The 72,089-nt window shown below is 39.2% G+C and overlaps 2 protein-coding genes across 2 annotated transcripts; one reads left to right on the forward strand and one right to left on the reverse strand.

Moving 5' to 3' along the window:
- Window positions 1-20,223: 20,223 nt before the first annotated feature.
- On the reverse strand, window positions 20,224-42,116 carry LOC141623759 (uncharacterized). The gene is made up of 16 exons (XM_074439915.1): window positions 41,592-42,116; window positions 39,729-39,904; window positions 36,586-36,751; window positions 36,401-36,453; window positions 35,198-35,341; window positions 34,651-34,755; window positions 34,448-34,573; window positions 31,792-31,983; window positions 31,495-31,601; window positions 31,217-31,379; window positions 29,407-29,472; window positions 27,973-28,066; window positions 24,661-24,773; window positions 22,915-22,985; window positions 21,456-21,612; window positions 20,224-20,837 (listed from the first exon to the last, which is right to left on the reverse strand). The coding sequence occupies exons 1-16, from the start codon at window positions 41,923-41,925 to the stop codon at window positions 20,454-20,456; spliced, it is 2,451 nt and encodes an 816-aa protein (XP_074296016.1). The 5' UTR covers window positions 41,926-42,116; the 3' UTR covers window positions 20,224-20,453.
- Window positions 42,117-56,248: 14,132 nt separating this feature from the next.
- Window positions 56,249-56,974, forward strand: LOC141618949 (protein FAR1-RELATED SEQUENCE 3-like). The gene has a single exon (XM_074436001.1). It carries the CDS (start codon window positions 56,249-56,251, stop codon window positions 56,972-56,974), a length of 726 nt encoding a protein of 241 aa, XP_074292102.1.
- The last annotated feature ends 15,115 nt before the right edge of the window (window positions 56,975-72,089 follow it).

Genomic DNA, 72,089 nt, shown 5'->3' on the forward strand with positions numbered 1-72,089 from the left:
TACACCGCCTCCCTGTGGAGATCGACCCTACTTACCGCTGACTTCTGTTAGTAGTACTTAGGTATTTTATTTTTGGTACGAAACGACAGTATCAAAATTTTGGCGCCGTTGCCGGGGAGGCAATCTATTTATTTATTTGTTAAATCTTATCTGTTTTTAGCCTCAGGGGATTTTTCCCTTGAGGCCGTTCCGATCTTTTTCCTTGAGTCTTTGTTTTGATAGGCCTTACTGGGTACTACCTAGACAGTTCTAGGTGAAAGACAGTCAAAGGGAAGGCTTGAGTACCTTTGACCCATCACCGATGTCCCATTATATGGAACAGCCGGTGATCTGCTACGGGAGATGTGGTTCTGCTGAGCACAATGCAGCTGTAGTTGTGCCGCCACATCTACTGTAACACCCCCATACTCCAAGTGCCTTACCAGGACCACTCAGGTATGAGGATGTCACCATCTCGGTTACCCGAGGCATGATAATCATAAGACAATGAAGAAACATACTTTATTAAATAAGTTTAAGTGATTACATTACAAAACCAACTGTAAGCAAAATACATCTGTCCTCAAACTATAAACCAACCGAAAGGAAATTTCTAATAAACACGGCGGAAGACTAAAGACTCGATATGTGATGACTCCATCCCCAGACTAGATCCCACGCGTATCCAAGATATACCGCAAGCAATCGCTCACCACCCCGAATGGATCACCACGATTTTAAAACATTTAAACGGGTCAAGACTAATCACACAACTTATATATATATATCAATAATAAGACAAACAGACGGTGAACTGAATCACACACACACACACACCACCAACCAATCCCCATCATCTCAATACCGATCGTCCCTTTGGACCGGACTACCGCGAGTGGGGGACCGCAGCCGTTCCCACCTAAGCCCCGCTCATCATACCGAGCGATAACCCTGTCCCATTAATGTGCACATCCCCTTCCGCGGCGGGTTCCACGAAGGGCGAAACTAGGGCGTGAAGTCACTCCCGCAAGTGACCCCACTCAGCCGAGAACGCATCTCGAGAACCATCAATGCAATCACAACCACAAACACAAGACAATCATTATATCAAACAACCAAATACAAAGACATCACCAATATCCCATTATGGGACTAATACGAGTAGGAAATCCTACCGGAAAGCACAACAAGCGAGGACGGTATCTACAAATTTGTATCAAAAAGCCTCTTCTACGAACCCTCCTCCTATCATATAACACATAGAGACTACACATCACATACTACACACAAAACCCCCAATCTCTAAATTAGGGTTTAACCAAACTTAACAAAACACTATAAAAAATATATTAAAAGCTTACCCTCGACGCAAGGAACTCAACGATACGAATAACGACAAGAACCGACCGTCTGAACTCCGGGAATTGCTAAGAATGCGATTAGGAAGATGAACTGGTTGCTTTCTCTCTTAAACAGAGTTTTAGGTTTTGCAAAAGTGATTTAAAACAATTGATAGAGTACCCCCTTACTCTATCGAGTACCTAAGGCTACTTGATAGAGTACCCCCTTACTCTATCGAGTACCTAAGGCTACTTGATAGAGTACCCTCTTACTCTATCGAGTACCTAAGGCTACTTGATAGAGTACCCTACAGGTCAGAAACTTTTCTAAAACGCAACTTACCCTTACTCGACAGAGTAAGGCCTACTCGATAGAGTACCCCAAGACTTATAAATACGGAGTATTACAGTCTTCCCTCCTTAAAAAGAACTTCGTCCCCGAAGTTCAACCCATACTCTAAAAACAACCATACTAACTCGACCCAGACACAACAACATAACTAAGAACTCAACAACTCGACCAAACATAAAACATGAATTCTTAACACCCACTCCACCAACTATGTTTACTTCCTTAACATGACTCACGATATCGTATCCACCACATATATATCTCTCACGACACCAACTTCATACATAACCAACCACCATCCACTAACACTGCTAGCTCCATAATATCATCCACTATCAAATCCAAAATCAAGACACTCCTAGACATCAAACGGAATGTTACATTCTACCACCCTTAAAAGGAACTTCGTCCTCGAAGTTTACTCAGACTCATAACATCATCCTTCAACTGTCAACACTATATAAAATATTCCCACACTCTGAAGCATCACACTACTACAAGCACGGCCATGGCCTTTTATAAGTATTGTCCACAAAACAAATCCCTCCTTTACGCTACGCTAACACTCTACTTCCAATTATATTACCGCATGCACCACCACGAAACTCTCTTTTATTGCATCCTACTCCTCTTAAGACAAATGTTACGTCCTCGTAACTCACTAATACTAAACCCTTAGCTATATTATCTCATTATCCTCATCACCACCATATGTCAAAGATAATCGCCTATAACCTTATTTCCATAATCACTCCTATTTCTCAAGGCTCTCTTACTTCAACAGTTCTCATACTTCAAATCAATCTGCACACCCCTAACCTATACCATAAGGCTCGTAGCAAAATCACCATACTAACTCTCCATTATCACCGCAAACCAGCATACCTCGCTATGTAAAGCACTTATCTTCCAGAAGCATAACTCCCGATCCACACTCGTTACTTATACTCACACTAGATCCTCAAGTTCTTTCCTTCATTACCGCAAAACTCATACATAACTTAATATGACACTAATTCCCCCAACACCCTACACTCATTGTCCCAACAAAAGATTATGAACTACCCGCCGCTTTGAGATCATTACAACACATGTTCCACGAATCATTTTCCATTACCATGTCTACTAAAGCCTTATCTAGAACAAGATCAAAATTATCAGAACAACCTCTCACAACCGTGTCCCATCAATAGAACATCACTATACCATGACAACAACGAAAACATATTCAACTCTATTTCATATCATACTCTACCTCATTCTTAACTTAACCTGGTAAAGAAAACATCAATAAGCAAGACAACTGTCTACATGTTCACCCAAAACTCACAAAGAACAACAGCAAACAAAACAACAATCTATGTATAACTGGTATGCACTTTCGAAAACTCGTATCATAATCATCTCGCCTACTCCACCACAACCGGTGACGGCATCACAACACCGCCACCAACAGCCACACTACAATGCGAAAATACCCGCATCACAATACTAAATACCGTGCCCGGATCACCACCGGAGGCACCACAACCACATCGATAGACATCACAGCTACATACAATTCCATAAATACTGACTCGGAAATAACCTTTCGGACAAGAAAACTTACTCAAATCCACTTTACTCAATCACAAAGCAACATATTATATGAATTAAACAGATAAGCATCTCATGAACATCATCTCTACCATTTCACGGAATACACATGTGTTATTAATACACATAAAATTATAACTAGCCATGTCAAATTAATCAAATTATTACATTTTTGGATATCATTCAATTAAACTACCGTGTCCAACATATATATTACAGAACATTCATAAAACAGCTTTATAATTATCACACCATACCACTTCTTGTGAGGTTAGAACCTCACACAAACATTTACACATATCATAGACCCGTAATCACAACCAACTAGTCAATCCTGACCACGTAAGTTACCACTCAACAAAGGTTACCTGTTGTCCGAGCTTAACTCGCATGCCCCTCATCACATTCTTCCATTCGCATCACCAAGACCTTTCGCCATACATAACCATACAGCTAACACTCATTATGAGAAACCACCTCCTAAGACTATGTCTTATACTTCCTGACAACCATACTTTTATCAATTCAGTCTTTACAAAATCAGCCTCTTTAGAATTGCCACTTTTCTAATATACCCTTAACCTTAACCACTAGTCAAAGACCATAACACTACCACTATCCGGACATCAAACCTCTTCACTCATCTCTAAACATCATGATTTCTTTTCTATCTTTGGTTAACATCCCAAACAACGAACATCGAATCCATGAACAAAATTACCTCAACATTCTTCCCAATATTTTCCTTAATTGAATCATCATCCATTTTTCCACCAAAATCTCATATCATGCAGATATTCTACTAACTTCTTACTTTCCTTAATTTCTCGAAACTCATTATTAAACATGTTGTCCTGAAGCTCCCATATAACCATTAACTAACATCCTCATGATAATATCACACATTTCGATGATTCCTTACCTTTATATCACATAACTCCAGGTGAATATTTTCCTCGACTTACTTTTATCCTTCTTTTCTCTTTACACTCAATAATACCAATTAATAGTTCAACTCCTTATTCCTTCTAGCTAACTCTTTAGAAATCCGTTACCCTTTCGTTGCTCCAAAACTCAAATTCCATTATTTTCTACCGACATCATCCCACTCTTTCTTACCATGGATCTTCTCTTATTATGCTATCACTTACACTTGCCACTAATCTATCCATAGAATCAACGTTTAATGTTCAAACAATTGCATCTCCCTTTTTACATCTCTAGAAATCATAATTCATTTAATACCGTTAATTACCCAAGGAAATCACACAGTAGTTTCGTCTCTCGATAACACAAATTTCCAAACTCGGTCACTACACCGCAAATCCACGTCGCGACATGTCCCATTAAGTTCGCTATATACCACTATTTCCAAACGACCTTTCATTACATATGTTCTTACTCAACACTATTTCTAGCCATCTCCCTCCATAATTTATTATACATCTCGGGTTGCTACTATCCACATCCTTTCTTTCAATCTTTTCATTCTCACGTTCCTTAAACTTACATCATGCCTTGCCCACATTCACTTACATTTTCATTACTCAACATACAATCATGTCACTCATCTCGTCTCACACAACATGCTCTATGCCTCAATTAAGTCTTACTAATCCCAACACATATAAATCATGTCCTCCCCACCGAACTCATACTCATCATAGGTGCCACTCTTTACACCACAAAATTGGGTAACTTACGCGTCAAGGCCAACATACATGTAAAACAATGCATAAAGAAGCAAAATAACGCCTTTGAATTAAACATAATATGCAACGAAGTCAAAAGATAAACATATGACCCAAAATAGGGGTCACTAGATCGAAATCTAGCCACTCGATCGATCGAGTAAGGGACTTACTCGATCGAGTAGGTGAAGATCAGAAGTACGTAAAACAAATTACCAGGGCTACTTGATCGAGTAGCTAAGGTACTCGATCGAGTGCCCCCTTACTCGATCGAGTACCAAGAATACTCGATCGAGTACCCCAATTCTCAGCACTGTCCAGTTTTCGTAAAACAGTCATAACTCACTCATTTCTTGGTCGTTTTGGACGTGTGACCTATCGTTAGAATCGTAAAAGAACAAGCTATCACCTCCAATTGGAATCACATTAAAATCATTTACGCATCTCAAGTTATAACAGTTTAAAGACAACTTTGCTGTAATCAGACGACATAATTATTTGATTTTTACTTCCAAACAACTTAAACAACAACCAAGTTAAACGAAAACAACCCAAAACTCATAAAACCAGTATTCATAATCATATGTTACTATTTTCAAAAGCCAAACAACAACATTCATCATGCACTTAGCTTATCTAACTTGCCAATTATGACTTACCCACATGTTTTTATTCTATCACTTTTGGTAAACAAAATCACAAATACATGACATCAAGTCCCCTATTCAAATGTTACTACCACGATGATTCATCTTTTCCACTAATTCATCCATCATACCACATATTTATCCACCATATACGTTCAACATATTCACCCAGCACATGTTCAATTCATACTCCTAACCTTCTGTACTTTTACTCAACACGACAACAACAACATGTATACTTACACATCGCTTTTTATATATATATAGACAAAACACTTTTCCTTGCGTAATTATAACATGTCAAATTACATGTATCAATAATTATACTTTCATGCTTTACAATCAACCAACATACAATTCACGTCATTATCATCTTTCATCCATCAATTCATACAACATACTACTACATAAATACACACAGCACACAATAAGCACATAACGATCCCGACACATATCCCATGGTGACCGGTTCAAAATTGTAGGGCGAGTTCGCGACTTTAGGACGTCTCCCAAGTCTTTGCATTAGCTCCTACAACCTTTACCCCGGGTTCATTTTAATTGACTCCCTAGATTCATTAGATTCATTGGTTACAGGTTTCAGGATCGTCGCTCTGATACCATTTGTAACACCCCCATACTCCAAGTGCCTTACCAGGACCACTCAGGTATGAGGATGTCACCATCTCGGTTACCCGAGGCATGATAATCATAAGACAATGAAGAAACATACTTTATTAAATAAGTTTAAGTGATTACATTACAAAACCAACTGTAAGCAAAATACAACTGTCCTCAAACTATAAACCAACTGAAAGGAACTGTTCTAATAAACACAGCGGAAGACTAAAGACTCTGATATGTGATGACTCCATCCCCAGCTAGATCCCACGCGTATCCAAGATATACCGCAAGCAACCGCTCACCACCACCCCGAATGGATCACCACGAGTTTTTAAAACATTTAAACGGGTCGATTACTAATCACACAACTTATATATATATATCAATAATAAGACAAACAGACAATTGAATCACACACACACACACACACCACCAACCAATCCCCATCATCTCAATATCGATCGTCCACCGGACTAGCCCGCCGCGATGCTGGGGGACCGCAGCCGTTCCCACCTAAGCCCCGCTCATCATACCGAGCGATAACCCTGTCCCATTAATGTGCACATCCCCTTCCGTGGCGGGTTCCACGAAGGGCGAAACTAGGCGTGAAGTCACTCCCGCAAGTGACCCCACTCAGCCGAGGAACGCATCTCGAGAACCATCAACAAAGAATCACAACCACAAACACAAGACAATCATTATATCAAACAACCAAATACAAAGACATCACCAATATCCCATTATGGGACTAATACCGAGTAGGAAATCCTACCTGGAAAGCACAACAAGCAGACGGTATCTACAGCTGTATCAAAAAGCCTCTTCTACGAACCCTCCTCCTATCATATAACACATAGAGACTACACATCACATACTACACACAAAACCCCCAATCTCTAAATTAGGGTTTAACCAAACTTAACAAAACACTATAAAAATATATTAAAAGCTTACCCTCGACGCAAGGAACTCAACGATACGAATAACGACAAGAACCGACCGTCGAACTCCGGAATTGCTAAGAATGCGATTAGGAAGATGAATGGTTGCTTTCTCTCTTAAACAGAGTTTTAGGTTTTGCAAAAGTGATTTAAAACAATGACGATTATGTTTAAATACCTTAATCGCATAATTAACAAAACCCGAGAAAACTCCCCGTAAAACCGGACACTCGATCGAGTACCCAAGGTACTCGATCGAGTACCCCCTTACTCGATCGAGTGCCTAAGGCTACTTGATAGAGTACCCCCTTACTCTATCGAGTACCTAAGGCTACTTGATAGAGTACCCCCTTACTCTATCGAGTACCTAAGGCTACTTGATAGAGTACCCTCTTACTCTATCGAGTACCTAAGGCTACTTGATAGAGTACCCTACAGGTCAGAAACTTTTCTAAAACGCAACTTACCCTTACTCGACAGAGTAAGGCCTACTCGATAGAGTACCCCAAGACTTATAAATACGGAGTATTACATCTACCCTATCAATGGCCGCCGCAATAAGATCCCCCTGATATACAAGAAGAAGACATTGCGGAGCTGAAATCCTTGATGGAGACACTTGCATTCCAAGCGCAAGAATACTTCTCGCGAATTGATAAGCTCGAGTCCAGCAGTTGCTCGCTTAGGGTACCGAGATGGAGATAGAAGAGATCGCGGAGCTGACATATTTAATGGGAACGCTTGTATCCAAAATGCAAGAGAGTGATAAACATATGGACGCTCGAATCCTTGAGCTTGAGTCACAAATTGCTCAGTTAGCAGCTGAGATGCAAGAAGAAGAGGTATACCTTGCTGAGAGCGGTTTCTCCCTTGAGAAAACCGTGTTACCCAATGCTGAGGATGATCTCTATGACTCGGATGACGAGTTTCTATCATATTTCACTGCCCCACACGAGGATTTCAGCGCTGTACAGGAGGAATCACTCGATCGAGTGACAATTATTGGTCGATCGAGTGATTTTCCAGAAGAAAGTGCTCGATCGAGTGAAAATTCCACTCGATCGAGTGAAAATCAGGAGGAAACTGCTCGATCGAATGACAATTCTTCTCGATCGAGTAGTCTGGCCATTGGGAGCTTTGGTTCGTCATTTGGGCTTGATTTTGATGACGATTTCGACGATGACAATGGATACGGTGAGTCTCCCCTATTCAAAGCCGAGTTAGATGCGCTTGAGGCTGAGATTTACGGGATGGATTCCACTGAGGGCGACAAAAGGACAGCTGAGTCGGTAATTACTCCTAGCACGGAAGAGGTAATGAATTCTCTTATCTATTATTCCGTCATTAAGAGTGATCAACCTGAGGTAGTAAACGGTAATTTCATAATTGTTGTTAAATTGCCTCGTCTTATTCATGCTTCCTTTTTCAAGGCTATACCCCCTCATATGTGGACGCATAAATTAGCAATTTCTCACCATCCTTGTCATTTTAAAATTGTTAATCTGAATTGGAGTCCTAAATTATCGTCAATTGCTCCGTCGCTCCTTTATTTTGTGGATAAATTTAGGAGCGCTCATAGGAAATTTGTTAGACTTAAACGGCTGCACATTTTTATTTCCTACTTTGCTATTCCACTTTGGTGCTACTTACTTTTTTGTGTAGCACATGCGCAGCTATTTGACAGGTTGCTGCGCACTTTGAGCTGTTTTGATTGTGATTAACCAGAGGGGCTCGAAGAAAAGAAGGTCGAGCTGGGACTGATGAAGCTAGCGCTACCGGGAGGCAACCCGGCGGTTTTATTTTGCTTTCTATTTAATTTCAGTTGTAATAAATGGTTTTTATACCATAGACTATCTCAATATGCTTGTTTTTGTCGATTATGGTGTTTTTCATTGCATTCTGCAGGAACGCGTTGAGGATCATTCGATCAAGTGGTTTTTCCACTCGATCGAGTACTTTTTCTGAGAAATCCTCTCGATCGAGCTACTATTCCTTTCGATCGAGTGCCTGCAGGAGGAAATCCACTCGATCGACCACTATTCCAGTCGATCGAGCAGTTTTTGAGCGCCCATGTTACTCGATCAGCTACTATTCCTCTTGATCGAGTGTTATTGACTTGGATTAGCTTCCTGAGACGGTTCTCCGGGCCCTTAGCAACCTCCCATTTCATGGTCGGTTTGGGGAGGTCCCCTTATTCGCGCAATCTTGTGAGTTTTTTTGAAATTTACTCTCTTTCTCCTTTCAGTTTGCATTTCCATTCCATGTTTTGGTACAATGGGGGCATTGTACAGTTTGGTTTGGGGAGGTTATGCATCCATATCTGTGTCTGCATATTGTTTTTATTTGCATTTCTGTTATCACGTTTAATTTTCTGTTTGCATTGTTATCTATTTCATAAAAATTTAAAATTCAATAAAAATTTGAAAAATTGTTGAAAATTTCAAAAAATTCACGTTTATTTTAGCATATAGGTTGAGTCGGAACGGTAGACTTCCATGATGATATTGCACTGCGTTTGTCTTTTTGCTTAAGCCTTGCATTGAACTGTTATCTTTTAGCATTGTCTTATTGCATAATCTACGAGTTTATGTTTAAATTTAGCTGAACGAATAGACTTGACCTGAAATTTTGGCAACCTACTTATAATTTCTAAGAATTAGAGCCTTATAAACTGGTGTCATTTATGACCAGGTTCATGTAGGATTGTGAGTAGTTACTCCTTGCATATCATGTAACATTAATTTGCACGTATATGACATTCAATTGCTTTTTGCCGTCATACATTCGGGTTAGTGGTTGGTGTCACATGCAGGGAGGTGCTTACAAATTTCCCTTTCTTTCATCTTTACCCATTTAACTCCACATTAGCCAAATTTTTGATTGACCCTTAGCTACATCCAAATTTAGCCTGCCTTGTCAAGCTAGTTTAGTTTATGTTTTGCGGTATATATTTCATTGTATCAAATTTTGGCGCATGTTCTGTTGATTCGGAGTTGGTAATTTATGAAGAAAGGGAGGATGAAAAAAAAAAATGAAAAAGAAAAATAAGACGTGAAATTGAAAAAAGTTGAAAAAAAAGTATCGAAAAAAAAAATGAAAAACGTGAAGTTGTAGAAAAAGAAAAAGAAAAAGATGTTTAATTACGAGTCGGTTTCTGCTCCTATGTTCTATCTTATATCATTTGAGGAGTATGTTTGGTTCGGTTTGGTGAGTTTTATGCCAAATGAAGGGCATGTGCTTTATTCTATAATTGAGTTGGAAATGGATGTTTTCATATGGTTTTGTTTAGGTACTAGCTTGATCACCTATACCTCCACATTCCCATAAATGTTTTGCCTTTTCTTACCCATTGCCTCACTTTACCATATTTTTGTAAGCCCTCAGCTGTGACAGGACTTTGTTTGGTTGGAATGTGTGTACGGTAGCTAGAATTGTCTATCATATTAGTTGCATGCATGCTATGTAGGTCGTAGTTTAGGTGAGCGACTATTCTTCTTTCTCTCTTTTACATATATATGTTCACCCTTTGCTTCATGAGAGAAGAGTGACCCGTGAGAGTCCATTATTAAAGGTCTTGCAAGGTCGACGGTTCAGCTTATTTATAAACATCCTATAACTCGTTTGCACTTGACTGTTTGCTATAAGTGTTAGTTTGCGTGCATTAAATTGGCTTAAGTGGGCATTTGTAGCTAGCTCTGAGTTATCTTTTTCCGTTCCTTTAGTTGCATTTTAGTTTACTCGGGGACGAGTAAAGGTTTGGTTTGGGGAGATTTGATACGTGCATTTTATATAGTCTTTTTAGCCTATTTTATGCACGTATTTCTATGTTTTTATCGTGGTTTTATGCTACGAAATGCCCCGAATATGCTACTTTGGTGTATTTTGTCTTAATTGCAGGAATGGACCATAAAGTAGTAGATTCAAGCCTAAAACATGTCCCTACGCATGCATTTAGGAGATGAGTTGAGTCGGAGCTTGGAAAGTACTATTTTGAGATGCGCATTGGAGTAAGGAAGTTAGGCGAGCCAAGAGAGTGCTTCAATTTGCTAGTTCCTGCTTGTAAGAGCCATACCTCGAGTTCTACAACAGTTATTAAGGTTATTCCAGTTGGAGGTGAAAGCTTATCCTCTTAGCTTTCCAACGCCACCAACCACGCCCTATTTGTCCAAGTAACGAAGGAATGGCAGCCGTTTGAAGTTCAGTGCGCGAAGCAGGAATTACGCGCTGAGAAGTGCTCGATCGAGAACTATTTCTATTCGATCGAGAGCCCATTTGCTCGATCGAGAGCCACTTCTTCTCGATCGAGTGGTTTTAGGATGAATAAGTACTCGATCGACTATTTTTCCTTTCGATCGACCAGTTCCTTTTATGCCTTTGCTCGATCGAGTGATTTAGTTACTCGATCGAGTGGACTTTGCTACGGGCTGGGCTTTTTAGTCTAATTCCGTCATTAGGTTTAATTATACTCCTATTTTCTTATAAATAGGAGTTAGGATGTCATTAGTTATCATCCAGGGATCAATATACGTTACTTTCTTCTATCACTTTCCCTGTTACTTTTGTTCTTTCATTTCCGGATCATTTATATCAGTAATTTCTTCCCTCTTTTCTCTCTTTTTATTTGATGTTTATTATTCCCTCTCCCTCTTTATTTATTGTTCTTATTAATTTCATGTCTAGCTAAATCCCCTTAGTATGTTAGGATTAGGGAAGCCGTGGTAGCAATGTTTTAATTGACTTATATAGATTAGCCTTGCGATAGGAATTGTATTGGGCAATTTAATTGTTATCCGGTCGAATGAATGCATGCAGGAGACCATAAATTTAGTTAACCCCGACCTAGATCGAAAGATTGGAAGGGAAGGCTTGCTTAATTACAATAGGGTATTGCAGTGAGGGCGAAAGTTAAGCTGTTTACGCTCTAGGGCGGTTTAAGGACCGAAAGGTGACGGCCATAGCTCTTCTTATCAATAGTCTAATCGCCTTAGTATTCATGATAGTATAAGATCCGATAGCTGCCACGGTGGACCGACTTCTAGCATACTTCCTTCCTCTTACTGTTAATTCTCTTATTCATTTCTCTTCTTTAGCCTTTTTAGTTTAGTCAACACAATCAATTCAACCCCATCAGTGACATTAGACAGATAAATCGACAAATAGATAGTACACCGCCTCCCTGTGGAGATCGACCCTACTTACCGCTGACTTTTCTGTTAGTAGTACTTAGGTATTTTATTTTTGGTACGAAACGACAGTATCAATTTCTAATTCAACTGGTTGCACAGCTTCCATGCCGTAAGTTAAAAAGAAAGGAGTAGCCCAGGGGGCGTCCTAACTGATGTGCGATATTCCCATAGCGCGAAAGGTATTTTGCTAGGCCAATCGCAATAATTGTCGATCATTTTCTTGAGGATCATGACGACAATCTTGTTAGCTGCCTCTACCGCGCCGTTAGTTTGGGGTCTATATGGCGAGGAATGGTGATGTTTGATTTTGTATTTGGCTAGCAATTGTGCAGCTTCGGCCTGGAAATGTGACCCGTTGTCACTAATGATTTCATGCGGGCAACCATATCAACATATGATATTGGTTTGTATGAACTTTGCCACATGTTTGTAAGACCAGTGTAGGATGCTGCTTCGACCCATTTAGTAAAATAGTCGATAGCTACCAAAATGAAACAGTGACCCCCTGTTCCAGCTGGAGTGATTTTCCCAATGATGTCAGTTCCCCAAGCGGAAAATGGCTAAGGAGATGTCATAGTGTAAAGCATTGAGGGAGGGACATGTTGCACATTTCTGAAGATCTGGCAATTGTGGCAATGTCTGACATATTTAATACAATCTGACTCCATTGCCGTCCAGTAATATCCTAGACGTGTGATTTTCTTTGCCATCATGAGTCCACTCATGTGAGGACCGCATTCGCCATCGTGAACTTCTTCCATTATTTTCTGTGCCTGTGAATGATCAAGGCAACGCAAGATGACACCGAGTGGTGTTCTTTTGTATAATTATCCTTGCATAAGGAGGTACTGAGAAGCAAGTAGACGTATGGCGCGTTGTCCCCTCTTGCCCATATCTGGTGGCTATGTACCATTAAGTTTAAAGTTTAGAATGGCTTGGAACCAAGGTTCTGAAAGGATACTATACCCTCTAATTAAACTCATTTAATTAATAATCTAATTTACTCTTTAAAACTAGATGTTGATCTTATGCATGTATAACAAAATATTAAACAAAGATAAGAAGAATGCTTCTTACAATATGGAAATCGGATTTTAAGGGCACAAGTAAGAACTCCTTTCCTACTTGTTCTTGAGCTTAAAATAAATGGATGATCCTCCTTGTCTCAATAATGTGAGAACTTCCTTTCAATTGCACCTAGATATTGTTTATCAACCTTAACCTCTGCTCCCTTGTTTAACCATCTGAGCTTGTAAGGGTTTGGGTGATCCTGAGTCACCAAACCATGGTGATGGAAGCCACATTGGTGCAGCTCCCTCCATCTATGATCAAGCTACAAACCTTTCCATGAACTGTGCACCTACTCCTGAAGATCATGGATCTCTGGTCAGCTTCTAAGGGTGCCTGTTGTGAATGCATAACTCTCCATAAGACCAAGTTGTGCCCTGTGTCAGGGTGAGCTACAACCTGATCTTGGCCTGACTCCTCCTTAGCTTCCATTTCCTCCAGCACTAGGCTCTCCTCTTCATCATACTCAACCAATCCTTCTCTTTCCCACTCTTCTATTTCCATTGTTGCCAGTGCCCTCTTAGAAGGACAATCCTTCCTAAAGTGGCCATATCCCTGACACTGAAAGCATTTGATCTTTCCTTAAGTCACAGGTGGGTTGGTTTTCTGGTTCATGGGGGCTTTTCCTTTATCTAGTGTAGGTGGTGCGGCTGGTTTAGGTGTACTCCCAATCCTGACACCAGTAAATGGTCTGCATACAGGTCTAGTGGTAGTTTTGTACACTGCAGACTTAGCATTTCCCATTTTCTCAAATCTCAAGGATAGTTTAACCACATCATCATAAGACCACGGGGGCTGCATCCTAACCTTTGTAACAATATTCTTATCAAGACCCTCCAGAAACCTAGCAATCCTTTGCTCAGGTTTTTTATTAATCTCACATTGCAAGGTTAACTGCTCAAACTCTCTCAAGTAGGTCTCAATGGGTATCTCATATTGCCTAAGTTTGGATAGCTTAATAAAGAGATCCTGAGTGTAATCTTTGGTGACAAATTTACCCAACATTTTTTTCTTAAGCTTAGCCCAAGACCGAAGTGGTTCTTTCCCTTCTCTAATCCTTTGGTGTTTCAGGTTGTCATACCAAAGAGAAGCATAACCCTTTAGTTTCATGACAACAACTTTAAAGGCCTTAACATCAGTGTAACCTTTATACTCAAAGATTTTCTCAATATCCCTAATCCATTCTAATAAATCATCAGGATTTAAGCTACCAGAAAATTCAGGGATTTCTACCTTTAAGTGCTTGTCTGTGTGCTCAGGAACCTCCTCCTGAGTCCTGTTGCTTTCTTTAGATTCTGATTCATATCCATGTGGTGGTTGTCCTCTCCCTGCTCCCATAAAGAAGCCTCTGCCTCTACCTCTTCCTCTGGCAGGTGGCTGTCTTCTTGAATCATGGTTTGGAAACCTCTATATCACTACATGGACAGCATTGAGTAGTGTGTCTACATTTTCTGCAAGAGTTTCTATTCTGGTTTCAATATCAGCAAGTCTCTCTTCACTCATAGTTTTTTTTGTGTTTTTGTTGTAGGTAGGGATAATGAACTCTAGTTTCTCTCAACCGAAGACTAACACAAAGGTGAAATTGTGTTAAACCTGAGCTCTGATTACCAAATTGCAGTGTCAAACCCCAGGCCTGACACGAAGACTCAATCTTTAGTTGGATAAGTTTTCCTGAAATTTCTCAGGAATGCAATAGACTTCAGAATTGGATTAAAAAATACCAGATGAGCTGCTAAACTCATGAAATTTGGTGATAAGCTAATCAAATGATTAAACTAACTCTGAGTACATTTCCTAGATTTTTGAGATACTCTTGACACAGGAATGTGTTTGAGAGTGAAAAAGGACCAAATGATATAATTATCAACTCAAATCCCACAGAATACTCACGGGGAAGTAAGCTAACAATTTGGACAACTTAAACTGGAATTTATCGCACCCATGCACAGATAAATACCAACTCAAGCCAACAGCAAAGCCAAACAACCCACAGTCGGCGCACAGGATTGAATGAACCTCACTAACAGACTTTGTTCAACACCTACAGACTAAGCACAAGATGTTAACAGGCCTGCCTCTTAACTACAGACTAAGCATAAGTTATAGAGATTTGAAATTGAGAGAGAACTCAGGTTTAATATTCATCAAAAGCTGCCTCAATGCAGTTGGAGTAGAGGTCCTTCTATAGGCCTCTCTCTTGGAAATCTGTTACAATTTTAACCTAGAAATCTCATCCAAGGGCCAGGATTAGTTTTTAGGACATAAACAAGGTGCTGGAAATATTTTACAATGATGACAAAATGATTTAAAGAAAACTACAATAAAACAACAGAAAATCTGCACTGATAGTGACATGCTGCTTCCTAGGCTGTTGTGTTGCTTTGGCTGGGAGTATAAGGACGAATGGTTGCAGTAGGTGCCTTGACTTTGGTTCTTAGGTGATATCTGAAATATGGAGAGACAATCAAAAGCACCTCAGCATCAGCTCCCTCTTTGTTTAGCCAGAAATGGCAATCTGCTTTATATTTTATGTCCCTTTCAGCAACTTGACTTTCAGTTTGATTTTCTCTTGGATGCAGTGTGAATTAAGCCTGACTCCTTAGGACTTTTCTGAGCTTAGTTTATCAAGGTTTCAGCTGGCCAAGGTGGCAGCTGGTGGTCGAGCTTGTACTAGTACTTATGACCTCCCAAAGCAGGCCTTGCAGTGGCTGTTATCAGGGTAGTGTGACTGAGACTGTTGCCTGCTCCCTGATCAGTGTTGGCCTGGTTCCTGGCTCCTGCTGCAGCGTCTGAACCATCACTTGCTTCAGTTTCATCATTCTCCAACACCGGCTCTGCAAATCTCACTTTACCTTTAGCCTTCTGCAACGGTTGTTTTTCTTTCCTCTTGTTCACATCTATTTATCAATGAATAGTGTCAATAATCAATTTTATCAACCACAAACATGATAAATTCAACACAAAAAACCGCTTTCTAGTAATGACACCATTGAAGACCATAAAATACCGCTTTCTAGTATTAATTACTAAACATAAACCATTTATTGAATCATGCATCTTCTACTACATTAACCAACTCAACTAATGACACCATTAAAGACCATAAAATACCGCTTTTACATGAACTAACTTAACTAATGACACCATTTTCTAGTATTAATTTACTAAACTTGAACAAAACCACAATACCTTCCATTGTCTTCTTCGGGGGTGTCCTTTTAGTCATTTGTTTTCTTCCCATCCTCTTCACGAATCTTGAAAATGGTCACACTTTTTTTTCTTGGGCGATTTGGAGAATGAAAATGGTGATGAAGATTAATCGGAGTAGGTGATGAAGATCAGTCCGACATTTTTTGGTTGAGAGAAATGAGGTTAAAAAAGAAGAGAGAGGTTAAGAGGGTAATGCGTGAGTGAAGAGAGAGGTAAGGAAAAGTCTTATTTTCCCTGAAAGTAGCCGTCTACATTGAGAGCTGCCTTTTTTTTTCAATTGTCAAATTAACAATAACATATAATAATACCGACCACAAGGGAGACTAATGGTAATAAAAGAGAGGGTGAAGGAAAAAATAAGAAGATCACGATCTACTCTCTATTGTAACATGCTCTTATACTATTTAGTACTCCCTCTATTTAACTCCAAACACAACATTTTCCTTTTACACATTTGTCAATGCGTGATTTATAACGTAAATATCTTTAGTTTTACATTATGAAAAAATATAAAAGTTTCGTGTTATTATTGTACTCTTAAACGTGAATCAAACAAGATCTCACATGAGCATATCGATCGCCACGAATCGTAAAGATTCTCTTCATTTATGAATAGTATCAATAAAAGAAATGTTGTATTTGGAGTCAAATGGAGGGAGTATATTCTAAATTTTTATACATCTAATATTATACTGTATAATGAACGAAAAGGCTACGGCTACATTCAGTGTATAGAATCTTCTATACACTGCGAGTAAGGTAATGACACGTGGTAACATGTGATAAAATCTTTTAAGTTTAATTTTGTTATATTGGAAGGAAGACAAAATTCTAAAAATCAAATATAAAATTGGATTAATTGATGAAAACACTCTTTAATGTTGCACCTTTTAAAACTTAACACCTTATGAAAGGTTTTTTAAAACTTAATACCTTAATGTGCACATCATTCAAATTTTGGTACCTTAAGTGGATTTGGGCAAAAACAAATGTGAAATACTGCCGAGATTGAATCAACCGTGACTTGTAGTTATAAGAGGGAAGGGAAGAGGCTGAAAATGTGAACGGAGTACATCATAAATACGTCATCATATCTTTAAAAAATGGCCAGAATATTCCATTTTTTTGGCCTAAATCCAATTAAGGTACCAAAATGTGAATGATGTGCACATTAAGGTATTAAGTTTTAAAAAAAAAAAAAATTATTAGATGTTAAGTTTTAAAAAGTGCAACATTAAAGGGTTTTTTCATCAATTGATCCTATAAAATTTGAAACTTTTCCCAAAATTATTATTAATTTCCTTATACCAAAATCTTTTCAAATTTGATAAAATTATTATTTTTAATTCTTTCCTGTTTTACATTTTTTTCCCAAACAAAGTGGTACACCACCCCAACACCAATCCCTTCACCACCACCGCCTCCTCCCGCTAGTAAATCACTTATCGGCGTTGACGAACGCATATGGCCACTAGCCCACTAACGTGAATCCCCCACCCCCATCGCCGCACCAACCGCCTCCAACAAATAGCAGAACCGATTGAATCTATCGCCTGTACACAACCAATTCACGCCGCCTACCACATGTTTCCATAAGCCACCATTGTCGTGACAACCACCACAAAGGCGTCATCCTGCCAACAATCTTATCGAATCATTGACGTTATTAAAACAAAACAAATCGAACCATTTACGGTATTAATATCTTCGATGTTATTAGTTCGGGATGAAAGAAGGCGTGTAGGTCGTCGATGATGGGAGACGGCGTGTGTCGCCGGTGATTGGTGTGTTGGTGGCTGTTGTAGGGTTGGATGGGTGGCTGAAGGAGGTTAGTGATAGGGAGATGTTGAAGATTGGTGGTAAGGGAGGGGACTCAGGGGAGGTTGGAGTGTGCACTGAGGTATCTCAGTTAACAAAGATGGTCACTTTTTTTTACTATTAACAGACATGTCACCATTTCAGAAGCATAGATGTCACCATATTAAACTAAACTTATAGCACTACTATAATGTTCATCTCAATTAAACAAATGTAAATATTACAGCTTAGATGGTCACATTTAGAACTATAAAGTACGTCATCATTTTGCCTAATTATTGTTACCATTTTTTTATGCTTTCACATTCAATCAACCACATCTTAAAATAGGTACATCAGCTAACAAAGATGATCACTTTTTTTACTATTAACAGACATGTCACCATTTCAGAGCATAGATGTCACCATATTAAACTAAACTTATAACACTACTATAATGTTCATCTCAATTAAACAAATGTACATATTACAGCTTAGATGGTCACATTTAGAACTATAAAGTATGTCATCATTCTGCCTACTTATTGTTACCATTTTTTTATGTTGTCACATTCAATCAACCACGTCCTAAAATAGGTACCCTAGCTAACAAAAATAGTCACTTTTTTTACTATTTACATACATGTCAACCACATCCTAAAATAGGTACTTCAGCTAACAAAGATGATCCCTTTTTTTTACTATTAACATACATGTCACCATTTCAAAAGCATAGATGTCACCATATTAAACTAAACTTATAACACTACTCTAATGTTCATACCATTTAACAAATGTACATATTACAGCTTAGACGGCACTTTTAGAACCATAAAGTATGTCATCATTCTGCATACTTATTGTTACCATTTTTTTTATACTTTCACATTTCAATCAACCACATTCTAAAATAGGTACCCCAGCTAACAAAGATAGTCACGTTTTTTTACTATTAACAGATATGTCACCATTACAGAAGCATAGATGTCACCATATTAAACTAATCTCATCACACTAAATTAATGTTCAACTCACATAAACATACCTACATATAACAACTAAAATGGTCACATAATAACACTCAAACATGTCATCATACTTCCTAATTATGGTTGATGGTGTATAGAAGATACTATACACTGAGTGTAACCGCATTGAGGATCATCTGTCCTATTTGGTGTCCCATTGTATGTGCCACACCACTTACCTTCTAACACATCAACAGGTTTATATATTTGTTGCAATATTTTATTTTACCATTACTGATGTGTCAAAAGGTAAGTGGAGTGGCACACACAATGGGACACAAAAGTGGGACAGATGATCCTTACTGGTGTAACCGTAGCATTTTCCTATAATGAATAATGAATTTACATGTATTTATGTCATCATTAAAGTTTCTGGTTTCCGATATCATGGCTCATAATCTATCTTAACCTCCCGGGAAAGCTAAAAGTTTGTACTTGTACTAACTTTTTCTTTCCAATTGTCCAAAAAAGAAAAATTGTGGTCATTTTATGGCACATTCCACTTCTACGGCACTTCCTCACCTTCACCCATTTCCAACTAAAATCCTAATTGAAAATTTTTAACCCTAATTGAAGACAACAAAATTTACATAAAGTTTATCTACCAAAAATTATGTAATCCATTGATAATACTCTATACTTGTTAGATACGAGATTTAAGATCTATAATTGAAGAATGTGGGAGAAATTTAATGAATTTATGTTTTAGGGGAAAGAGATTTTTTTTGAAGGCAGCTAGCGTTTGTAAACTTGATGAAAATTATGTATATGACAAAGCAACCACATTAATAATTTGGCTAACTCAACTACCTTCAGATTATGTTTGTAACAATTCGGCCTAGAACTACAAATCTTCTCAAACTGACCAACTGTGTCAACATATGCAGTACGAAGTACAGGTCAACTATGAACAATTGAACAGCAACATTTAATTCCCCTTCCCTTTTTCTGAGATGACAATTCACTTTCACGTCGAAATAAACTTCCAATACGCGTATTAGCTTCTAGCCATTACTCGCACAGGAGATATTGATATCCGACTGAAATAAGCTTCAGAAGCAGATACCATAGAGCGATGAAAAGCCATAGCAAAAGCAGTGATCAACATTACAACAGACGCCCAATAGAATCGAACAGTCAACCAATCTCGCCTTGCGTCATTGAGTATCTTTCCCAACACCACTCTGAGCCGCCGGTCTCTTAGGAGTAACTGATAGTTGCGGGTGCTGGCAAATGACTGGGAAGATGACGTGACAGAAATACCCTTCAAATAAACACTAAGCATCCACTGGTTTAAGACATCTGCAATAGCTCTGCAAAGCTGTTGCCGAACTGGTGCAGCCTCATCTGATAAAAAGGCTCTCACCAACGAAGAACCGTCCTGTTTGTAAGAACAGACGATATTGACAAGAGATGTTTATTGATGTAATAGTATCTTAGAACTATCTTAGGACATACTATAACCATTACATTTATTTTCAGAAATAATAAAGCTTTCGGGTACACTAAGAACACTCCTCAAAATCAGAATAAATGGAGCCAAATAGAATATTTGTATGGAGCGCTTTTATCACCAAAAAAAATTTAGTTTTTATAGATTTCCGATTGTCTAGGCAAGGGCGGCTGAGGGCCAATCATATTTTAGGTGTCAAAAAGTTGATAAGTTTGAATATATCCCAAAATTACTTTTCCCGTTGCATTTTTCATATTAAAAACTACAAATTCACCAAAGTTCTTATTTTGCTTCTGCAAACATATCAAGACCACTTCACCCTGGGCCCCTGGCATACAAAGAAGTCTTTGAGTCACCTACATAGTTTCTAGAATATCATGAAATTATTAAGATGATGTATTTTCTCATCTTATAAGCAAATGGCCCTACACTCTTTGAGTGGTAATATTAAAGTTGGTGGTGGTGGTGGTGGTGATAGTGTTTTTTAAATCATACAGCATATGTAACTGCAATACAAGGAAAGGTAACTTCTGGCAAGTCACTTACAGCTGCAACCAATAGTCTTCTAAGAACTACACCATCCTTGGAAGGTAAAAGGCGCAAGACAAAAGCAGCGACATCAAAATTTTCAGCAGTGGCACTCGAAGATCTCAATGCCGCATCAGCAGCAGCATCAGATGCCACAACCCCACGTAGGCTTTTCCTGGTGGAAAATATTGGCCAAACAAATTTCAATAACCTCACAAACCCTTTCAAATTATAAACTCAATCACATAGTGATACGGAACAGATGAATACTTCAGTTGAGGAACAAAATGTAGCGGGAACAGTTTCATTAAGTCTGGGCTTTTAGCTCAGACACATATAACAGGGATACACAATATAAGGCAGCAAAAATTGGCGTGTGGCAAAATTACCAAAATCAGGCCGCGACTGATTCCCAGATTAAGTCTCAAACTGAAATTTAATACCATGGCAGAAATTACGACATCATTAGCCATGGATATACATCCTACTAAAAGTCTAAGAGTAGATTACAAGTTGATGCAGAGGAGGTTATATGTATTCACCCTTTACCTCTAGAGGGTTAAAGTCTAGGGTGCTTCACCAGCTGGATTCTACGTTTAGCAATAGAGTCATACTATCTAGCGTACATAGTAATTGATCTATAACAGTGTCTATCATTGACTCATTTCATACAACACGTCTCCGTGAGCACATTGAAGCGACGATGGCTTAAGGCAACAAAAGGTACGACGCAAAGGCGTGCATGTCTCATGCAAAATATGAAACTGCTTTTTGCAAACTAATTTTAATTTTCAAAATAGGATTTCATGCAACAGCATTCCGGATTTTAGAAAGCTCTAACACATTGTAAGTGAATAATGTGAGGAAGATAATGGCGTAAAAGAGCTGAAGACACTTTGATGAAATGCACAAGGAAGAGTTAGGTGCCCCTTACCCAAAAGCATATGTTTCATAAAATGCGCCAAAACCAAAACAAACCACACGGGAAAGAAATAATTAATTCAGAAAATCTTCAGCAAAAACAAAAAAAAAATCCCACAAAAATAACCACGCAAGGAAAACCATTTTCCACAGTAGCCAAATCGAAAACTTGTTTACCAGGAATGACAGAGCCTGAAATGTTATGGCCTTTTTTAAAAACTCGACAGAGTGTTTTCCCAAAATACTGAATCACCTCAAGAAAAGTTACTTGTCATCACTCCTACATCTCTCTTCTCGTTTGCCATATGAATTTTCAGGAAAATGTACTCAACTGTCGAAAGTGTGATGTCAAAATTTTATAACAAAAACTAGTTCTAGCTTAGGTTCCGTCGAAGCGTATAAGTCAATGATCATTATTAATACTTCAAATGTGACTCATGCTCTGCATTTTCCGCTGATTACTGGAGCTAGTGTACTCAAATTTGTAGCAAAATAATATTTTTTTGATTAAAAATACCTATTTAAATAACAGTCTCTGTAAGAAACCAAATCGTACCTTGCAGCACCTACTCTTAAGAACAAAGCAAGCCTTTTCCATTGAAACTCCCGTTTTCTATCTAAAAGAACCTGCAGAAAACATCAGTTGTTCAAGAAACTCTTATAAATGGCCTTCATAGTGTAGACAAAAGAAAGGGAGGCACAAAACAACGGACCACAATAAATTCACTTGAAAAAGCAACAGCAGCAGTCCTCTTCTTGTTTCATAAAATAGAAGGATATCCACTAGATAAATATTGCACAACATGTTTCGATTCTCACACCATGCATAAAACTCCCTCCATCGCATTTAGACAGTGGTGAACCCATGTATGTGGATCTGGGACACCGGAAAACGAAAAACTTTTGTGTGTATCTTGTCCAATTATTAGGCCAAAATAAATAAAATTAGCCTCTACATTTTCATGGGGTGCCCCTAATCCCTTATCCTCATTTGACTACGATAATAAACAATGTCAAATTTAGCCAAAATTTAAACAAACATACAATAGTTACAACTTTTCGTAAATGTATATAAAAATATTTCAAATAAAATGTGACCATACTATATCTGCGCATATTTTTGGAGAAATTAAAGTTGACGGGTTGTCATGTCTCAAGGAACACAGTTCCAGATTTTCTGTCGTCAACAAGTGTCAAATGTCAATGTCTAATGGATGCTAGTATGATACCGTTCAAATCCTGTATCATGGTCCGTAATCAAGGTATGATTAAAAAAGGGTTTTTCTACATAGGTTTCGGCGGTATCCATCACCTTATGGCATCTTTATGAGGACTTGATGTTGCTAGGTTGCACCGTTTGTCCAACTAGTCATTTGTTTGGTTAAAGAATGGAACAGCATTTTGATGTTTGTAACTCATTGTTGCATGTTTAATGGTGAGATACAATTTGGTAGAGGTGGTTGCTTCAGTATACCTACTTATTTCTTGGTAATATGGAATCGTTGCACGCTTCATCATAAATGGTCATGTTAGCCAGCCCCAATTCATTTTTCAGACAAAATTTTTGTTGGGACTAAACGGGCTATATCCTATTTCATGTTGTATCCAAGAAGCTACTTGTGGCTTAGAAAATGAACCCCAGGCAATGGATTTTAAATAAGTTAGGAAAAACATAATCATTACTCAATTATTCACAAATCGGTCATCTTGCAAGAGTCTCACAGAACTTTTTACGTCTAGATGGAGATTGACATCTACCCACTTTATTAGCTTAACGGCTTGCTTGGATTTAAAGTTTTTTATTGACGAGTAATGGGTACAACGGAAAATTGGGGTGGTGGTAGTGGGTAGAGAAAGAGGATGAAGATAGGCAAATAATTATCCGATAAAGCGGGTGGTATAAATTACCCCGAGTTATGTATTATTCTCATATGTATGGGAGTTATAACACCAAAAAAACCCCTGATCCTCCCTTCATCCCTCCTTATCTTCTGTTCACAGCCATCATTTTATTCTTTTTGTTCTCTGTTTCCAATTCCATTAACCCTAGAACAGTTATCCCAACATAAGCATACAAGAGAAGATAGAATGCGCATATAATCACAAAAGCAATAAGTTTTTCTCCTACCAATATAGTAAATACGCTGGAAATCCATTAGTAAATAAGAAAGAAAACGCAGACTTGAAATTCAAATCCAATTATCCTCCACCATGAACGAAGAAATTACTGACACCCCCACTTACCCCGGCATCAAAATTTTATCCATGTGAGCAAACTCTAACTTTAACTAATTGCACTTACCGAATGCAGAATTTTCTGTGATGCGTCAGAATTATCTGTAAGCAATTTACGCACAACATATGGGTAAGCAGCTTCAAAAGTCCTAAAATTTTCATCTGCAGCAACTGCTAAACCTGAGACAACCATAAAGACTACATACGTTAGCAAGTTACCACCATTAAATGCATCCTTTAACGCAATAAGGAATAACACTAGAAAAGAAGAGAGCAAGAAATTGAAAGCATATCCCCTGGACAGGACATTCTCCAATTCAAGCACTAGCACAAAAACACAACTTCAATGCACAAACACATCACTTCAATACCAATACCAATTCCCATACCCCATACCATACCCCTACCCTCTAGCACCACTATCACCACCACCACAACCACAACAACAACCACCACCATAAATTAATACTCCCTCCCATCCACTCTTTTCTTCCCTATTTCCTAAAATGGATTATTCAGGTTTTCTTCCCTTTTCCTTTTTGAGAAAGTTTTTATTAATATTATACTCTTACCTCTCTCCACTCATCAAACCCCACTATATACTTTATTAATATTTAATTCTAATTATTCCTACCTCTCTCCAATAACCAAACCCCACCCATCTCTTTTATTAATATTTAATCCTAATTATTCATACCTCTCTCCAATTACCAAACTCCACTCATATCTTTATCAATATTATACTCCCACCCTTAATCTCCATGCCCACTTCAAATGGGAAGAAAAGAGTGGGTGGGAGGGAGTACTTAACATTAGGGAAATACTCAGGATACTCGAGGACTCGAGGACTCGAGGTATGACATTTTGCTAATGGTGCCTTATGTAACTTTCCATATAGTACCCTTGAGCTTTGGACTTGGTGCCTATTTGAAGAAACTTCCATCTATAAATTTTCAAAACTATAGAACTTGACACTTCAAATAATTCTTTTTATCAATTTTATAAACACTTTAACTAGTTTATACTGAATAGTATATACATTTTTTTTACAATTTATAAAAGCTAAAGGAAATACTTTACAACTTTTTTGGCACTCTTATATTATTCATAATTTTTCATTTTATCAAATAGGATAAGGTATACATTTTGATGATTTCGTTACTTTTTTTGTAAATCTTATTTATATTTTAAAAGCCTTTTATAATTTTATTTAATTTTGGAACGTGCTAAATTTAAGTCATCAATCTTCTTCCGAAATATTGCCAAAAAAATAAAAAAAATAAAAATTGACTTAGTTCGGATTCAAACTTAGTTGTCAAATTGGTGTCCACGTAGGATTGGGTACACCTTATCTAAGACACGTGACACCGTCTAAATCCAATCGCAAGAATTGAAAAGGGAAAAAAATAGCGTGCCTAGGCACGCTATTAGGAGTAAAGAAGAACAACCATTCCCAATGTTGTGTCTATATTTGAATGGTTTTTTTCTTGTGGTATTACACTAGATACAACGTTACCGATTGTGTGTTCGTCCCGTGTCTTAAGTTTAGTATTTTTCAATCCTAAGTGGACACAATTTTGAGAAATTAGTTTTGGAATAATTAGATTGATTCCAAAAACAATATTTTTTTTAAGTATTACGGAGTATTTCACAAAAACAAAAAAGAATTGCAGTGTTTAATAAGTATCTTAATTTTACAATAAGATTCAAATAGTATGACATTACGACAAGTAAAGAGTCGTCAACGACGACATGTTGGGCACTTAACCAAAGCTCAAGAGTACCATGGATGGGAAGTTTAAAATTAGGTACTATTGGCAATATATCAAAACTCAGTGGTAGCACTTGAGACTATGACGATCACAGTTTTATTTAATTTACAGTAGGTCTCCTGAAAGACCGTCTCCCACTAAATCAGTGGGAGACATAACATGAAAAATAAAAATTAAAAAACTCTTTCCCCTCATCATGTGAGAGGTCTCTCAATAACGCTATTGAGAGACCGTCTCTCTAAAGTTTTTGTGTTTAATTTATATGCTCAAAATATATGCAAACCTTATAAAATTATAACCGGTGCAGTTATAAAGAGGCGCGAAAAGAACACAACACACGTAACGAGACTAGGCTTAGATTTAACTATTAATAAAGCATCTTATAGAGTTTCACCCAAACTATAACCTAATTACATAGTACTACGTCCATTTCTTCATCTTCTTCCCATTTTTAAAATCCTCTTCACATATTTTGAATAGTGGGAAGAACACAATGAAATGATAGGCACTGCTATTTTGGTTTGATACATTAATGAAGGAAAGTGAGCATCCATTCTAGGCTTGACCTGTGAAGCATCCTTCAGGGACTTAGATGATTTCCATTGGCTCCATATTATACAAACCATCTTCGAGTGAATAATGTGTAAATTCCCCAAATCAACAATACATTAGCTCCTCTATTATGAAAACATTTCTAGAACTAGAGATATCTTGCCTTTTGTGAATACCAAAATAAGCAAAAATTTGTTCCTTGCATCCAATCCCAAAACTTTATCAAAAGAAACAGGTTGAGTAATTCAAAGTTAGTCCCTAAAATAGTTTAAAAACAATTTGGGCTCATATTGAATTGAAAGATGTCAAATTTTTCGTTGGCCCTTTAACTACTTGGGCTTTCTTGAAGTGGCAATTCTATAGCTCTTACATTCTAGGGCCATTGCCACTCTATTAACTTGTATTTTTTTGTTAGCTTCCTCATTTGGGGTCCTTTTCCTTGGTATTGGATTGAACAAGCCAATATGGTTGGACTCCTGGGTTCGGAATCGACCTACTCCCCCATCTCCAAAGACTTTCACAAGATTCCTAGTGCCTTTAATGGTTCTGTATAAAAAATTTCAGCAACTACTAATAAGGTCTGTGTTTCAATAACACTACTAAATATGCACAAGTCATTTTCAAAGAATAATCTACTAAAAACATAATTATTTTTGGGTCCTAGATCATCTTGATTAACATGATAAGATACTTTAAAAACCAATATACTAGTAAGCTATAACTCACCCATTATAGGTCCCTAACCGACCTCGGAAAGATAATTGCACCACTTCGAATATTGTACACCTTTTCAGATTCAAGAATTATGTGCTTAACCTTAAAGAGAGAAAAATTACGGTAACCCCATGAAACCACCCTGACACTGGAGTTCAGAACAGCAATGCAGATTATAATAAAGCACAAAGAGCATATGAGCCATTAGTAAGCTTGTTTAAAAGTACAAAGGCGATAACTATAGCAAAATTATAGCACAACCGAACAAAAAGACAGCGTTGTGGAACTAGGTAAATCAAAATCTACCACATGACGTTGGACGATAATTGGTTATATTATACCTTCCAGAGAAGCCAGAGAACGCAGCAGGAGTGTGTAGTATGGGGGCATGCGAAAATGATACTTCAGGGCCACAGACAAGATTTTTCCAAGGACCTTCATCCAAACATAGAAAACCGGAGTGAGAAACAACAAATGAAAATAATGAGGCCACAATTTAGAAACTTGCTACTTTTAATATTTTTGAAGTTCAGTAGCAAGAAATACTTAACATAAAAAACATATGGAAGCAACCACATTTATGAGTTATGAAGCCTCATTGAAAAAGGTCCTAACAAGTTGGTGGTAACTAGTTGTCCTGATCAGACGTCCTCACTCCTCAGAAGGGAAAATAATTTCAAGCGGTAAGAGAATAGCGGCAGCCGGGAGGAGCAAAATGTCCTTGAAAGAATTATTAATCCACAAGGATAGATCAATGTTATACTCCAAAAATAGGTGAAAGGTACATTGAGCCAAAACCTACTGCGTGTATTAGGAACGGTGCCCACACTCTAGTGCCACCTATATCGTGTGTGAACCTTCCAGAATATTATCCTTACACTGTCTCCTATCTTATACTCCCTCCATTCCAATCAATTCTATACATTTGATTAAAAAAATATAATTCGCATGCATTCAACAAATGTATAGAAATGATTGGAATGGAGGAAGTATCTAACAAGAGAGAGGAAAGCAATGAAATTTAAGCCACAAACTTCTGAGGGTATCTAAAACTTATGCCCCAAGACTGTCCCAACCATTAAAGTGGAATTTATACCTGCTCCTATGATATAATGCCATAAAACATCAGACTTTAATGGAAAACGGCACAATCATTTCTCCACTTCGCTCTTATGTACCCTTCCAAAATCCCCTTTTATTTCAGATCTACAAACTCGACGCAACTAACCATGTGATCCTTTTTCTCAGTTCCATGGGAGACATGGAAAATGCTTAAATAACTCGTCATGAAGCTTCGACAAGTCTGAAGCAGACAGTCAAACTTCTAAGAGGATTTGGCAGAATTCGTTACTCGCACGTTCGAAATCAGAAGAGGAACTAATAATATCATAAAGTGCATACAAATGCAGGAATCCTCGTTAGATGATGTTCTTTTTTAATCTTTTAGCAGAGAATTTTGGGATATACAGATATAATGCCCTCCATATAAGAGAAATAGAAAGTCGAGGAGGCAGATCTTGTTTCCAATCACTGAGACACCAGGACTAAAGAAATGGATCATCTCATGACATGGAATAGCGAGACATGCAAGTATGACATTAATTACACCCTATATTCTTAAAATAACCGTCTTGGTGAACAAATTTTCCGCTCGACGGCGAGATGTCATCATTTAGTCTTCAACATGTCAACATATTTATTAACCTATCTCAACTCTTGCAATAAAATTTATGGTAAATAAATGATCAAGGTGACGACAAGTGATCATAAAAGACCTTACTGAACTTGACATCTGGAATTCCATCATTAAATTCTACCTCTCCCAAAGAATTTTCCAGTTCCTGTCAAATAAGCACAACATTAAACGTATATGACGGTAAAACTGCGTAGTAGATGAAAAAATATTATCAGCATTAAGAGATGCCTATGAGGAAAACAGGAATGGTCAGCTATGTTACTTCGACTTTTCACTTTTAGGACCATACCTGTGTCGACGACACGACATGGATATCGGTATGGACTCTCTATGCGATACTTATTAGTCTACACTTCTCTAAGGAGAGCTACACCAGTGAGTCTCGCACCACCAAAAGTGGAGGAAGAGAGTTCATAAAGCATTTAATATTATATCTATTGATTTAAAGTTGTATATGTCAAACTTCTTTCCATTATACTTTTAGTTTTTTGAAATATTTCAAGTTTAGAAGTGTATTTTTGCTTTAAAGATGTGTCCCTGCACCCGTATCCTCATCTTAGAGCAAAGTTCCGGTGTGTAAAAAGAATAGTTAGACCTAGTTCAACACTTAGATATATACCCACGTCCGACACACTCGTACCCAAGTCACAAAAACATAGATGGTCGGAGAAGATACAGACTATGTTACTTTGACTTTTCATAGGAGCTTGCGGATCCATATTCGACACTTGACACTTGGACATTGGTATGACATTCAGATACTTCATCTTAGACCAAAAAATTGACAATTTTGCATAAAAGAGACAAGTTTTACACATGGTTACAAACCCATGTTCGACCCTTTGAACCGAGTCTCAGAAACATAAGAATTGGTTACCCATAAGTAACACTACAAGTAGTAATGACTCATGTTCTAGAGACTTATTCTTTGGTTTTCTACCATTATCTTAACTACCAGCATATCATCAAGGTTTAAAGTTAAGACAAAAAGCCAAATGGCTTCAAACATAGCTTAAAAAGAGCGTCTTCAAGCATTTGTAAGAACAACATGGTCAGCTTGGGTGCCACCTTTGCAAAAATCGCAATGAGGAATGTTCACTTACATCCGAATTTCCCAATTCTTTCTTCTAATTTTTATATGTCACCCACTCACCCTTCCCTTTGCTAGTAATTCAATACCAATATCTTACATGTTCCCCCTCTTAAAATTCCGAAAAAAGGTATTGTTGTATGATAATTTATTTTGAAAAAAAAATAGTTTGCAAAGGAGCGCCTCATGCGAATGAGACGTAAGCCTTCGCTTCATGCGACATGCCCCCATCTCCACTGTGCGCCTTGCCCTTTTTCAGAATAAGACTTCAGAATGCTCAAGAACTCTATAATCCAAGCAACGCCTATCTGCCACAGACGATGTAAAAAGTCTACGTTGACAAACTGTTCAGAAATCAAATGTTCCGAGAGGCTAACAAGTCTGAAGGGTAATTCCTTAAAAAAAGTCAGACAAAAAGTGACAGGCTTAGGGTGCATTCTCCTTTACAGAAACATAGGCTCGAACTTCTGGCCCATACTTGGTCGAAGAAAAAACTTGGATTTCAAAGTGACAGTGCCTACAGTAATTAATTTGACATCAATGACGGAACTTCCATAGCTATGGCTACATAGCAGGGATAGAGGGAACACATGGACAAGACAGCAAATGTTCACTGACCGCTCAATGAAATGACCGTCCAAAAAAAAGTTAGATATTCATCAAATCATGTACTTACAAGTCAAATATACCTACCACAGTACCAAACACACATTTATATTCTCAAATACGAATTAATAAAAAAAGATGCAATAAACTGTGATTGTCATGAAATTAAGATGGAGGGAAGCAGTCCCAGTACCATTGTCACAAGACGAGTATTAGTCCCAGGTACGACAACATCCATTTCAGAAAGAGCCTGGACAAGAGAAGCCCAGTCTCCATTTACTATATGTATTATTGATGCAAGCATTGCCAACTGATGTTTCCTTTCCATTTGGCACATCAAACCAAAGTCTAAAAACCTGGCATGGCAGACAGAAAGACATCATAGAAACGTGTCAAGACACAATAGATGATCAACAAACTTGAACCAACTTAAAATCATAATAAAATAATACTCATAAATATCAACAGCACCCTATCTGTCCAGAAGTTGTGTAACGCAAGTTCCCAGGGTGTGGATCGGCATGCAGGAATCCTGTTTCAAGAAGTTGGATAAGCGATGCTTCTACTCCTTTGCTTACCTAGATAGATGGACGAAATAGAAAATTAGCTTGTCATGCCATTTGCAGTTTGCGCTAAGATTATTTCACAAAAGAGGTTCCTCCGCATATCACTCCAGCAGACATTCTCACCAATGGGGATAATGGTATCATGATTTGACAGTATTTAAAATATTTGTAAATCAATGTGTTGAGAGCAAAAGTAACACACCAAATCAAGAAGACGTTGTTTTGCTTCAAACTTTTGTCTCTCGGCATAGCCATCATATGTAGCTCCAGTTGAGACCAAGAGTAAGTCATTTGGATTTTCGCCAACCACCCAATCCATAGTCAATATTCTTTTTCTTGTGAGGTGCCGAAAAACTTTCGGAACATGGATAAATGGGAAAGACGAATGAGCCTCCTGAAATCATATGAATAGTAAAAAGGAGATATACTGTAGAAGATCGCAATTTTTATCATGATGCAAACCCTAAAAACTTACCTAGGCAACATAATATTTGCAAACAAAAAATTTCTTATATTCAATGAAACATTAAATCTTGATTACAATCACGGTGGTGATATCATATGTTGCATTCTAATCTCTCGCGGCCAATATCGCCTCAAATGCGGTAAAATACAATTACAGTGATCTTTTGAATGGGCGTGTTTTGTGGGCTACATGAAAGACAGCGATATTGGGATACTATGAAAGATACCCTTGAACCCTCAAGTCAGGTTCAAGTGTTGCTTATTTCCATGATTGAAGAATCGAGATTTTGATCCTTAAGTCTTCTTTTAATTGAGGGCACTCTAGACATTTTCTTACCTGGGTTGGTGTTCTTTTGAGGGTTGGTGTTCTTTTGAAGGCGAATGAATGGCATTTTGCTCTACTCATTCTAAGTGAGAGGGTTCTCTCTTATCATGTATTTCAAGATCTTATTTATTTAAATGGAAATTCTATGTTATACCCCGGGTTTTATATGTTGTACCCCTACCTTTTTCATATTCTATGGAGTACCCTTGAACTTCATACTTTTTCTGCTTCGTGGCCTCCTTCAACTCTCCATTAACTTTTCCCTTCCGAAACAAACCCCCTTCATCCTCCATTCTCACCTATTAACGTCGTGTCACCCTCCTATATAAGACGCATCACAAATCACCTTTCACAAGCACAAACTACTCTAAACACTTCCTTTATAGAACATGAAATGATAATGAAGGTTTCATGAATTATTAGATAGGTTCATAGACTATTGGATGGATTAATGGGTAATTCCACGGGTTAATAGGTAAATGAGTAGATTAATCAGTAATTGGAATGGTTAATGGGTGGTTCAATAGAGCAACTAACAAACAAAGTTAGCATGAACAATCAATAAGGTCATGGTATAGACTAACACAGAGTTCAGGGGTACACTATATAATTTCAAAAAGACTGGGGGAGGAGGGGGGACAACTTAGAAAACCGAAAAACTCGTGGGTTATGTGGAATTTCCCTAAATTATTATTTAGTTTAAAGTTTTCAACTTTATCATTCTTTATGTTTAGTAGCATGAACTTGGAGAAATTTTATATTGTTGCGTGTGGAGTTAACATCATGGGGTAGTGAAATTAGTTAGGGATTGGGCATTAGTGCGTCAATGTATAAAAGTAGTGTCTTTGATGTGAGAACTTGATTAATTGCTAGCTATTAGGTTTGATTATCACTAAACTATTAGTCTTGTAAAACTAGTTGCCTGAAATAGTCCTGTGTAATGTCTTTGATAATCTGTCAACTTAAGAAATTTGAGGCCTATTGATTTGGTTATTGAGGGAGTAAAGACAATTACTGAGCTCAATTACGCCGGGGAAAGAAATCTGGGGTTAAATTCATTTTAATTGTCTGACTCGTCTTGTTAAAGTTAATAAAATGAAAGGGTATAAACGAATTAATTGGTACTCTAGTTGGTAGTTTGAATGACCATAAATTATTGATCCCCTAATTGAGGATAATTACCTAACTGGCCTATTTAATAATTAATTCCCTTTTCCGAGACCTAGATTTCATAACATGACAGCCCCACTAAACCCTTAACTTTCTAATTAGTTGATTCAGTGTCTCGTTTGCCCTTATTTGCCTTGGTTTAGATATTTTATTTGTTTGATCTTTTGGTTGTTTTGAATAGTTTAGTTACTTTCAAAACCATCAAAATCTGAATTTAATGACTAAATAAAGTTGGAAACCCAATCCTAATCGTCCTTAGAGTTCCGATCAGCCCGACGCCGACGCCATATATCCTTATGACTGAATTATATTTAAAGCTTCATCACATACCATCCATGGTCCAAACCCAATCCTAATCGTCCTTAGAGGTGATGGGATATGGTGGTGATAGGGTGGGGTGGTGGAGTGGGATGGTGAGTCTCGCAGGGAGGGTGGTAGGGCTGGTGGTGAGGGTCCTGGGTATGGTGGTGGGGTAGGATGAAAACATGAGGGTATATGGGTTTAACGAAATGGGTACAATTCAGTATTCCAGTGAAAGATTCAGAGAATGGAAGTAAAAAATTAAGAAAGAAGATAGCTTTATAAAGAAGCCTCTCCTATGACAAATAGTTTAATAATGAACTTTAGTTTTCTACTCCAACTCTCTATTCCAGTGTGTCACAAATAGTTTAATAACGAACTTTAGTTTTCTTCTCCAACTCTCTATTTTAGTGTTATTTTGACGGATTTTGACTGCAAAACTAGATGGCAAGAACTTTTGTATACCTTACTAGCAAAGAGAGAACCAACCTATGAACTTAACTACATTAAAAGCAGACATAACAAATAGAAGTTGTCCAACTGTATCCAAGTACTCTCCAAAAAGAAGGAACATAAAAAGAAAAGGACTGAACCATACCAAGAATCGTAAAGCATTTCCAGCTTCCAATCTATAGTCTAATTCTCCCATTAAGCCCTTCCCAAGTTCATCAGCGTATAAGCGAATATCATTTTTTCTTCGGGCAATCTTTTGCAATAAGCCAAGCTGAAATAACCTAAAATTGTAAAACTTAGATTCTCTCATAGAATATAATCATACAAAAAAAAGGGATCTGTACAAACCCCAAGGCGAAGAATGTATATATCTCTGGCAACCAGATGATGTAAATTTGGTCGCTGAACTTTGATAGCAACTGCACAGCCATCACATGTTGTTCCTCTGTAAACCTATGATGAGTTAAATGAAAACAATGTGACATAAGAAATGCTAAGAATAAAAGTAGTCAGTTTAACAAGGATCTCTCAAAAACATCCTCTCAAATACGGTGGTAATGTTGCGTACATATATTTCAAGACACTGAGTTAATAATGTAGCTATGAAGTTCCACGGGAAGTGAGACCATGCATTATTATGCAATACTCCTAAAATTGGGGAAAAGAATTTGAAAAGGGTCTTGCAATTTGCAAAGCCTATTCTCCAAAATAGTGTTCAGGATTCTACACACCAAGATATTATATTTTCAATCAAACAAAGTGTGTGAAAGAAATTGTACATTAGTATAGCTGTATAGGTATGTGTTCACACTCCCCGCCAACAGGAAGCCACTTCCTCCTCATCAAATATCACACCTTCTACAGTAGGCAGCCAATATATACAAAATAAAAGTACCTGACCGAAGGAAGCTGCGGCTACAGGTTCTTCAGATATATAGCTGAAGAATCGTGACGTAGGAGTGCCCAACTCTTCCTCAATGATCTTCATAGCAACAGCTGTTGGGAAAGGGGGGATTCGATCATGCAGCTCAGACAGCGCCTGCAATATAATAAGTAAATCTAACTGCAGAAAAAAGTCACATTGTGTACTGAATAAAATATGTCAGATAAACTAACAACAATTCAAACACTTTACAGTTGCTGCGAAGGAGACGAAGGAAAATAACAGAATGGTATGTGGAATTGAGTAAAAGAAGATGCATAATTCACAAAAAAAAAAAAAAGATATTAACACATGAAACGCTTAACCAAAATCTTAAACACGAAAACATTGATGACATAGGCAGGTGTAAGGTCAACCAGCTTTTACCAATAGGCAATTAGGCGAAAAGAACAATGAACAATACATCTTGAATTATGCATACTCAAATGATAACCGTACTCACAAAACAGGCACCCAAATAATCGTCATGAGAGGTTGTGTCACTTAACAATGATTGTCCCTTGCTTTATTCAGAATCATTGAGCATACTATGCTTGATTACAGCACAGGGTATGCGAAAGATGGACTGAGTAGTAACTCCGTAATCTAAACATGCACCAATGGGTTCAAGTCAAAAGTTGTCTTGCTCAAACATGGAGTTACTGCTCATTCCAATGGTTAAACCGAAATTGAAATAAGGATTAATTCATAACTCCTGCCATTCGTATATTTCTTTTACTAAAGAAAATAAAAAATACTCCTACCTTTTTCTGATCTTATCTTCCAAACCTCCTACTAAGAGTCACTTTTCGCAAAATAAATAATTGGGATATTAATTATGAATTATCTTTCCCTTCTACCAAAAAAACAGTACTGAGAAGAAGTAAAGATCATTCCAAGTTGACATTCGCTGTAAAATGCTCATTTTGGCTAAACTAACATTTGGCAGGAATGTTCAGGAAAAGTATGAGTTTTAAATACAAAAAGTAGGAGTTTTTCAAAAACAGTGTATAGGAAAGATATTAGTTTTCTGGGAATTACAGTACACAGCAAAGTTATGAGGGAAGCAGAACGCAAGTTTATCTTTGGAGGAATCATGTATAAAAGCAAATGGAGGGAGAGAGGGACATACAGAATATCAATACTACGAAAAGCATACATAACAGTTCATCTAACCTTGGAGATCTCAGGGCCTATAATATCTGGCCTTGTTGAGAGAGATTGGCCCACTGCATAAGAAAAATAAGTCACGTGACTAACCACATAAAATTAGCATGCATGTAAACATCATTTGAAACATAGCTCCTGGCAAGAAATAAAAAAGAATTAATATAGTGAGCATGCTCAAGAGTATTTCTAACCTTTGATAAATGTGGGGCCTAAAATTAAAAAAGAATCTTTAAGAACCTTCCCAAAATCATATTGCGATGCGTTCTCTGTTTCCTCCACAATAGTCCCTGAGATGGCGAGTCCTCTCATTCTTGAGGCATGAAGTTTAATCGCAGCAGAAGAAAATGCGAAAAATACCTTCAACAAGAGTAAGTAAAGAAAGTTATAAAGAACTCCTGTAGGATCTAATTCACAACACAGCTTTGGGAACAGCGCTATAAAATAGCATCGTATGAACGTATTCACATTATTAGACAACCAGGAATTCTTTCAAAACTATTTTCTATTTTCTAGAAAAGAAGATAAAAAGAAGAACTTCGCCAGGATTATGAACGCATTCACATTATTAGACAACCAGGAATTTCTTTCAAAACTCAAAGGACGCTATAACGTAGAAATTATTGTTCTTCAAAAATCAATAGATCAATAGAGTAAATCAACTAATCCAAACCCTATAACCGGCACTCCCACACTTTCCAAAATTAAAAAAGAATACAACCAAGAAACCAAAGAAAATACCCAGCACCAGACATTGCTCTAATCCACAAAGGATCACCAGCAGAAAAATTTGAATACTTCAATCACTGTTGTTAACTTGAAAGAATCATAAGAGATTCATCGTTCAATAATTCCTCTTAAATCCAACATAATTCCTCTTAAATCAAACCTAACTTGCAACCAACTGCAACATAAAATTAACTTCACGGATTAAAACAAACCATAGAACACCCACATCTCAACAAAGCACTCCAGGAGTCAATAACAAACTCTATAAAAGCTACGGGCGTGCAATAAGCCAGTCTTCAGATGACAAATCTTTGCCGTGGACAAAAAACGCTTGTGTCCAAGCGCAACAGAAATTAAACTTCGAGCAAACCACATGTCCACATCATCCCACTATCTCAAATAGTCAACAATGAAACCCTCAAAATCTCTAAACGCGCAAATGTGCAATGCTTCAGTTTTAGAAGAGAACTCTTTGCTACAATCAACCATCAAAACTTACTATTGCCCCATTGAAACCATAACAAATTCTTGTCACATGTATTAAAATTTGGCTTTAGAATTTTAGAAAGGGTAGTTGTATGCATTGTAGTAAATCCTGATCTCGACACCACATCGTGACCTGAGTTATCAAGGTTTTTAAGGTATCTCTAACCCATTTTGAGGCAATATGGACCGCATGTACGCTGCAACGCCATGACGACCTGTTCTGAAGTCCGTCTCAATCCGATATTCAATACCATGGTTGTATAGTGATTGACATGTACTTGTCTAACTACATTACCCATGAGCTGCTCACGGCTACTTCCTGCTGGCGGTTACCTAATTGTATTTGCATTATGGGAGGCGGTCTCAGCAAACTAGACTGAATCTCTTAAAGAGTGGTTCCTATACTATGCGCTTCCTATACTATGCGCAGGAGAACAAGATCCATCAAAAGGGAGGATCTATTCCAAAAAAAATAAAGAAAATAAAATAAAATCACTGTTACATCATAGTGCACTGATAGTAGCTTCAAGTTGGCAAGAAACAGTTTCATAAGCAATCCCCGAAAAACTTTTAGCAGCTGCGTAGCTACCGAATCCACTCAAGCAAAAAAAAAAAGAACAAGCGGTGCTCTTGAACATAGACACACAGATAATATCACAGAGCTAGTAAAGGCCAAAAGGCAAAAAGAAGCATATGACCTTCGAAATAAGTTGATAAAAAATAAATGTTACAACAATAGAAAAAATCTGTTTGTATCCCAAACAAGCCAAGGAATGGTATTACAAGTCTAAAAATTTCTTTCTTCGCAGACATGGAATATACTATACGTCTAATGAAGGTAGCATTAAATATTATACACCATATTATCTTCAAATATGTTTGGGCTAATGTGATTAACATTACAAAGCATACACTTCTGACAGTGTTACAATGGATAATGATGAAGCATGCTATTTGAGAATTGAGAGTCTTTTTGGGAACTCAGTATTTAGAAGAGCTTGAAACCCTAAATTAAACGATTTTGGGAGATTTTCAACCACGACAGGCAGAAATTAAAGTTGACAAAGAATAAAAACAGCTATGGCCAATGATAGAAACCTATGTTACCCCGACTCTTCGGCCCGTGTCGTGCCGGAGTCGGAGTGTCGGACACGGCTATTTTGTACCGACATTTTCAATTTTTTGATCTAAACTGAAGTGTCGATACGTGTCGGACACGCGGCAGCTAAGTAAAGTGTCAGAGTAACATAGATAGGGACGGTAGTGATTTGACACAGAAACAATATTTAAAAATGGTGGGTTTTCATTTGACCTAAGTTTTGATGTTTTGTGGGAATTTTTTGGGCAAATGAGGTTATTGAACAAATTAATTGGACTTTTGGGGTTCATCTCAAACTATTCGGAGCCAATGGGTCCACGTCATCAATTATTTCATTTTTCTTGTTTTTAGGACAAGCGGCCAAGGTCACTAGCGGTTTTACTCTTGTCATTTGGCCATACTTCCTCTAACTTTTAGAAACATTGACGAAATGAAGCCGCTGGGATTGCTAGCGTTTTAGTAGTTTTTATTTTCCAAACACGCTGCAAGTATTACAAAAGGAGCGAAGAGGAGGGTAAGCCGCTAGGGTCTCCAGAGGTTTTAGTCCTTATTTTGCATACCATTCTGTAAGTTTTAGAAAAATGACAAAAAAGGTAAGCAGCCAGTGTTCATAGCGGCTTCTCCTTAAAACAGGAAAAAAAAAAAAAAATTATTGATGACGTGGACTCATTGGCCCCAAATAGTTTGAGATGAACCCCAAAAGTCCAATTAATTTGTCCAATAACCTTATTTACCCAAAAAATTGGTTTTGTGGGGTCATGATAATTTCCATCTCTCACTATTTACTGTTACTCCTCTTTAATGAGACTTCCCTTCATATGCCCAACTATGATCATTATAAATTATATGGAAATAAATCCAGTACAAATGAATTCCATTATTACTTGACGTGATGAAAGTTGAGGCTTTTCCAACCTCTTTGATCTACACACTGCCAAATTAATTGTCCCAACTCCTATAAATAAATATATAAATATATCTAAAGCATATGTGGTCCTTGATAAATTGTAGATATGGTGATACCTCGAGAAATCTAAGGGCAACAAGATGCGGCCTGCAATTGAAGTAATCAGAGATTTGTTGTGCATCATAGAACTCAGGAAGGGGCCTTGACCAAAGTTTGGAGATAGAGTAAAAGTAATTAGCATAAGCTGCCAACGCTTGGACATCAGCAAGTAACAGATCCATCCCAGTGAGTGCTGCGGAAAAAGACGTCTGATGTCAATACAATCTAGTTTGATAATATGACTCATTTGGATAGACACCGGCATTGTTGTTATAAAGAGGGATGGGATTGGAACAGTAAGTTGATTCTCCAAAGGCATTTTAATTTCAGTCTCGTGCAAACACCTTTATGTATGGCATCTAGTTTTCCAACTTTGTTCAATCTCATGATCCTCATCTTTTTTATTTCATCATGAGGACATTCTTTTGAATTCTCAGAATAAATTACAGAGAGAATATTAAAACTGTAATGGCAAACACTTCATAGAACTCTCCATGGCGGTCATTTGTTTACTTATTCCATTTTGGTCAATTGTTTACCTTTCTATTTTGAGAATGCTTTTAATAAACAATTTGATCCTCCACACTTAATTTGTCCACTTGTCATAAAATAATTGGCAGGTAAACAAATGAGCATAATTGTATAAGAGCAATAGCAATAGTAGTTCTTAGCATTGGGGTTGTTACCAAGAACTTTATTTTAAAAGTTCTTCTATGGTGTGTTTGGGAACAAAAATTGTATTCTCAAATGCAGATTTGGATCAATTTACATTTTTGGCAAACTTATTAGATTTGGATTTCCAAATCCCTACCAAATTCAAGTAAGGCTAAAATAAACTCATTTAAAATCCACTCTCTAACCCCCTTCATTTCAAATCTTTATTTCACTTTGCTAAATTTAAAATGAGACATTTCAAATTAAATTTTTGTTGCCATAACACTCTCCTATTGCATTTAAAAGTTGTTCTTATTTTTAAGAACCAAGTTCTAAAATAAGAACAAACTTTATAAATATTGGAAAAATGTACAACCAATAAATATAGCTGTAAAATGTGTTGAACCATCCCCTATCCCCTATATATACTAAATGAATAGGCATCTTCACAAATTTTCCCTCCAAAAAGCATCTTTCTGAATAAGGTAACTAATAACAATTACGTATACATTAACTAAGTAAGGTAACTAATAATTATAATAATTTATTTCATTAACTTATTATCTTTTCATTAAAATTAATCTTTTCATCAAATTATATTTTTTTTACTAAATTCTAATCTATACTCTTTTAATTAAAATATTTTAATATAAAAATTGTATCGAACTATGATTTACTAAATATTGGACTGATTCTATTATTTTAGGATGACTTGACTCATATTATCTACAAAACAAAATTATAGACCGTTTTAATTTTTTCGAAACAAAAAATTGAGAAAATTTATAAATTGGAATCTTTAGTTTTGCGGTATAAAAAAATATTATTTACAAAAATACATTTCAATATGCTACTCAATTCTTTAATTAACTTTTTCAACTTTTTATTTCTCAAAGCAAAATGCAATGATGAGAAAAATGAACAACTAATGAGATACCACTATTATATATGTAATTTAGTAGAAATAAAAAAAACTTTAAAAGCCCACGCATTTAATGCACGGGTCTAATCTAGTTTAACATTATTCATTTTATAAATTTTTTCATCTAAGAACTTTATATAAAGTTCTTCTATTATGAACAAAAATTCTTAAAAATTGGGGTTGGTGTATTATGACATGGCATGTGAAAACTTTATATAAAGTTCTACTATTGCTATTGCTCTAAGGAAGGAGGGTATGGAAGTAGGAAGAGTGTTGTAGACAAGAAGTAAAAAGGAAAAGCAACCTGGATAAGAAGGGTGAGGCCAGGAGGGAGTTTGAAAAGTAGTGAAATTAGGGTCCTCCAGATGACGAAGCCAAACAAAGTGATCAACATCAACACTAGTAGTACGAGTAGTCGGGGTAGTTGGTAACAGCTGAATCGCCGAATCAACGCCTTTAACAAAACCCTTCTTTAAGAATTCCCAATCCTTTTTAACAGCACCAAAAAAGTGCTGGAAATTGCCAATTGCAGCACAAGCAGGAGTTGCTCGTTTCTTGGAATTCAGGGTCACTCCATTTCTGCTGTTGCCAATTGCAGCCGCAGAATGTGCCCATGTTGTCGCCATACAATACCCCATCGACTGCCTGCTGATTCTACTCTTTCACTTTCCTCGCTTCTTTATTCTTCTCTTTTCACATTTCGGAATGGAATTTGCCAACTTCTGTCTTTTGATCGAGTGGACGAGATAAGCCCTCAACGTTTTGTGTTTTTATTAAGGGTAAGGAAATACCATGGACTAGTTTTAAAATATTGCACCCGATTGGATATATAATAACTTGATATACTGCGTAGATATTAAGGATTTATTTGCACAAAATATAATTTAAAATATTAATACTAATTAATAATTCAATACAAAATATAATTGTTCCGGGTGTAATTCCAGAGCAGATTTGTTTACCACGTAAGCTTGGTGAAATGATGTCTTTCCTTGTCTCGACTCTTCCTTTCTGGTCTCTCCCGAAACGATGAACAAACCGAGGGCTCGGCACAGACCGAGCCGTCTTTCACTCCGACGCTTAAGTCGCAAACTTAAAGGGATTAAGTTGTGTGTTACTTGACAAAATATATTGTAGAGAGATAAGGAGTTTATACGGATGAATAGTGAGTTTTAGGTTAGATTGTGGATCCCCTTCTCAATGAGAGAAGTGGAGTATTTATAGACTTTCACCTTTTGTCACGTAGTGTCCAAGTGGCCAAGTGGCTAGCAGGTGGAAAGACTGTTCTACCCTCGGCCGAGGGACCCATGGCAGCCTGTGACTCCATGCCGAGGGGTCTTGGATATGAGTACGCGGATATGTCTCCTACCTTTTGGTTGCCACCGAGACCCAGTGGCCTTGACAGCGCTGCGTCGGATTAGGTGATCTAACATGTTGACTTCTTTGTCTTTTGATCTTTGACCTTGTTCAATATGTTGACTCGGTCGGCGGGTGCAGAATATGCCCCATCAATTTGCCCCCAGCGTAGTCTATGCCGTGGTATGGACCTTCGATGAGTGTTGAGCGTATTCTGCGCAAGTTGAATTTTCTTCTCCGGCTTCCTCTTCCTCGGCTTGCTTCTATTCAAAGCCGTACCATATCCCCCTCCACATGGATGTGTAATGGACATCAAATGTGGAAAAGAAGATGTCATTGCGGCGGCGGGTCCAAGGTTGAGAGTCTTAGGATGCTTTGATTGCCTCCGGCCGTCCAAGCTTGGTTGATCGGTGGCCGTTTGGCAAGTAGATAACAAGGAGCGTGTTGAAGGAGATACGTCGATTGGCATTCCGCCAAGTAGCGTGTCAAAGAAGATTGGTAATTGTTGTGACGATTGACATTCCGTGGTCGCATGCTGACACGTGTCTCGTTGTTGATTGGTTGACGTTTCATGGGCTTTGCCCTGATTGGTCGGATTGAGTGGGCTTTGCCTATAAATAGGCGATTAGCCCCGAATTTGGCCTTCCAAATTCATTCTCTCAAAAAATTTTCTTCTTTTCGCTTAGTTTTCTTTGACGAAACTTCTCTCTAGTCTTTGAAGCGTTACTCGGCGTAACACTCTTCCCAAGGTAAAGAAACAAATTTTCCAACTTTTAATTGTTAAGTTTTTGTTGTGAACATGTCTTCTGCTGATGCCGGACCTAGTAATCCTGCGCCGGGGGGTTCCCCGTCGCGCCTTGATGAGGAGGAGGCACTGGCCGCCATCCCGATAAGGTCTGGGGGCCCTAGGTCTCCTTCTCCTGAGGTTGATGATCAGTATTTGGAGGATTTCTCGGATGATGGTGATGGTGATGATGACGGTGATGATGAGGAAAAGACTCATTCCGATGAGGAGAGGCCGCAAATCCTGGACCACGGCGACGCCTGTAAGATCGGCCCTGATCGTGCTTGGACCAATAAGTTCGTCAGTTGTTCTGGTCCTGATTTTTTTTAACATCACTTCTCCTTCGGCAGGGAGTATAGGATTGTTATTCCTAAAGAGGGTCAGGTCGTCTGTTGCCCTCCCCCGGGTTGTATCGGCGTATACATGAGACACCTGGAGTATGGGCTCCGGTTTCCTCTCAATGCATATGTTGCTGCTATAATTAAGGCAATGAACGTCGTTGTGGCACAGTTGCATCCGTTGGCCATTCGGACGATTGTTGGCTTTGTGTGGCTATGCCAGTTTAAGGGGGAGGCCCCAACGGTGAATCTATTCCGCCGGCTTCATCACCTTCGACTGAATGTTCAAGGTGGCAAGGGGTGGTATAGCATACAGACCGAGCCAGGTTATATCACCGTCCCCAAGCTTACTTCCTGCAAGGACTGGAAGGGACGGTGGGTATATGTTAAGGTTCCAGGGGATTATCCTCTGCCTCGGTCCTTCCAGCACCGCGTCAATTTGCGGTGCGAGAGCAAAGGGGAGCGTGAGAAATATGTCTCCCGGCATAAGCTTAAGATGGACGCCTTGAAGGTCCATCTTAATGCGGACGAACGGCAGCAATGAAGTCAAGTTTGAGGTCGATAAGGATGGGTCGCCGAAGGGATGGATGCCCCGACGCAGATCATTCTTCAAGATGAGCCGCTCGCACGTCGGCCTCATACCGGCCCTAGCACAGGGTGAGTGGGGTCGGTGTGAGGCCCATCTCTGCTTTTAATGTTTCTTTTTTTGAACCTTGATTTATTTCTTTTATTTAACTCTTGCTTCGTTTCTTTTTACGACCGTTTTGGCCCGGATCTGTCTGAGGAAATCCTCAAGAAGATGGGACTTGACAAGGACAAGAACGTTGTTGAGATGCATCCGAAGGCCGATACACGTGATCGCAGACCGGCGCCAAACGACCTCATGGACCAGCAGTTGAAGGTCTTAGATGTGATGGCGCCCAGCGAAGGTTGCGTGAACGTCCGCGCCGAAAGCTAAAAGCAACGTCTTCGGCGGCGACGGCGTCAACTTCGGGTTCAACCTTCAATCCCCTGCCGGTCCAAAAGGAGCGTGGAGATCGTCGATATTACCGAGGAGGAGGTCACCTTGGCAGAGGAATCTCCTCTCTTACGCAAGAGAAAAGAGACTGCTGCTGCCGCTAGCTCCGCTGCTGCCGAGGCCGGCAAAGAAATGGGTCCTCCGGCCAAGAAGGCCAAGCCTGGTACAGATCTAACCCGTGGCTCGGACTTAGCCGGTTCATTAGGCATTCCGATGACAGCTCTCCGGTATGTCCATGAATGTTGACATTGATGCTTTGTCCGAATTTTTTGTAGATCAACCGCCGCTTCACTCTGGCCCCTCGAACGGCGTATTGAGAAGCGACTGCGCAGACGGGGTGGTAAAGATGCCACCGTCGTCTCCTCCTCCCGAAGCCTCCCCGCCCGATTAGGTCGGAGGGCATAAGGTTGTCCAAGATGTTGGCGAAGTGGGCCGACGTGGCGGTGCTCATATTATGGAGCAAGAAAAGGTCATGGTGAAGTCGCCTTACGCCTTGAGCGGCTCAGGCTTGAGCTCGCTGCTGCGAAGGAGGAAACTAAGAGGGCCAAGGCTGAGGCTGAAAAGGCGGTCCTTGCTGAGCGAAAACTTAGGGAGGACCCTGAAAAGGCGGTCCTTGCTGAGAGAGCTAAGGTTGAGGTCATGGGGTCAAGCCGCTAAGTCGCTGGAGGAGCGTGACAAGCTTCAGCCGTCGTCGACTTTATCGCTAAGAAAAGGGACGAATGGAAGTCCCTGTTTAAGGCCCAGGGGAAGGTGCTTCGGAATACGAAGGCTATCATCGCCCAGAGGGAGTTGGACATTGAGACGCTCCAAAGCGTCCTTCTTCCTAACATGTGCGCCCAATACGGGACTGGCCGAAGAAGCCGCCAGGGGGAAGTGATCGGGGAGCTCTTTCTGAAGGCTCCTTCCGTGGCAGTAGATTTGACGAGCTGTTTGATGACAAGCTTGATGCTAAGGCGAAGGCCGCGGAGGAGAAGGTTGCGGAGGAGGCAAGGGTGAAGAAGGAGGAAGAGGAGGCCGAGGAGAAGGCGCCCATGCCGAAAAGGCGAAGGCGGCCAAGGAGGAAGCCGAGAGGGCTAGGGCGGTGAAGCCAAGCCGCCAAATTGGATTCTCGGGTCGCCCACCGATGGTGATGCCATTGTCGCGATGTCGCCGGTGGCGAGCAAAGAACAGCATAGGGAGACAGCGGTCGTCACCGCATTCACCCTAAGATCTCGGATAGCTTCACTGTTCGGGGCCAATTATTAAGCCTTTCCTCCCGCCATCTTTTGGCACTTCATGTCATATGTCCGTACCCTTTTCTTTGTTCCATCTTTTTTTGTAAACTTTGGTAGGTAGTGTTTAGGCTATCCCTATGGGGACGGCCGTCGATTTCTTCCTTGTAACTCGTAAACATTTTTAATAAGAGTTTGTTTACTTTGCCTCCGGCTTGGCCGAGGTCTTTTCTCATTTTTGTCCGAGTTGTTTTCTTACGTTATTAATTGAGCGCTTCTTTTCTCGTTTCTACCTTCGGCTTTACGGGCGGTTAGAATGCGTATCTCAATCGTACTTAACGTTTTTAAACATGTTGGCTTGTCGGTTGCTTCCTCCACCGCCCGAGGCGGTCAGATTTGCGTTTCCCAACAGCCGTTGTGAACATGTTAGCGTATCGGTCGTTGTGTCCTTGCCGCTTCCGGCCCGGCCGAGGGAATCGGGTTACTGGCGCGACGGCGTCGTATCTATAGACGATATTGATTGCGTCCTCGTTCACGCTCGGTCTTAATTTGCCGAGGTGTCAGATTTGCGTCTCAACAGTACTTATACGTTCTTAAGCTCGGTCTTAATTAGCCGAGGGCAAGTCGTGGTTCCCTCGTTTTTTCCCGGCTTTGGCCGGGGCAACTGAGTTAACGTTTTGATCGCTAACGTTGTATATATGTTAGCATTTTGGCTCGTTCCCCGTCACTCCCGATTAGCGGCCGAGGTGATCGAGGTTTTGGCGCCTGTCTGTCTTTGTGTACATATGTCTTCTTTTGTAGGACTATGGGAGGGACACTCCATTTTGATGGAAAACTTGGAACACTCTTTATTAGAAATAATCATGCGTTGGGGTGCCCACAACGGTCTCGGACACCTCCGCCGCTATATGAAGTATTTTCTCGAGGTTGTCGTGTTCAGTGGCTCATTAGAGGCACTCCCTCCATGTCGGTTAGCCGGTATGTACCCGGCCTCATTTCCTCAACCACTTTGTAGGGTCCTTCCCAGTTGGCCGTCATTTTGCCATGGATGTTTCCTTTGTTGGTGGCGGCTGACTTTATTAGGACTAGATCTCCTACTTTTAAGTCCCTTTTGTGGACCCTTCGGTTGTATGCTCTTCTCATTCTGTTTTGGTAAACGGCCAAGTTGAGCCGTGCCGTATCTCGACTTTCTTCAACAGTGTCTAGGGAGGCTTTCGTGCCTTCCTCATTTTGGACCGGGTTAAAGGTTTGCGTTCGAATGTCGGCACCGTTGCTTCAATCGCGTGACGGCCTCGCACCCATAGACAAGGTGGAATGGACTGCACCCGTTGCTTCTTTCTCCGTGGTTCGTAGTGACCATAGGACGTCGGGTAGTTCATCAGCCCATCTTCCCTTTAGATCTTCAACCTTCTTTTTCAATCCGTTCAAAATTGTCTTGTTACGCGCCTCCGCCGCCCGTTACTCCGAGGGTGGCGGACGGAGGAGTATGCGAACTTGATACCGAGCTCTTCTAGCCAGTTCATCACCAAGTCACTCCAAAATTCTCGGCCATGGTCAAATACCATGACTTGGGGTAACCCAAAACGAGTTATGATGTTTTCCCAGATTACCTTTTTCACGGCCGCCGTGGTCTTGGCAGCATCTGCGGCCTGACCGACCCATTTGGTGAAGTAGTCAACGGCGACAATTAGGTACTTTCTTCCTCCGGAGGTCGTCGGAAATGGCCCCAGTAAATCCATCCCCCATTGTGCAAATGGTAACGGATCGAGAAATCTGGTTGCAGGTCTCGGGAAGGTGCATGTATCACGGAGCATGCATCCGACAATTCTTGCACTTTTTGGTCTTAGTTCGGAATCTTCCAAAGCATGGTAGGCTAGAAGTAGCGGCTCGGAGAGCTTTGTGGGCTAGCGTTCTTGCCCCCATGTGGTGTCCGCAGATGCCTTCGTGAATCTCTCGTCGAGAATGAGCTCGCGTTTACGGGCCGACACATTTCAAAAGTGGTCTTATCACGGACCTTCAGATAGTTCTCCTTCGAACACCAGGTATCTTGCGGCGATCCTTTTTATCTTCTGGGAGAGACTGCGGTTTTCCGGCAACTCTTTTGTAAGTTTGTATTTCATTATCGGAGTCATCCACGTCGTCTCAGCTTCTATGTCGCCCACCATGCCAACGGTCTCGGTGATGCTTTTAGCATTCCCGATATCCACCAAAGACGGTTCGACCGACATTCTTGATGGTTGAATCGGCAAGTTTTGAGAGAGCGTCGGCTCGGTTGTTCTCGGACCTGGGGATGCATTGGATCTGGAAAGATTTCAATTTTCTTTGTGTCGCCTTTTACCTTTTCCGGGTATCTCACCATCCCGTCGTCTCGAGCCTCAAACTCTCCTCCGACTTGGTTAGTAACCAATAGTGAGTCCGTCTTCAACACAATGTGTTCCCGCTCCGCCGCTCTAGCTAACTCGACTCCGGTTATCACCGCCTCGTATTCGGATTCGTTGTTTGAGGCCGAGAAGGTAAACTTCAAGGCGTACTCAAATTCGTCCCCGTTTGGGCTGATGATAAGGATGCCGGCTCCCGAGCCGTTCGTCGTGGAGGACCCGTCGGTGTATACCTCCCATACGCCGGGGTGTGATTCTTCTTGGTATGTGCACTCGGCAAGGAAGTCTGCAAGTGCTTGCCCCTTTATCGAGGGCCTCGGCTTGTATTGAATGCCGGCGGATAGCTCTTCGCCCATTTGATGAGCTGCGCCGGATTGTTCAAATTTTTCCAATGCTTTCTCCAATGGTTGGTCGGTTAAGAGATACGGGATGTGCGTCGAAGTAAGGTTTTAGTTTCCTTGCGGCAACGACGACAAAGAAAGGTCGCTTTTTCAATCGGTGGGTAATTTCTTTCGGCGGGGTAAAAGTGTGTGGGTGATGAAGTAGATTGAGTCTTCTTGCTTGTTTTTTTCTCTCGACGATTACGACCGACCGTGGCCGAGGTAATCGCTAAGTATAGATATAGAGTTTCCCCCGTCGGCGTCCTGGACAGGTCGGGAGAGTTTGTAGATGAGCTTTCAGTTGCTCGAAAGCCGTGCTCGTTCCTCCCCAAAGAAAAGTCTTTATTCCCCTTCAACACTTTGAAGAATGGGGTGCTCTTGTCGGTTGACCGAGAGATAAAACGGGCAAGAGCCGCCATCCTCCCGTCAAGCATCATAACCTCTTTTCGATTCCCCGGCTCCAGCAGTCTAGAATTGCTTTGATTTTTCTCGGATTGGCATCAATTCCCCTGGCGCCGACAAGCACGCCGAGGAACTTGCCGGCCCGGACACCGAAGTTGCATTTCATTGGGTTAAGTTTCATCTTGTATTTCCTTAGTGAACAAAATGTTTCGCTCAAGTCGGCCAGGTGCTCGCCGTCAGACTTGCTCTTTACAATAGCATCGTCGACGTAAGCCTCGATATTTCGCCCTTTTTGGTCTTGAAACACTTTGTCTACCAGCCTAGTGTAAGTTGCGCCAGCGTTTTTCAAACCGAACGGCATCATTTTGTACATGTATGTGCTGTGTATGGTGATGAATGCGCACTTAGGCATGTCCTCTTCGGCCATGAATACCTGATGGTACCCAGAAAAGGCGTCGAGCAGGCTCAGCATAGTGTAGCCTGCCGTTGCGTCTATTAAGCTATCTATTCGAGGCAAGGGATAGCAATCTTTAGGGCATGCTTTATTAAGATTTGTAAAATCAACACACATCCTCCACCCCCCTGATGACTTCTTCACCATTACAACGTTTGCTAGCCACTCAGGGTAAGTACAAGGCATGATAAAGCCCGCCTCTAACAACTTATCTACCTCGGCCTTGATGGCATCATCTTTCTCGGCCGAGGAGTTCCTCATCTTCTGCTTCACAGGGCGAGCGCTGGGGAGTACGTTCAGCTTGTGAACGATAACCTCTCGGCTCACGCCTGGCATCTCGGCGGCTGAGTACGCGAAGACGTCCTTGTTCTTCCTCAGCAGGTCTAGGAGATTGGCTCTGAACTTTGGCTCCAGGCCGACACCGATAGTTACGGTGCGTTCTGGGTCAATTTCCACTTGCTCGGTCTCGGCTCCCTCGACCATGCTGACGTGGTTGGTGCTCATCGGATCACCCTCCTGTCGTAAGGATGGGCTCTTCCCTTTCTCTGACTTTTTCGCCACTTTGAGGGACTGCATGTTGCACCCTCTGGCAGATATCTGGACATTGACAACTTCGTCCCTCTCGTCCTTTGAGACGAGCTTTTGCACTTCCCTCCGGTCCGAGACATACATCAATGTCAGGGCCCGGATGGACATTACAGCATCGGCCTCGCTCAAGATGACTCGGCCTATGAGGACGTTGTAGGCAGACGAACCATCGATGACCACGAACTCGGATAAAACATTCTTGGCCGCATCGGCTTGGCCAAACATCACCGTGATCGATAGACCCAAGGGGTACCAGCCACCGGAGAAGCTGTACAGTGGGTTGGTGCAGGGGCTCAGGTCCTCGATCTTCAGACCGAGATTGAGAAAGCATTCCCTGAACATGATGTTGGTATAGGCGCCTGTATCAATTAGGCACCTCTTCACCAAATGGTTGGCTATGTCAAGGTGGACCATCAGCGGGTCGCTGTGTGGGGCTACGACTCCTTCGTAGTCTTTCCTTCCGATGGTTATATCGGGGACGGTGTGAGCGGGGGTCGCTGTGGTGGGCACAAAGTTGATGGCTTGGTAAAGCTCGTTTAGGTGCCGTTTGTGCCCATTAGCGGACCCACCGTTCTCGTTCCCTCCGATGACAACCTGGATCACTCCCATCCTGTGGAATACTGATTTTCTCTTCTCCCCGCCGGAGCTGGATTCAGGGTTCCCGGCTACGTACTTGCCGAGGGCCCCCTTTTGGATCAGCTCCTCAATGGCGTTCTTCGATTCCGACGCGTCGTCGGTCTTATGGCCGGTCTGGCCGTGGTAATCGCAAAATTGGCTTGCGTCGCCTTCCCTCTTCATCTTGGGGGGTCTTGTCCACTTCTGCCCTTCGCTCTTGCTCAGGGCGAAGACCTCTGCCGGCGATTTGACTAGAGGGGTGGGACCGCTGTACCGCTTATGGGTGTATGGTCCCGAACTCTCCCCGGCGCCCGCCGAGTTTTGCTTCCTGTTGGACCTTTCAGGCCGTGACCTATTGCTGTCACGGCGTCCTTCATCCTCGTTGTCGCGGCGGTTCCTCCTTCCTGAGTGCCCAGATTCACTGTGGCTGACCCAGGTCTTGTGGTAGTCCTCCACCTTTATGGCTTGGTCGGCCATCCTTCTGGCGGAGTCCAAGTTGAGGTCCCCGCACTTGATCAGCTCATCTTTGAGCTCGCCTTTCGGGAGGCCCTTCATCAGTGCGAAGGCCGCCAGCTCGGCATTCAGCTCACGGATCTGCCGAGCTTTCGCGTCGAACCTCTTCACGTAGCTCCGGAGGGATTCGTCCTCCCCCTGTCGGATAGTGAGGAGATCGGATGTCTCCACGGCCCTTCTCTTGTTGCAAGAGTACTGGGCTATGAAGTTGTCTCTTAGGTCGGCATAGTAATACACCGAACCATTGGGTAGCCCCTTGTACCAACTTTGGGCCATCCCATGAAGGGTTGTTGGGAAGATTCGGCACCAAACCTCATCAGGTTGCTCCCACACCGACATGTATGACTCGAAAGCCTCGACGTGGTCGGTTGGGTCGCTATCCCCTTTGTAGGATAGGGGTGGCAGCTTTAGTTTACTCGGCACCGGGACTTCGAGGACGTAGGTGCTGAGGGGCTGTCTGACCACGTGCCGAGTGGCACGTGGCGATCGGCTCCTCGTGGCCCTAGTCCGGCTTCTCTCCCCGTGGCGGGAAGGGCTTCTTGTTGTCCGACTTTGGAGAGTCGGGCTTCTGTCTTCATTTCTTCGGGGGTGGCCTCTTTGATGCCGCGGCGACGCTGTCCTCCCTCGCGTGGGGGAAGGACTTTGGTCGGCCACTGACACCACGGGCACCGCCGGCGTCCTAGTATGCTCCACTCCTTGCATTGCCCTGGACAAGTTGTTCGGGGTCACTTTATGGACCCTGGTCACTGCGGGTGTCTTTGCCGTCACCGGCGTTGCGGCGGGGTGATCGGCGTATTACCCATTAGGTCCGGGAGCCCTTGACTTTCTTTGCGATCGACCACATGTCCCATGATGGTGACTTGGCCGTGCGGTGGTGTTTCCGGGTCAGATCGGCATCCCGTACGCCGGTTGAATTACCGGCCGGTGGAGGACGGCCCGATCTCGAAATTAAGGACTCGTGTCATCCCGATAGAATGCGTTTCGTCGATCCACAATTGCTTCTGGCTGTTTTGACATTTTCTTAGCTTGTTGGGTGGGTTTTGTTTTGTGTTTTTTTTTTTGTAAGGGATTTGACTAGCTTCTAGTATCTTTTCCCCACAGACGGCGCCAATTGTTCCGGGTGTAATTCCAGAGCAGATTTGTTTACCACGTAAGCTTGGTGAAATGATGTCTTTCCTTGTCTCGACTCTTCCTTTCGGTCTCTCCTGAAACGATGAACAAACTGAGGGCTCGGCTTTGCACCGAGCGTACTCACTCCGACGCTCAAGTCAGTAAACTTAAAGGGATTAAGTTGTGTGTTACTTGACAAAGTATATTGTAGAGAGATAAGGGAGTTTATACCAGATGAATAGTGAGTTTTAGGTTAGATTGTGGATCCCCTTCTCAATGAGAGAAGTGGAGTATTTATAGACTTTCACCTTTTGTCACGTAGTGGCTAAGTGGCTAGCAGGTGGAAAGACTGTTCTACCCTCGGCCGAGGGACCCATGGCAGGCCGGCTGACTCCATGCCGAGGGGTCTTGGATATGAGTACGCGGATATGTCTCTCCTTTGTTGGTTGCCCAGTAGAGACCCAGTGTGGCCGACAGGCTGCGTCGGTTAGGCGGTCTAACATGTTGACTTGCTGTCTTTTGATCTTTGACCTTGTTCAATATGTTGACTCGGTCAGCGGGTGCAGAATATGCCCCATCAATAATTTAAAATATTAATACTAATCAATAATTCAATAAATATATATATATATATATATATATATATATATATATATATATATATATATATATATATATATATATATATATATATATATATAGAGGCCGAATCCGGTGAGGCCGTTAATTATGGCGAGGCGGCCGGCCTCACCAAATTCCTTCATTAATCCTTCATTATATGGACTAACTTCCTATTATTCATTCAATGAAAATTTAGGGGTCACTCCAAATCTTTTCATTTAGCCCAAAATACTTTCTCTCACTAAAATATTATATCATATAATAGCCCAATCACACAATATCTCTCTAAAAATATAACAAACAAAATTTTTTTCTGAAAATTTTCTTCATCAAGCAAACTCGTCTTCAACGGAAATTCTTCAGCAAGCGAGCTCATCAATTTGTTCATCGATTGTTCGTGAATTTCATCAAAACAACATTCAACAACGTTGATTCAATTAATTTCAGAAGAAAAATCGAATAATTCACAGGTAATTTCATAATTTTCATCAAAATTGAGTATATTCATACAATTTCACAATTCACTCATAAATTGATGATATCAGGTTCGAATTTGATCAAATTGAACGATTTTGTAAATAAAACGTTCGAATTTGACCAATATTTTGAGCGATTTCCTTTTTCTCAATTGCTATGCTATGGAGATTGTTCGTGGATTTCGTATTACTTACTAAATTGTTTTTGACGATTTTGCAGCTCTAATTGCTATGGAGATTGTAGATATCACAATGACTGATGATAATAGTGTTATTGAATCAGGTATATCGTTTTTTTATGTAATTTTGTAAAAATCTCATGTTCTATCATTCAATTTGCATTTGCCAAAATTTCTGCTCGATTATTATGCAATATATGGATTGATATTGTATCTCTGTTTTTTTCCAAGGTTTAGTTTATGAATTGAGTTGATTTTGTGAATCTTAGAACCTAATTGTGTGACTGTAAGAGTTGGTTGAATTGTTACTGTAACAATTATCAATTGAGTGGATTTTGTTGTTTGGTGAATCTCAGACCTTATTTTGTGAATCTCAGACCTAGTTTAGTGAATCTTAGAGCTTGTTTTGTGAAACTTATCATAAGTGGTTAGAATCACCTTTTCTACTCTTTTACTTATTTTGTGAATCTCGGGCCTAGTTTAGTGAATCTTAGACCTTATTTTGTGAATCTCGGACTTTACGGTGTGAATCTTAGAAAAATTAATTAAAACATAATATTGTAAAACTTAAAAATCTTGTAATTTTTCATCACATAAAATTTCGCAGATTCATGGCTTTCGAATTAACTAAACAACAACATTCAAAAATAAAATAAAATGAAAAGCTGAAAAATTAAGCAAGATATGATATTTGTTTAGTTTATCAATCACCCCTATTTGTTCGAGGCAATGCACATAGAGCAATATTGATATAGCTATAGGTGCAAAGATTCATCATCTGCATCGGCCGAGTGATCTTCTTGCATGTTTAGATGAATATGGGACTCTTCTACATACTGGAGTGTAGTTAAAATATTTTGAATCAAGCCTTGATGCTACCCATAGAAAGGGCCCCGAACTGGGAATAACTAGCCACCATTCGGATCTAGTACGCCCAAATTGCTCAAACTTCTCCCGCAACTTAAAAGTCTGTTTTTTAGCCATTGTCATTTGTGCCAAATTGAATTAGTACTAATCCCATAAAATGACAAGTCTGCCTGCACATAACAGGGACCAAAGACTCTATCTCATAACCTTGGCTCATTAAACAATCTGCCAATTTAGAGAGGCTAGGACAAACATACTTCCCTTTTTTATCCATATAACCTGGAACATTCGCCAAAACACAAGTATAGGGAAATACAAATAAATGAGACATTGTGTGCAATAGGGATTTTTGAAATGTTTTACAGAAGAGAGGAGAGGTTATTGGTATATACTATTATGTTTCAGAAATTAGATATTTATAGGCCTGGTATTTGGCACAACTGTCAACAGTGCCTGTTCACATTACCCATATATTAAATTTTTTGATTGTTCAATTTCCTTTTCTTGGGAATAGAAGTGTTATTAACAAATCAACAAAATATCCTCATACATACAACCTGACCTTTTCTTAAAAGTGAATTCATAATCTTCACCAAAAAATTTTAAATTATTTGAACTAATAATCTGATACTTTATTTAGTGAATCTCGGACTTTATTTGGTGAATCTCAGTCTTTATTTAGTGAATCTTGGGCCTTATTTTGTGAATCTCTGTTGTTAAACGTTACTAATGTAATTTATTTATTTCTTATTGTGTGAATCAGAGACCCTAGTTTGTGAAACTAGAAGGTTATTTTGTGAAACTTAATAACTAATATATACAACCTGGGTAAGATTAAAAACTGAACTAATAATCTGAACCAAAAAGTGAACTTGTGAATCTCAGTCATTTTATTTGTGAATCCCAGAGCTCCTTTTGTGAACCCTTTAGAGGAATGACCTATTCTGCTCTCTTCCTTGCTCAGATAATATCCTCAGACTTTATTTGTGAATCACAGACCTTATTTAGTGAATCTTAAACCTTGTTTTGTGAATGTGAGATGTGACTTTGTGAACCTTTTATCTTCTTAGGTATTGATTCAAATGTCAACAACAACTCACAGTGTAGTGTGACGCCTCGTGTCGGTTGTGGTGAGGTTCCTTGCTCTAATGTTGGTTCTTGTCAGGATGGTGAGGGTTCTACTGCTGTGTTAACAACCCCTACAATGCCAACTATTTCCACACCTACTACTTTGGTAACTTACACACCGGGTGGCACTGAGCAATGGATAACTAGGATTGAAGAGAAGTTTACACCCGTGCTTGGCAAAACATTTGTGGACTTAGAGTCAGCAATGTTGTTCTATAAAATTTATGCTATTGCTTGTGGGTTTGAAGCAAGGAAGTCTTCAACTAAGAGGTTTAAAGATGGGACTATTCGAACAAAATGCATGGTTTGTCATCGTCAAGGTTTTAATAACAAGAAAAATCGTCCTCCAAAAGCTGATGCAAAAACAACAACTGTTGAAACTGGTGACAAAACAAAAGCTGGTGCAATAAGTGCAAATAGAAAAACAAAAACGCAAAAACCAGTCACGAAAAAGGGTGGAGTTGCGGGTGCAGTGAAGCCGAGAGTTCCAATAAGCAAAGTGGTACAAGAATAACTAAAATTAAAAGGTGGGGTTGTGAAGCAATGATAAAATTCATGTACCATGAAAAGATGTACAAAATTGAACAATTCCGTGAGGGTCACAATCACCCAGTGGCCTTTGTCAAAAATAGGGAATTTGAGAGACTTGCTCTTAATATAAATCAACTGAACGAATATCATAAGCAATTGATTATACAAAATTCGAGATTGAATGTCGGGGCTAGTTTAACATACAAATTATGCAAGGAACAAGCAGAGGGTTTCGAAAATGTTGGAGCTACCCTTACGCAGTTCAAGAATTTCCAAAGGGAAGTAAAGTGTCTACTTAGTGGCAAGGATGGACATATGTTCATCTCTCGTTTAGAAACCCTCCGAGAAACAAAAGGGTTGGTATTTTCATATGAAACAGATGCTGACAGTGCCTTGACAAGAATTTTTTGGACAAATGCGGATTCCATCAGATGTTACGCATTGTTTGGTGATGCTATTTCATTCGATCCAACCTATGGAACAAACAAATATAACATGAAATTTGCACCTTTCACTGGCATTGACAATCACAAAAAATCAATAACATTTGGATGCGTGCTTTTAGATCATGAAGACGATGACTCGTTTATTTGGGCATTTCAGCAGTTCCTGAAAGCAATGGGTGGCAAAGAACCCAATTACATCATCAGTGACCAAGATGCCGGAATAATAAATGCGTTCAGTGTGTTTGGAATATCTTACTTTTGTGAATCTGGTTATTTATTTGGTGAATCTTGAAGTTTAATTTGTGAATCATAGAGCGTGTTTTGTGAAAGTTAGATCTTGATTTGTAAAACACAAAGCTAATATTCTTAAACTTGGTCATAAGTTGTTGAAATTGCCTATTTTGTTATTTCTCTTATCTTGTGAATCTGAGACCTTCTTTTGTGAATCTCAGACCTTATCTTGTGAATCTCAGACCTTGTCTTGTGAATCTCAGACCTTGTTCAGTGAATCTTTGAGCTTGTTATGTGAAACTTGGTTGTGGTTTAAAATCATCTATTTTACTCTTAATTTTGTGAATCTCAAACCTTATCTTGTGAATCTCAGACCTTGTTCAGTGAATCTTTGGGCTTGTTATGTGAAACTTGGTCGTGGTTTAAAATCATCTATCAGTCTCATAATTTTGTGAATCTCATACCTTATCTTGTGAAATGTCAGACCTTGTTCAGTGAATCTTATGGCTTGTTTTGTGAAACTTGGTCGTGGTTTAAAATCATCTATTTTCCTCTTAATTTTGTGAATCTCAGACGTTATGTTGTGAATCTCAGACCTTGTTCAGTGAATCTCAGTGCTTGTTATGTGAAACTTGGTCGTGGTTTAAAATAATCTATTTTGCTCTTAATTTTGTGAATCTCAGACCTTATCTTGTGAATCTCAGACTTTGTTCACTAAATCTTTGGGCTTGTTATATGACACACAAAGCTAATATTCTTAAACTTGGTCATAAGTTGTTGAAATTGCCTATATTGTTATTTCTCTTATCTTGTGAATGTGAGACCTTGTTTTGTGAATGTTAGAGCTTGATTTGTGACAAAAGATCTCTGACAATAGATAATGTGGATTTTGTGACTTGCAGCCGTGTTCAAAAAAGCAAGACATCGCTTTTGCATGTGGCACATTATGAAGAAAGTAACAGACAAGGTTGGGAGCACAATTTGCAAAGAGACTGATTTCTTAAGTCGTCTGAACAATGTTGTCGGAGCGAGGACTTGGAGCCTGAGGAATTTGAAGAGAATTGGGCTAAAGTCATTAGCGAGTTTTCGTTAGAAGAGAATAAATGGTTGACTGACAAGTTCGCGGAACGAGATCAGTGGATACCCGCTTATTTCAGGAATGTCCCGATGAGCAACATTTTAAAAACCACATAAAGATCAGAGAGTTCGAATAGCTTCTTCAAGAGATTTGAAAATAAATATGGGACTCTTGTAGAATTTTGGATGAGATTTGAGAGTGCCATGGACCAACAAAGGCACAATCTAAAGCTTCTCGAAGCACAGAGCCACAACTCAATGCCTGAAACCCTATTCGGGTCAAACTGGGAGGCCCATGCAGTGAAGGTCTATACACATGAAGTGTTCTTTGATTTCCAAAAGGAGGTTAAATTTTCGGTAAATGCGTGTAGTGTTTGTGGATACACTCCACCAGATCCAGTAACTAACTTTGAAGTTTCAATTGTTGAGGACGCGAACAAGCGAAAGAGATATGCAGTTGAGTACAATCGGAGAACAATGGATGTTCGTTGTGCATGTAAATTGTTTGAAAGAAAAGGTATCTTATGCAACCACATCATTTGGATTTGCTCGGGAAAGTTTAAGGAAATTCCTGAGAAATACATTTTGCGTAGGTGGAGTAAGAATGCACTCAGAAACCCGGTTTATGATTTGAATGAAAATCTCTTGGAAAACAATGATCTTCTTGGTAATAGTAAGTTTGAGATGTCTCGGTGTGGTTCGAGATTTTTACGCAATCTGTTGGTATGCTTAAAAGAAAAAAAGAAGAGTCAGATATGAGAGACTTTTCCAAGCTAATAAAAGAATTCCGAGAGAAGTTGGAACCAAACCCAAAGCCTTTGACCAAAGAACAAGAATTGGAGGCCCCTCTCAACTGCAAGGCTCCAAAAGAAATCAAGATCTTACCACCTAAAGTCTCTAGAAACAAAGGTAGTGGTAAAAGGATGGTGAGCAGCAAAAATAAGGCAATTATGAAGGCAAAAAAACCAAAAAGGTTGTGTGCTAAGTGTAAACGCATGTCACACCATGATAAAAGAAATTGTCCAAATGAGTTTGCAGAGCATCCTCCTGAGAATCAAGTATGTATAATTCTACTCTTGTCTTTCCATTTTAGTGTTGCTTGAAAACGCAACTTTTCTAAAAAAAAAAGTATCTAATAAAGGTTTGATTCTTCACATAGGGAGACACATCGGAAGGAGAGGAAGAAGAGGAAGAGGTTGAGAATGAAGAATGATGTAATGAGGAAGAAGAGGAAGATGATTGAAGAAGACAAGTTTTAAGCTTGTTTTATTTTTGTCAACGTTGTGAATCCTTATTTTATGAAACTGGAACGTAAAATTGTGAAACTTGGTTCTGAATCTAGCATCAAGCGTTTTTATCATTTCAGACCTTGTTCAGTGAATCTTAGGGCTTATTCTGTGAAACTTGGTCGTGGTTTAAAATCATCTATTTTGCTCTTAAATTTGTGAATCTTGGACCTTATTTTGTGAATCTCAGACCTTATATTGTGAATCTCAGACCTTGTTCAGTGAATCTTAGGGCTTGTTCTGTGACACTTGGTCTCAGAGCTTATATTGTGAATCTCGGACCTTGTTCGGTGAATCGAGGGCTTGTTCGTGACACTTGGTCTCGGACCTTATATTGTGAATCTCGGACCTTGTTCGGTGAATCTTAGGGCTTGTTCTGTGAAACTTGGTCGTGGTTTAAAATCATCTATTTTCTTTGTTAAATTTGTGAATCTTAGACCTTATTTTGTGAATCTCAGACCTTATATTGTGAATCTCAGACCAAGTTCAGTGAATCTTAGGGCTTGTTCTGTGAAACTTGGTCGTGGTTTAAAATAATCTATTTTGCTCTTAATTTTGTGAATCTCAGACCTTATCTTGTGAATCTCATACCTTTTGCTCAACTTATTGACAATGTCAATGTCAAACTTGGTCGTGGTTTAAAATCATCTACTTTACAACTATCAAAATATCTTTACAAGAGTTGATGAAGGCAACAATCTTTACAACTATCAAATATCTTTACAAGAGTTGAAATATCTTGTCTCGAACCATTTTTGCTCAACTCAATGTCAATGTCAATGTCAAATTAACTATCAAAATATCTTTACAAGAGTTGATGTAGGCAACAATCTTTACAGGAGCCTCGACCCACTTTTGCATATTATGACTTCACGGACAATTGTCTTCCTTAATTAAACACCTATACAACCAAAAACAAGTACAATCGACTTATTTACGAAAAATTTGCCAAAGTTATGAAGAAATGAACTTCACATCATTTTTAAGACAATGAAGTGTACCTTTGTAGTATTTTTATCCCATCTAAGTAGTTCCAATACGATCGATTTTCGATATTGTGTCAAATTCTGCCAAGAGAAACATATATTAATGAAGTATATAGACAACGAACCTATCTTTATTTGGAGAATATCAAACCTTGTTTTGTGATTCTCAAACCTTGTTCAGGGAATCTCAGAGCTTGTTCAGTGAATCTCAGACCTTGCTGATAATGACCATGTTTCACCAAAAAAGCTCTGAGATTCACTGCACAATGTCTGGGGTTCACAAGATAAGCCTTATTTTCGTATAATAATGAACTACCTGAAAATATTCACTTTTGGTACATAAACTATCATCATCCAAGACACTCAACCACTTCAGCAAAAAAATTCCACAATCATAACTAGACAAAAAAAAAAAACAGTAAATGGCTCAAAATAATAACTATTGATCTGTTAACAAAAGGAAAAATATACATGCTTACATACCTTGTTGTTTGTTGAGGGACTTTGAGATTGACATATTCGTTCGTGTGCATGAACTCCAAAGAGTTATATGACCCTGGCAAAATAGCTGAAACATGATGTACCTGAAAAAGAAAAGGCAATAACAAAATCAAAATATATTTTGGAATATACTTTTAAAAGAAAAGGCAATAACAATAATTTTGGGAAAAAAAAATCATACAATCTCTTTGGCATGCTTGTTGTCAGGATCCACATTAACAGCCACGCATGAGTCAAGGATGAAATTTTTTCCATACTTTATATCACAGACACAAGCCCACCAATGCTGCGGCTCTGTGTTACTATGGAAAGGGATAAAAACCTGAGATAGTAAATGTCCAAGGATTCACAAAACAAGGTCGAGGATTCACAAAACAAGGTCACAAACTAAGTTCAAGGAGTTCACAAAATAAACTCCAGGATTCACAAAACAAGGTCGAGGATTCACAAAACAAGGTCAAGGATTCACGAATTATGTTCCAGGATTCACAAATAAGATTCACAAAATAAGGTCCAGGATTCACAAAACAAGGTCAAGGATTCACAAAACAAGGTCACAAACTAAGTTCAAGTAGTTAACAAAATAAGGTCCAGGATTCACAAAACAAGATCCAGGATTCACGAATTATGTTCCAGGATTCACAAATAAGTTCACAAAATAAGGTCCAGGATTCACAAATAAGTTCACAAAATAAGGTCAAGGATTCACAAAACAAGGTCAAGGATTCACAAAACAAGGCCACAAAACTAAGGTCAAGGAGTTCACAAAATAAGGTCCAGGACTCACAAAATAAAGTCCAGGATTCACAAAACAAGTTCCAGGATTCACGAAATAAGGTCCAGGATTCACAAATATCTGACCTTGTCGATATGGCTACCAGCAGGTGGAGTGTAACTGTCCTTTATGTGTGTACCCCAAATTTCAGGGTTCTTTTCTCGATCAAGACTCTACAAGTCACAAGAAGGCAATTTTAGAAACAAAGCAACTTAAAGAACGCAAAATACATGAATATCAACATATAAAGGATTTGAGACTGACAAATATTGTTGTTGGCAAGTAGATTAAATTTCTTCTATTGAATGTGCACTTAATTCCAAATATATCAATGACCTACAAAATTAAATTTGTTAGGAAACATACACATCGAGTGACGTGAACAAAATGAAAACATGGGAAGGAAAAGGAAAAATAATACTCAGGGGTTACTTACCTCATCCATAACAAGACCTTTCGGTCCAAGACTACGCAAAGCTTCTCTTGTGACAACCATCCACGGAGTGGACACCATAACGTCACTTCATTATTGATAAAATTCAATTAGTAGGTATATTTATTACACTAAAAAAAATCAGAAAATGAAAGCAAAAATATGACATTACTGTATATTTTTCTTTGCTTTCTTTCGAACAAAATGCATCAATTCATTGTCAGTGTATTGAGGCCATTCGAGTGCATCATTTTGTACTATTTCTCTGGATAGGTTCTCTTGATTGCACGCCCTCAACTCCTTACTGGAAGATGGTTTATCGAAGCCGGAAACAATTGGTGTAGAAGGAGGATCATTGTTCCCTACCACAGGAGGAGGAGTAGAAGTTGCAGGAGTTGTTTGCATATCTCTTTCAGTTGTTCTCCTCCTTTTGCACTCAACGAACCGTTCTTGATTATGATGATCATCCGCTACCGCTGTGGGCTCAGAATGGTCAGGTTGTTCATCATTGACAGGAGAGGCATCATCACTGACGGGAGGGAAATCATCAGTAGCAGTATTATGAGAGGGAGATAAAAGATGATCAGGTTGTTCATCATTTTTCCCTACCACAGGAGGAGGAGTAGAAGTTGCAAGAGTAGCTAGAACAGTAACAGTGGGGTGAGTGGGCTCATTGACAGAAGGGAAATCATCAATAGCACTGGAACTTGTTTGCATATCTCTTTCACTTGTTCTCCTCCTATTGTACTCAACGCACCGTTCTTGATTATGATGATCATCCGCTACCACTGTGGGCTCAGAATGGTCAGGTTGTTCATCATTGACGGGGGAGGCATCATCACTGATGGGAGGGAAATCATCGATGAGTGAGTAGTATGACAGGCAGATAAAAGATGATCAGGTTGTTCATCAGCTTGAATACAAGATGTTGAACGTTCACGAAATCGTATGATTTGGCATTCTGGTTTTGGTGATGAACGACGTGACTGTATTGGTTGCAAAGCTTCACCCATCACGTCCAATGCCTCCAACAATTCAGCTAGATTATCCCCACTATTACCCTCCACACTCTCCTGTACATTACCCTCCTCATTATTGTCTTCTTGAGATGCCCTAAAACCATCTGCAATACCATCTACAGCTGCAACTAGTTTAGAAACTGTTGCTGAGGAAGGTAGTTTGCTCAGAGCTTGGCTAGCAAGAGATTTGTACTCCATGAAAGCTTGAACCATGACCTTTGCGGAAACTGCAAGTTTATTAACAAACTCAAAGAGTATCTTGCTGAATTATTAGGTAGAATAGGATCAACATTTGCGGAAAGAGCAAGTTTATTAATAAACTCAGTAGGAGGATCAGAAGGTTCTTCATCTTCAGAATGTTGTTGTTCACTTGATCGCTTTGAAGACTGCCTAAACTCAATAGTAGGCAAAGGTGCGCTCGGTGGCTTTGAAGACTCCCTAAACTCAATAGTAGGCAAAAGTGCATGTGACTTATGCTGAGTGATGACCAGTGGAGGCTCAATAGAACCCTTGCCGAAAGTTCTATTGTCCGAATTTTTGTCATTCACTTCCTGCTTAAGTCTCTTGGATATAGCTTCTTTAGTCCAAGTTGAGAGCGTTGGAAACTGCCGGGTAAAAAGGCGTGCTTTGTAGACACATCGGTCTAGATAAATAAAAACCAAGACCATAATAGGTCCACCAAACCAATTTTCTTTCAGCTTTTGGGTCTTCCACTCCTCCATTTGCCAAGACTCAACTTGGTCAGCCAATTTATGTTTGATAAAATTGCACGGTTGAATTTGGAGATCAACTCAGTGTTTACCAAACTTTTAAGAAGTCTCAAACTTGCCCTATTGCCTACAACACCGCCTAAAAGAGCATTGAAGATATAAATGATGAAAGTGCGTTTGAAATCATCTCCACCATCTTTTTGTGTAAAGAGCTTTTCCATAATGTGTTTGAGCTCAATGGAACTACCTTTGTATTGACTTTTGAAATCCTCCAAAAGAGACACATAAGAAGGGCACTTATCTCCAATTTTTGCTTCTTCGACAATGTTTGGACCCATTGGCAATCCCATGCACAGATGGATATCTTCCTCTAAAACAAGGAGTTTCCCATCACACAACGATCTGTACGGTGGTCATAATTAGAAACTAGCCAAGACGCCAACCGACCGGAACAACATCTCTTTTTAAGATGCAATAGAGAACCAAATCCCATTTCTTGTATAGCTTCAATCGCTTATCTCGATGGTGGATTCTCCTTATTGTTGAGAAAGTGGTAAAGCCCAGAAGGAGACATCCGAGTCCTCAACACAGTCTCTCTCTTTGTAAATTCTTGTCTTTTTTTTTAGGTGGCTCGTAGGCGGTTCGGTAGCAAAGTATAATCACCGCTGGTTGAACATGTCGCTTCATTTTTGATGGCTTCCTATTATGCACCAAGTAAGGCAAAATAACATCAGAACTAAAATCCGAAATGTAAACATTTTAAGTAAGTTTGACAACAGAGAAGGTGATTTCATGCACTTGTTAACAAGTATAACAATATTATCTTCAAGTTTCACAAAACAGGGTCTAAGATTCACACAATTAGGTCCCAGATTCACACAACTAGGTCCTAGATTCACGAAATGCAAATGAGATGTAGCTACGAAAAACGGCAATAAATAAGGATAAGATAATGAAAATGATAAGGTGATTTCATGCACTTATTAACAAGTATAACAATATTATCTTCCAATTTCACAAAACAGGGTCTGAGATTCACACAATTAGGTCCTAGATTCACAAAACTAGATCCTAGATTCACGAAATGCTGCTAACAAAAACTGGCAAAAACGAGCGCCATAAACCCTCAGTAACAAGAACATGCATCCAAAGAACGATAAATTAATCACAAAACCATACGCAAAAGAATCGAAATATACTAAAAAAAACCTAAACCCTCGCTAACAAAAGCGGCAAAAACCCTAAACCCTCAATAACAAAAACGGCAAAACCCTAAACAATAATTTGACGAATTAAAGAAGTTGATTGAAAATTATGGTGAAAAATACGAAACAAAAGGAGGATGAATCGAAATTTGAGAAAGTAGATAGAAAAATACCTAATTTGCGGATAATAGCGAAGAAAAGCTAATGGCAGACGAAAAGCTCAATGATAATGGCGGATAATGGCGAAGACGAGCAGTTAGTGAATATGGAAGTTGAAGAGAGAGCAGTTAGTGAATATGGTGAATATGGAAGTTGAAGAGAGTGAATATGGAAGTTGAAAATGGTGAAATTTGAAAATTGCGAAATTGTGAAATTGCGAAATTGAAACCACGTGGATCTTCACTTAAGATGTTTGTTTCACTCAATGTTGTGAATCCTGGAACTTATCTTGTGAAACTGGAACATAAAATTATGAAACCTAGACCTGAATCCAGCATTAAGTATTTTTGTGATTTTGTTCAAAATTTAGTCGATGTCATCGTCCCCAATTTAGCTTTGAATCCAAAGATCGTTCCCAATGAAATAAAGCCTTTAGTTGATGACATGAAACATGTAATTGTACATAATACGAGTAAAAGAATGCGAATCAAATGAGAAGGCGGCTTGCATTAAACATCTTTGTCTCTCAATAAAAGACCGTCATACGAAGTACACCCGTCTCATCTTATGGTCAATCCAAGTTTCACAATTTCTTGTAGCATTACATTCTCGACTACTAAATACATTCTCGACTACTAAATACAAGATTACAGACTAAACAATTCATGATACCATTACAAACAAACAAGGTCATATGGCCGAATTAATTTTAGATATAGCAGCTCTTTGGCAAGCGAGGATGGCCGCCATCGAACACATATCCATCGAAGAATGATCATTTGCTTGCAAAAGACTGTCCATGTCATCAATGAAACACCTATACCATGAAAAACAAGTAACAATTAACAAATGTTCACCAAAGTTATGACGAAATGGACTTTGCATTAATTTTAAGTCAAGCAAGTGTACCGTTTTTGTATTTTTATCCCATTTAAGAAATTCCAATATTATCTTCTTTCGATAGTCGGGCAATTTCGCAAAAGAGATTTTCATACAAGTATAGTATATATTTAATATGTAGCAATGGCAAGGTAGGAGGCAAAACCCGTAAATCTATACCTCAAAATATTCATTGTTGGTCCATAAACTTTGATTGTCCAACGCATCCAACCATTTCAAAGACAAACACTCCACAATCAAAACTACAAATAAATAAACATTTATGAGTAATGAAACATCTCAAGTGAACATCAACTATTCAACCATTCATTTCAGCAAATATGGGATTGGGTACATGATTTTGGTCAGAGAGGGACCATTAAAACTTGTACAATATATCTCATAATATAGCATAAAAAACGAAGATACATGGTTACATACCATGTTTTTTGTTGAGGGACTTTAAGGTTTTCAATTGGGTTCATGTACATCAACCGCAAAGGTTCAAATGGAGATGAACCACCACAAAGAACAGATGAAACTTGGTACAACTGGAACATGAAAAATCCAATAGAACATAAAAATATGACAGGGATATATTTTTTGGGAAAAAAACTAAAGATAAATACTCCAAAAATTTTTGGGGAAAAATCATACAATCTCGTGGGCTGTGTGGTTATCACGATCCGCATGTATATCGGTGCTCGAGTCGAGGATGAAATTTTTTTTTTGCTTTAAATCACAAACGTAAGCCCACCAATGACGACACTTATCGTTAAACATAGGGATAAAAACCTGCAATAGACAAACCAATTAACAATACACATGAACGAAAATAAATAAAAAAGAACATAAATAGTAGAAGAGGGATCTTTCACCTTTTGGATATTGCTCCCATCAAATGGAATGTAATCAGGCTTCATGTATTGACCCCAAATAGCTGGGTTGCGTTCTTCATGAACGGTCTGCACGTGACAAAAGTAGGACCATTTTAATAAACCAAGGAGGAGCCAATACTTGAAATATCAACATCTAAAGGATTTGAAGCTCACATATACTGTGGTTGGCAAGTAGAGGAGATCTGATTTACCGAGTGTGGACTTCACTCCAAACATATCAATCACCTACAAAACAAATTTAACAAAACATATGCAAAGGATTCACAAAATAACATCCAGCATTCACAAAATAAGGTCCAGGATTCACAAAATAAGGTCCAAGATTCACAAAACAAGTTCCAGGATTCACAAAAATAAGTTCACAAAATAAGCTCCAATATTCACAAAACAAGGTCCATCATTCACAAAATAAGGTCTAGGATTAACAAAACAAGTTCTAGGATTCACAAAAAAAGTAAAATGAAACATGAAAAGAAAAAGGAAAGGAAAATGATTCTTACCTGATCCATAACAAAGCCACGTGGTCCAAGGGTCTGTAAAGCCTCTCTTGTGACTTCCATCCATGGAGTGGACACCATAGCGTCACTTAAATAATGAGGAAATGCAATTAGTCAATATCTCTCACAATATAACTTTTATATTGTAAAATCAAATAAAAATCATATAACTTTTATATTGTAAAATCAAATCAAAGAAAAATCATTACAATTTAGTTTGTGCCGATTTTGATCTGCATACATAATCCAACAATTCTTTGGTCACTTTGTAAGGAAGTGGTCGAGAGCCACTGCCACAATACGAGCATATAAACATCATTTAATCCACTAAAGTACTAAAGGTTTTGCAAGAAAAATATGATAATATTAAAAGAAGAAGGTTCTTACAGCGGTACACGACTCCATTCTAGTGCATCTTTTTTCACTCTATCTCTTAATACGTTCTTACCACATGTAATAATCTGATAGCACACCCTCGGTGGCAAAACGCTTCACCCGAACTTCCTATAAATGCAAAAAGGGGAATAATAATGTGTTGCAAACTTATAAAAATTTATATTTATCAATGTATAAATAGAGTTGAAAAAGTAATCTTACAGTATATATGGTTATTGGACAATCACTTTTGTTTCCTTTGTAATTCTCCAATATGTTTAATAAATAGATGCTATTATCTATTTCATCAGAAGGTAAGTTTGATTTTGGGATAAACACTTCGGGCGTCCACAGAATACTTCTCGGTCTTTGGCACCTTTGGTTTAAGAAGCCGGATGAGCTTTTCTTTCTGTATGTACAAAAGAGAAATCAGTCTTTCTTAGCACAGGTATAAACAAAGGAAAATCATCTACTCAGACCTTGTTCAGTGAATCTTAGGGCTTGTTCAGTGAATCTTAGGGCTTGTTCTGTGAAACTTGGTCGTGGTTTAAAATCTTCTATTTTGCTCTTAATTTTATGAATCTCACACCTTATCTTGTGAATCTCGGACCTTGTACGGTGAATCTTAGGGCTTGTTCGTGAAAATTTGGTCGTGGTTTAAAATCATCTATTTTGCTCTTAATTTTATGAATCTCAGACCTTATCTTGTGAATCTTAGGCCTTGTTCAGTGAATCTTAGGGCTTGTTCTGTGAAAATTTGGTCGTGGTTTAAAATAAAATCATATACTTTGCTCATAATTTTGTGAATCTCAGGCCTTATCTTGTGAATCTCAGGCCTTGTTCAGTGAATCTTAGGGCTTGTTATGTGAAACTTGGTCGTAGTTTTAAAACATCTATTTTGGTCTTAATTTTGTGAATCTCACACCTTATCTTGTGAATCTCAGATCTTGTTCAGTGAATCTTAGGGCTTGTTTTTGTGAAACATAAGTGTAGGCTTCACAAAATAAAGTCATACATTCACAAAGTCATTTCCTAGTAGAATCACAATAACACACATTTCCCTAAGCAAAATGGAAACAATAGACGTACCAAAGGTTGGATAAAACAAGAATAATCAACATATCTGCCTTTCATAGGATGGATGATTTGCACTTTGCTACTTTTAGTTCTGAGGTCGATACAAATCAAGAAAGGTGCGCAGGAGGCGGAGACTATTGGAGCGAAAACCTGAAAAAGGACAAAAAGTTAACTGAATTAAAAAAGACAAAAATGCAGTGAATAAAAAAGTCAAAAATGAACTTAAGTTGAAATATAAGCAGACCAAAATAAAAGACTTACTAGTTGAACTGCAGAAACATCAACATTGGAGAGACACTGGGAACAAAAAAATAAGATCAGTATGAGTAATGATTAGAAGTGAACATCATGTAAAATACACTCAGAGAATTGGATAAAGTACAGGGTAATAAGACTAACACTTTCATTTCTATACGACACAAATGAACGAGAAGGGGAAGTCCGGGATTTGAACATCTCATTACTATTTAAGATCTCACAATATACATCTATGACATGAGATGATATCCGATCGACTTGAGCACACTCTTCAATGGCTCCTAGTCAAAGTCTCGACATTCACTTTGGAAAAGAAGCTCCGTTTCATCATATGATTCGCCAAGTATAAAATCTAATACTTGTTTCTCAACTTGATTCAATTCCTTAAAAACATTAAGATTCCTTTGCAAACAGGGCGATCGGATAACTTCAGCTGGAACTACAACCCTCCTCTTACCACGACCTGGAACATCCTCTTCAATTGGTAAGGAGATAAGGAGATGGGATTGCGGCGAGTAGCTGGGGTTTTGCAAGGAACACGGCAATCGACTTTGCCAAATGACGTGGCGATCGACGAATATAGACATTCGACGGATCGTTTCTTGACGAGATGTTTTATCAATTGTTGAAACAAGTGGAGTATCCGGTAGGCAAATAACATCACGAGTTGTCTTGATACCACGTAGTAGGAGGAGTAGGAGGAGTAGCTGTTATCTCAATAATTGTAGGCTCGGTGACGTCCTTATCGGGAAGAACATTATCCGGAGCGGCGTGAGAAGATGTGTTCCCTACCAAAGGAGTGGGCTCGGTGAAAGGAGGGATGACATCCACAAGGAGGGATGACACACAGCGGCATATGTGTCGAGGCTCGGACTCAGGTTGAGACAACAAATGGTCATCATCTGCTAGAAGCCTAAAGGATGGGTATTTCGCATTTGGTGGTGGTGAATGATGTCGCGCAATTGGTTGCAAAGCTTCACCCATTGCATCCAATCCCGCCAACAAATCAGCCTCAGTCCACCCATAAAAATTATCCACATTCTCCCCTGACTTTCTCCACATTCTCCCCACCTTTCTCCACATTCTCATGAATATCGTCAACCACTTTCTCAACGATGTTCTCATCCACAATGTCCGACACCTTTTCCTCATTCTTCACATCGTTGACATTTTTGCAAACATCATCCTCTTGTTGAGATAACTTAAAACCTTCGCTTTATGCCGTCTCACAGTGCAACTAGTTTCTTCTTGTTGTTGTTGAAGGCAGTTTGAGAGGAGCTTGACTAACAAGTGATTTGAAATCCGAAAAAGCTTGAGCCACGCTTTGCGGAAAACGCAAGTTTATGGACAAACTCACCAGTGCCTTCATTCCCAGATAGCGGTAATTTTCACCGTCGACCAGATGCTTTATCTTGAATTGTTGACTTGGAAAGGCCAAGCTCAATCTTTGGAGGAGGAGGACACAAGTTGTGGAATATGGTGGTTGAATAACATTGGAGGCTCAATAGAACCCCGCCAAAAAGTTTTCTTGTCCGAATTTTTGTCATTCAGTTCCTGCTTAACTCTCTTGGTTATAGCTTCTTTAGTCCAAGTTGAGAGCGTTGGAAACTGCCGAGAAACAAGGCGTGCTTTGAAGACAAATCGGTCAACATAAATGAAAACCAAGAGCATAATAGGTCCACCAAACTAATTTTCTTTCAGCTTTTGGGTCTGCCACTCCTCCTTTTGCCAAGACAAAACTTGGCCAGCCAATTTGCGTTTGATGAAATTGCACCAGTTGAATCTGGAGATCAACTCAGTGTTTGCCAAACTTTTAAGAAGTCTCAAACTAGCCCGATTGCCTACAACACCGCCTAAAAAAGCATTGAAGATATAAATGATGAAAGTGCGTTTGAAATCATCTCCACCATCTTTTTGTGTAGAGAGCTTTTCCATAATGTGTTTGAGCTCAATGGAACTACAATTGTATTGACTTTTAAAATCCTCCAAAAGAGACACATAAGAAGGGCACTTATCTCCAATTTTTGCTTCTTCGACAATGTTTGGACCCATTGGCAATCCCATGCACAGATGGATATCTTCCTCTAAAACAAGGAGTTTCCCATCACACAACGATCCTGTACAGTGGTCATAATTAGAAACTAGCCGATCTGACGTGACCGGAACAACATGTTTTAAGATGCAATAGAGAACCAAATCCCATTTCTTGTATAGCTTCAATCGCTTATCCGATGGTGGATTCTCCTTATTGTTGAGAAAGTGGTAAAGCCCAGAAGGAGACATCCGAGTCCTCAACATGGCGATCTCTCTTTGTAAATTTTTGTCTTTTTTTTAGGTGGCTTAGGGAGTGGTTCGGTAGCTTCAGTAGGTGCTTCAATAGAGTGGTGCAGTAGCTTCAGTACGTCCTCAGCACGTCGCTTCATCCTGGCTTGGCTTGATTCCTACAACTCGGTAAAACCTATCATATCAAAGCAAAAGGAAATAAGTTCACAAAATAAAGAAACTTGGTCAGTAAGGTTTAGATTCTCAGACCTTGTTTTTGTGAATCTCAGACATTGTTCAGTGAATCTAAGGGCTTGTTTTGTGAAACTTGGTCATTATAAGTGGTTAAAATCATCTATATTGCTCATACCTTTAATTGGTGAATTCACAGACCTTGTTTTGTGAATCTCAGACCTTGTTCAGTGAATCTAAGGGCTTGTTTTGTGAAACTTGGTCATTATTAGTAGTTAAAGTCATCTATTTTGCTCATAACTTTATTTGGTGAATTCACAGACCTTGTTTTGTGAATCTCAGACCTTATTCAGTGAATCTACGTCCTTATTCAGACCTTCACAAAATAAGTTCACAAAATAAGTTCCAGGATTCACAAAATAATTTCCAGGATTCACATAATAAGTTGCAAGATTCACAAAAGAAAATCCACAATTCACAAAATAAGGTCACAAAATAAGTTGGTCATTATAAGTGCATGGAAGAATATGTAAGAAAACAAATACAAAATTAAATAGAAAGTCAGAAGTAAAGAACATTGCATAAT

The sequence above is a fragment of the Silene latifolia genome, chromosome X (assembly GCF_048544455.1).
Source record: "Silene latifolia isolate original U9 population chromosome X, ASM4854445v1, whole genome shotgun sequence".
Lineage (NCBI taxonomy): Eukaryota > Viridiplantae > Streptophyta > Magnoliopsida > Caryophyllales > Caryophyllaceae > Silene > Silene latifolia.

Coding starts and splice junctions, on each gene's coding strand:
- LOC141618949 (XM_074436001.1), top strand. CDS start 56,249: ATGATAAAATTCATGTACCATGAAAAGATGTACAAAATTGAACAATTC.
- LOC141623759 (XM_074439915.1), bottom strand. CDS start 41,925: ATGGGGTATTGTATGGCGACAACATGGGCACATTCTGCGGCTGCAATT. Junction 34,574..34,650: donor TATACATTCTTCGCCTTGGG/GTTTGTACAGAT, acceptor AGGTTATTTCAG/CTTGGCTTATTGCAAAAGAT. Junction 31,602..31,791: donor AACAACGTCTTCTTGATTTG/GTGTGTTACTTT, acceptor CCATCTATCTAG/GTAAGCAAAGGAGTAGAAGC.